The sequence below is a fragment of the Sphaeramia orbicularis genome, chromosome 1 (genome assembly GCF_902148855.1).
Source record: "Sphaeramia orbicularis chromosome 1, fSphaOr1.1, whole genome shotgun sequence".
NCBI lineage: Eukaryota > Metazoa > Chordata > Actinopteri > Kurtiformes > Apogonidae > Sphaeramia > Sphaeramia orbicularis.
This window is the reverse complement of record NC_043957.1, coordinates 15,279,688-15,333,379: the sequence shown is the minus strand read 5'-3', so window position 1 is coordinate 15,333,379 and position 53,692 is coordinate 15,279,688. Positions and strand designations below refer to the sequence as shown.

Below are 53,692 nucleotides of genomic sequence, written 5' to 3'. Positions count from 1 at the left end.
TAATCCCATTGTGTGATCATGTGCAGTCGATCCATTTTTCTTCAACGACAGATCAGTTACTACAAATGTTAGACCTTGACCTTTGACTGAATATGTGGTACCACAACTGGATGACCTTCAACCAACCCCTTTTTTTCCAGGTAGATGGTGCACCATCCGTGGATTGGAAGGGATGACCCAATTCCCTGGACATTTTGTTCACTAGCTATCACTGCCCCGGATTTCTTTCTGAGGTTATGTTAAAGATATTGTGTATCGAGCAAAGATATTGGACATCACTGGTCTGACGGAAAACATGACTGATACCACTGACACCATTGATGAGGCTATGATACAATCAACATGGAAACAAATCCAGTACCAGAGGAGTAAGAAGTATTCACATTCATTCCTCTGGTAGAAGTATAGAAACTGGGGTTTAGAAAGCCTTCGGTAGAAGTATCAACTCAAACTTTTTACTCAAGTAAAAGTACTGGTTTCAAAACTAAAAGGGGTCATATTTTGCTAAACCCACTTTTATTAGTCTTTGGTACATTTATTTGTGTATTTGGACCCTCATAGTTCATAAAGTTTGAATTTGAACTCTCCAGGTACTGCAAAGCTATCTATATTCATTTAGGCAAAAATCGAGTGGATTTCTACAACCTGTTTCAATTCCTTCTTAATTTGTTACATCTATATCTAGTTATGTCATGACATTTGCACATATAATGTCCAGACTTCCGACAAACATTTCTCCAAGTACGCCATAATTGTTTGTCAGCGGCAGCGGTTCTAGTAAAAACTGAAAATATGACTTTGAGACGATTACCTAAAATGTTCAGTTGCTGGCTGAATGGGACAGAGCAGCACAGCCAACAACCTGGAGGGGGTAGGGCAAGAAGTGGCTCTTGGGCACTGTAAAGGGGCGGGAAACGTGATAAATTCATGGGGCCCAGCATTTCTGGGGGGGCCATAGAGCAGTGGAGGGGGTCCAGTGGAAACAGGTTTGAAGTTCTGAAAATTTTGTGTAGAATCTACTGTACAATAGAGGCATAGAACCCCCCCCAACAGATTAACAAGATACTGAATTTTATAAAGGGCCTACAATTACTAGCAGCACCTCAGGGCTCATAATAACCCTTCCCATGTCATTACTCAGAAATAGGGTTGAAGATGGACCTGTGGAGTTGAATTAATAAAGAATTCAGACCCAAGCATAGCATTTACAGTTTATGTAGACCACAGGGAAATGTTTTCAAATGCATAATTCCATTTAAAAATGCAAAATATCACTCCTTTAAAGTACAAAATTAAATGCAAGGTGGACAGAAATGCCATTAGGACAAAAGCTTAGGTGGTGCCACAAGGGCCTATAGTGCACTACCCCACCTCCCCAAAAAACATTTATCTAAAGGTCATAATGACTATAATGTTATATTAAAATATTAATATTGAAACATTTGGGATGCACTAGTCTACCTGTTTCAGCCGCATGTATGCCCATTGAAAATGAACGCATTTGAGTCCTATGCAAATGTATTACAGGACTGTGTCCTACTGAACATTAACATGTGTTTGATGGAGTGGAATATATGATGACTAGTTGAATAAAGCATTGGAATGGTGCAAAAAGTCAAACTTCAGAGGCATGTAATCAATAACCTCTATTGGAATGTAAATGTAAATGTGCATCCAAGCTTAGTGGCAGCAATCTGTGAGGGTAACAGATGTAAGAGAACAAAACTGGACCAGAATGTTTGTGTACCCAGGGTTAGGGTTAGTAACAGTTCCCCTTGTATGGTTGGGTATATACAGTGGAGTGGTTGGGACATTTCACTCCAGTTCTCTCGAGTCTCTGCCACGGACATCTTCAGACTAGTCTCTATACGTCTGCTATGTTCTTGCTGGAATGTGATAGGATTTGTGTCATGTGCAGTTGCAATGGATCGCGTACAAACCAATAGGGTGTTGAAATGGTATATGTTTATACTTGTCATCCAACCACAATCAAATTCACTCTATCTGGATGAAGCGATTTATCTATTTTTTTTTTTTTTTGAACAAAGACAAGCTGAATGAAATAGGAGTAACGAGGCTATTTTTAAAATGTAAGGAGTAGAAAGTGCAGATAATTACGTGAAAATGTAAGGAGTAGAAGTAAAAAGTCGGCCGAAAAATAATTACTCCAGTAAAGTATAGATAACCTTAATTTCTACTTAAGTAAGGTAAACGAGTAAAGTATAAAAGTATTTGTACTTCTTTACTTGACACCTCTGTCCAGTGCCGTCTGGATGTGCTTCATGCAACTAATGGTGTCCAAATTGAGGTGGATTAAAATGAGGCAAAAAAAACTTCTATATCTACTTTCGGTTTGTAATAATTTCTACATATTTGTCTATTCATTTGCTATTGGCTTTATGGATAATCTGTACCTTCCCAGTAACATACAGAAATGATTCACAGAGAGGGGAGGTTATGGCTATAGGGAGAAACTAAATATGAAACATTTCACCAAACAAATCTTTAAAAAAAAAGTGCATTTCATGTTGTGAAGTGCTTTTATGGAATAGAATGGAACAAAATATCAGTGTGAAAACATCAAATTTAAGAAGATGTGTAAAAACCTTATTTTTTCCAAAGAAATGGTAACAATGAACAGTACAACAGTAACAGTTATTGATGGTATGTTATAATACAGTGTTTTTCAACCTTGGGGTCATGACCCCACATGGAGTCACCTGGAATTCAAATGGGGTCACCTGAAATTTCTAGTAATTGATAAAAAAAAAAAAATAATAATAATAATAAAAATAATAATAATAATGATTAATATTTTTAATGATTCAATATATATTTCATTCTAATTAAAACACCACACACTTTTCCTAATAAGATCAAGTTCAAATAAAATGCAGGATATAATATCTGAGAGGGCATATCTTGATTGACCTGATCATGTGACCCTGTGCGTTACTACACTTCAACCTGCCTGGACACAGTCGCAGTCAAAAAACCAGACCGAACAGAGTGGATAGATTTCTTTGCCTGCTTGGCCCCTCTAAGACACCTCCAAGAGAAAATGTCTCTGTTTTGAATGTCTAGGGTCACGAGCCAAAAAGGTTAGGAACCACTGTTATAATGTGTTCTCTTTTTCAGTAATTTAATAACTGAGGTATTCTTTTTTTACGGTCTGTAAATATCAGCTGATTAGTCAACTTGGACAATATAAGCTTGACTTCTTCCTTCTCCATTTCAGACATAAAGTGTTGTTAAAGACCCAGTCAGTGCGACATTTGTTTCTTTTTCTGTTTAACTTATTGACTTCAATATTCTGGAGTGTTCTGTTTAAAATTGTAATTTCTTTTTGCCTTTTGTTCTCCTTTATATTTTATTCCTACTTATGTTCAGAATAAAATTTATCATTATCATTAACATTTCATTAAAATGAGATGAATCTTCTGTTACGATGGGATCAGAAGAATCCACATTCACCTGCCCTGAATTTACCTTTATGTATCTATATTTACCTGACTTAATGTCAAAAATATAGTTTTATTTGCCTTTCTTTTTCCACTGTGAGAAGGATGAACTCATTTCATTGTGATTCGACACTAACAGGATCACAGAACAGGAAGGTGTCATTTAATGTAACAATTCATCAGTAAATCTTAGACAAACTGCAAACACAATTGAACGTTTTCTGCATTTATCTTATTTAACAGTCGTCAAAGTCAAAGACAAAAACCTTTTTTAGGGGAATATTAAAGGTTAAAGTGTCATAAATGCTGGTGGTTTCTGGTTTTTAGCATCATGTATTAGTGAACATGATGTGGGTAGATGTCCTGACGCCCAACACTGCCATCACCACCTCATTTTAACGAGTTTAACGTCAAATAAAATGGGTTGATGTAAAAGACTGATATTTTGCTTTTTTTTTTTTTTTTTAATGGAATTATGTATTTTAAAACATTTCCCTGTGGTCTACATAAACTGTAAATTCTATGCTTGGGTCTGAATTTTTCATTAATTCAACTCCACAGGTCCATCTTCAACCCTATTTCTGAGTAATGACACCAGAAAGGTCGTTTTGAGTGTTGGCCCTTTAAATGCACAGGAGCCACTTCATGCCCCACCCCATCCAGGTTGTTGGCTGTGCTGCTCTGTCCTGTTCAACCAACAACTGAACATTTTAGGGAATCTGTTCAAAGTTTGGACATATTTTCAGTTTTTACTAGAACCGCTGCTGCTGATAAACAATTGTGTTGTACTCGGAGAAATGTTTGTCGGAAGTATGGACCTTATATGCGCAAATGTCATGATGTAACTAGTTATAGACGTAACAAATTAAGAAGGAATTAAAACAGGTTGTAGAAATCCACTTGATTTTTGCCAAAATGAATATAAAGATAGCTTTGCAGCACCTGGAGGGTTCAAATTCAAGCTTTATGAACTATTAGAGTCCAAATACACAAATAAATGTACCAAAGACTAATAAAAGTGGGTTTAGCAAAATATGACCCCTTTCACATTGAGGTCAACACAACGACATGCAGACATGAAACCATGTGACGAATCACAGAAGACCAACAGGACGGTAGATTTTATTCCACTGAGTTCAGATGTGGTTCCAGTTCTTCAGTTGATGAGAATTTAGGTCAAATACCAGAACATAACATATGTGTTAGAACATACAAGGTGGGGAAGCAAAATTTACAATGAACATTAGTTGTTTTTTTCTCAGCAGGCACTACGTCAATTGTTTTAAAACCAAACGTATATTGATGTCATAATCATACCTAACACTATTATCCATACCTTTTCAGAAACTTTTGCCCATATGAGTAATCAGGAAAGCAAACGTCAAAGAGTGTGTGATTTGCTGAATGCACTCGTCACACCAAAGGAGATTTCAAAATAGTTGGAGTGTCCATAAAGACTGTTTATAATGTAAAGAAGAGAATGACTATGAGCAAAACTATTATGAGAAAGTCTGGAAGATACTATTAAAGAAGAATGGGAGAAGTTGTCATCCGAATATTTGAGGAACACTTGCGCCAGTTTCAGGAATCGTGTGAAGGCAGTTATTGAGAAAGGAGGACACATAGACTAAAAACATTTTCTATTATGTACATTTTCTTGTGGCAAATAAATTCTCATGACTTTCAAAAAACTAATTGGTCATACTGTCTTTCAATCCCTGCCTCAAAATATTGTAAATTTTGCTTCCCCACCCTGTATGTGTGTGTTTATGTGGATGTATTTGTGGGGATGCCACCTGGATGGGGTGGGGGGTGGGGGGGGTGTTCACAACTTTTGTAAGAAATGCTTTAATGATCTTAATGCTGTTGATATGAAAAAATGATAAAGTTGTAAAAAAATAATAATAATAACAGAACATAAACTAAACTCAGCATCTGTGGAACATGAGCATCATCTGGAGGTTTGTACCATTTAGAACCAGGCAAGTTCCACATACGGTAAAATAATACAACAATAATTTATAAACAATGACAACTCCAAATTTACTCTGTGGTTTAATGTGAAACATTTACAAACTATTTACATTTACAAACCATTCTTTCACAATAAAATGTGAATCACAAATATCAACATAAAATGCCTGAATTAAAGTAAGTGCAATTTGAACAATATTCTACCTGTTACTAAATGTTCTGTCTTTGTGGATCCACTGTGATCTATAAGTTTCAGTGCACGTGTAAATGATGAATGGAGGCATGATATTGTTCAAATTGAACCTATTTGTCTTAAAACATTTCAGGTTGTTCATATTTGTTCAGGTTATTCTATATATTTGTAAATGTCAACATTTTCATGCACCAAAACAAAGAAATTGTCTGAGTTGTCATTATTTATATATATGTATAATAGGTTATTCTATTATTTTACTGTATGTGGCCCCTGGACTAAAGTGAGTTCAGTTCGGTTTATGTTCTTTCATCATTAACTTGTGATTAATTAAGATCCATCTGTCTGTTTCATAATAAGAGAAGTTTCCAGAAAAGACTGTTCATCCAGTCGGAGGTAAAAGGAAACACACCAAGTTCATCAAAAACGCCAGCACTTAAAGACAGAAAATGTGACACAACTCGTCAGGTTCAGGTTTGAGGAGCAGAGCCACAACGTAGAACTAGGAGAAGAACCACTATGGAGAACCAAAAGCAGAACCAAGATGAAGAATCAGGAGCAGAACCATAACATAGTACCAGAAGCACAACCATAACTAAGAACCAGGAGCGGAACAATGACTGAAAACCAGGGGGATAACTATGACGGAGAACCAGGAGCAGAACCCCCTCCTGGCGCTGAAGGTCAAACTCCTCCTCCATGTCATCTCCACACACATACTAGTTATCATCATCAACATCATCATCATGTTGAAGGTTCTACTGGTTCTGTCAGTTAGTTCTCCTTTGCAGATCAAGAACCAGAATGCAGCTGGACCAGTTCTACCATGTGGTCTCTTTCATTTTTCTGGTTCTTTGAGACTCATTACAATAGTGATGTAAACACTGGTACATCTGGTACCAAATGGACCTCTGAACCGCTGATCTTCAGGAGAACCAGGTCTGAACCCTGGTGGACTCCAGGTCTGAACCATGGTGGACTCCAGGTCTGAACCCTGGTGATTCTCTGCTCCGGACTCTGACATTGGACCTTTAAATGGAGGCTGCTGTACTGGAGGATGCTGGGATATTTTAGGATGACGATGCTGAGGATGAGGATGACGTCCGGGGGGCGGGGCTCCGCTGGTCCCTTTAACCTCAGCAGTGCTGACGTCAGACCGGATAAGCCGGTAAAAGCTGCGCTGTGTGTAGGCTCCGGGAGGGACGGACTCCTCCTCCTCCTCTTTGTCTCCATGCGGATCTCCTCCCTCCCGATCCGACACAAACACCGAGCCTTCCTCAGCCGCCGCCCCGACCTGCCGCTGCCTCCGGCCGGCGGTGCGTCCCGGCCGAGCCCCGCTGAGGTGGCCTGGGTCTCGGGGAGGGATGCTGGTCCCGGACTGATCCGAGATCGACGCCACGGAGGAAGCAGGACGTGACCGGGCAGGATGCCTCTGACTCCGGTCAGTGAGTCCGAACAGGTATGGCATCCCCGAGCCCTGCGCTCCGTCATCGGTTATCGATCAGGTATTGATCAGTCCTGATGGGATTCTGTCTAATTGGTCTCATTCTGTGTCTTCATAGACTTTAATCGAACACTGTCGTTGTTTGAGTTGAGTTTCATTCATTTACATGTTTCCGTTTATTTCTAATAACAGAGGAAGTTGAACTGTTTGATAACTAATCAATTATTATTGCATTTAATGCTTTTATTTGTCTTCTGATGAATATTTTTATTTGTGTGAATATTTATTTGTGTTTGTATCGGGATTTTATTCTTACTAATAATGGGATTTTTTTTTTTTAAACATATCATTAACATAAGAGGATGGAGGGTAAGAGGTGTTATGATCTAATTGATCAGGTGATCTGTGTTTTGGTCAGTGTCTGTCTTTCATTTGTTTGTGGTTGAAGGAGGTTGTCATGCATCATCAGGTTCAGGAGCAAAAACCACAAAAACAAGGTGTAAACAACAACTACCATGACCTGTGACCTGTGACAGAACTTGTGTGTAGTTTTGGTGTTTATTGGATGTAGATCAGCTGATCCCAGCGGACATGCCCACTTCCACAGTGTAATTCCACTGATGACCACTAGAGGATGCTCTGTTCAGAATGTACTCGGATCAAAGTGAAACTAATGGAAATGGAACAAACATATGTTCTCATTTATAAGTGACATTTTGAGGCCATCAAATTGAACCATCGCCATTTTTCCAGCTCCACCCCTTTAGTCCAAATATGGACACTTCCGGCTCCATTCACCCTCAACTTTAAATTGGTCCAAACTTGACATTTCTGTTTGTATTTGAGTCAGAGCCACAAGAATCACATGGATCTCATGCTGTTGTATTTTTCATCTCCGTTCATGTTTGAGGATCAGATTCAGATCAGACTTTTCACTGTGTGCACCAACCTGTCAATCACACCTGTCAATCAAAGCCCAACATGGCTACTTCACTTTAATGGATTAGGACTTATCGGTAGGGTCCAAATAAAACCAATAGAACCAAAATGACCCCTGGGAAAAAAAAAAAAAAAAACACTTCAGGGTAAGTGTATGGGAGCATCTAGTGGCTGTCAGTGATATTACAACTTTAACATAGTAAAGAACTTGACTTGTTATGTTTCTATTCAATAGAGGGTAAATTGTGTGGAACATTTCTCAAGAAAAAAAAAACGTAACTTAATCCTAAGCATTTGCAAAGAAATTTTAAACACCCTAAATTAACAAAATTGTATTAATTCAAACTAAACGGAAAATAGTAAAAGTTGACACCTTGGTAAAAGCAGAAGAACCGGTTCTTTGCTGCAGTGAAGGAGATTTAAAATCCAGGTTCTGAAACTTCCCCAAAGCAGAAAAATCTAAAGAACTGAATCTTATGTCATATTTGTTTAATGTTCAGAGAGTGAAACCTCAGAGATAACAGACTGAAAATAATGAACATTAACTACTCTACAAAGTGTGAATCCTTTTCAACCTGATTCATCTGGTTTTGACTTTCATAATGTTTTCTTTTCTATCAGTTACTGTTTCATATGTTTAGGTTGAATAAAATAGACTTTATTTGCCATTTGCACAGATACATAACAGTATAGGCACATTGGAATTCTTGTGCGTTTCCCTGAGTCAGAAAAGGAGCTCTAAAAAAGTAAAGATATGACAAAAAAGACAGATACAAAAACATAAGCACAGCTAAAACATACAAAAAAAAAAGTTATATCACATACAACCTCAAATACACATTTGTAAAATAGAGTATTGTAAAAAAAAAAAAAAAAAAAAAAAAAAAAAAAAAAAAAAGAGTTATAATAATAATAATAATAATAATAATTAAAGCCGCAAGCGGCATCTAAAGGCCCTCGCCAAGGGCACGTCCAGTAGAAGTATGCTCATCATTCAGCAGGTGGCGCTCTAGCACCAAATTTCAATGTCTTCTGATGAATGGGTGTAGGCTTGGGAGATTGACAATTGACTCAAATTTGAGACAAATCACTGTTTATAAGTCCGAACTGAACAAATTTTATATAAATAAATCTGTAGGGGGCGCTGTGGAGCCAAAATTCAATTTGTTCCATTGAATGGGTGTAGGCCTGCGAGATGTACCACTGAGTCAAATTTGAGCCAAATTGGTGTTCGTATGTCTGAACTGTTACAATTTTCGTCAAGGTAAATTTGTAGGGGGCGCTATTGTCTGAATTTACAGTGTCTTCTGACAAATGGGTGTAGGCCTAGGAGATGGACAACTGATTTGAGACAAATCAGTGTTCGTATGTCCGAACTGAACAAAATTTTGTATAAATAAATCTTTAGGGGGCGCTATGAGCCAAAATTCAATTTGTTCCATTGAATGGGTGTAGGCCTGTGAGATGTACCACTGAGTCAAATTTGAGCCAAATCGGTGTTCGTATGTCTGAACTGATGCAATTTTCGTGAAGGTAAATTTGTAGGGGGCACTACTGAGCGAAGTGGCAATTTCTTTTGATAAATGGGTGTAGGCCTGGGAGATTGACAACTGATTCAAATTTGAGCCAAATTGGTGTTCGCATGTCTAACGTGAAGTAATTTTCGTAAAGGTAACATTGTAGGGGGCGCTATGGCGCCGAATTTAAAATTTTTCTGATAAATGGGTATAGGCCTGGGATATAGACGTCTGAGTCAAATTTGAGCCAAATTGGTGTTCGTATGTCCGAACTCAAGCTATTTTAATAAAAAATATTGAAAATTTTTGTAGGGGGCGCTGTAGTGCAAAATTTCAGTTTCTTTTGATAAATAGGTGTAGGCCTGGGAGACAGATGTCTGAGTCAAATTTGAGCCAAATCGGTGTTCGTATGTCCGAACTAATGTCATTTTTGTAAATGTACATTTTTAGGGGGCGCTATAGTGCAAAATTTCAATTTCTTTTAATAAATGGGTGTAAGCCTGGTAGATAGATGTCTGAGTCAAATTTCAGCCAAATCGGTGTTCGTATGTCTGAGCTGAAGCCATTTTTGTGATGGTAAATTTTCGAAAAAACTTCGCAAAGTTTGCAACCTCGTCACACAAAAACGGTGATGCCGATTCAAAAAATTCGGCTAACTTTTGATGCCCCACTTCTCTAGATACTGTACACTGATTTTGAGCTCATTTGGCCAAACGGCTTAGTAGGAGATAGTTAAAATACAACGTCAGCGAAAACGCTGACTCAGCATTTTGGAAATTTCAATCCAATATGGCCGACTAAGGGTTGGTTTAGGGGCGTGGCCATAATAGTATTTTTGTTTGTCTCCTCATGATGAGTCTGTGTACTGATTTTCGTGGCTCTATGACAAACTTTATGTTGGACGCGCTCCCATTGGCGCAATGCATTTCCACTTTTCAAGGGGGCGCTGCCGCAACATTTATTTACCGACATCTACGAAACCTATATGTAAATTCAATTTCTCGCACTTCTGAATTTTAGGCAAAATTTGGTGAGTTTTCGTAAATGTTCAGGGGGTCAAAATTGAGCTCAAAGCGCAGGAGAAAGAAAAATAAGACAAAAAAAAAATTAAAGCCGCAAGCGGCATCTAAAGGCCCTCACCACGGGCACGTCCAGTAGAAGTATGTCCATCGTTCAGCAGGTGGCACTCTAGCACCAAATTTCAATGTCTTCTGATGAATGGGTGTAGGCCTGGGAGATCGACAACTGATTCAAATTTGAGGCAAATCTTGTTTGTATGTCTGAACTAAAGAAAGTTTTGTATAAGTAAATCTGTAGGGGGCGCTATGCAGCTAAAAATAAATTTCTACCATTGAATGGGTGTAGGTTTGCGAGATGTACCACTGAGTCAAATTTGAGCTAAATCAGTGTTCGTATGTCCGAATTAATGCAATTTTCGTGAAGGTAAATTATTAGGGGGCGCTAATGAGCGAAGTGGCAATTTCTTTTGATAAATGGGTGTAGGCCTGGGAGACTGAACACTGATTCAAATTTGAGCCAAATTGGTATTCGTATGTCTAACGTGAAGTAATTTTCGTAAAGGTAAAACTGTAGGGGGCGCTATGGCACCGAATTTCAAATATTTCTGATAAATGGGTGTAGGCCTGGGAGATAGACGTCTGAGTCAAATTTGAGCCAAATCGGTGTTCGTATGTCCGAACTGAAGAAATTTTAATAAAAAAAATATTTAAAATTTTTGTAGGGGGCGCTGTAGTGCAAAATTTCAGTTTCTTTTGACAAATAGGTGTAGGTCTGGGAGACAGATGTCTGAGTTAAATTTGAGCCAAATTGGTGCTCGTATGTCCGAACTGATTTCATTTTTGTAAATGTACATTTGTAGGGGGCGCTATAGTGCAAAATTTCAATTTCTTTTAATAAATGGGTGTAGGCCTTGGAGATAGACATCTGAGTGAAATTTCAGCCAAATCGGTGTTCGTATGTCTGAGCTGAAGCAATTTTTGTAATGGTAAATTCACGAAGAAACTTTGCAAAGTTTGCGACGTCGTCACACAAAAACAGTGACACCTATCCAAAAAATTCGGCTAACTTTTGATGCCCCACTTCTCTAGATACTGTACACCGATTTTGAGCTCATTTGGCCAAACGGCCAAGGAGGAGATAGTTAAAATACAACGTCAGCGAAAACGCTGACTCAGCATTTTGGAAATTTCAATCCAATATGGCTGACAAAGGGTTGGTTTTGGGGCGTGGCCATAATAATATTTTTTGTTTGTCTCCTCATGATGAATCTGTGTACCGATTTTCGTGGCTCTACAACAAACTTTACGTTGGACGTGCTCCCATTGGCGTAATGCATTTCCACTTTTCAAGGGGGCGCTGCGGCAACATTTCTTTACCGACATCTTCGAAACCTATATGTAAATTCAATTTCTCGCATTTCTGAATTTTGTGCAAAATTTGGTGAGTTTTCGTAAATGTTCAGGGGGTCAAAATTGAGCTCAAAGCACAGGAGAAAGAAAAATAAGACAAAAAAAAAATAAAAATAAAAATAATAATAATCTGAGCAAGAACAATATAGGCGTTACCGTGGCAACCACGTATTTGACTGTATTTGGAAGTTCTCGAGGTCCCCCACATGTGTGTGGGGTCAGATGTCACCTGTCGTGCACTTACACACATGTGACTGACCGCGACTGGGCGTGTCCCATTGACTCCCATTCATTCTGAGCAGGTGTAAATATGCGATTTGTGCACATGTCATGTACATCGTCGGAAAGGTCTCAGTGCCGTGAATGTGAATATGTGTGAGAGTGGCGACAGTGGCGAAAGGCGACCGCGTCACTGGCAATTTCGTCCCCATGCGCCCACTGCAGACTCAATAGGCCCTGCGCCGGCTTTACTTGGCTAGGGCCTAAAAATAAAAATAATAATAATCTGAGCAAGAACAATATAGCCGTTTCTATGGCAACCACGTATTTGCCCTTTTTTGAAAGTTTTCGAGGTCCCCCACATGTCTGTGGGGTCAGATGTCACGTGTCGTGCACTTACACCCATGTGACTAACCCCGAGTGCGCGTGTCCCATTGACTCCCATTCATTCTGAGCAGGTGTAAATATGCGATTTGTGCACATGTCATATACATCGTCGGAAAGGTCTCAGTGCCGTGAATGTGAATATGTGTGAGAGTGGCGACAGTGGCGAAAGGCGACCGCGTCACTGGCAATTTCGTCCCCATGCGCCCACTGCAGACTCAATAGGCCCTGCGCCAGCTTTACTCGGCTCGGGCCTAATAATAATAAGAGTCCTGAGAGGTAACAACAAGTTATTGCACATTTGAATTAAAAGTACTGGGACGTAGAGCAGGAATGTTGGATAATTCACCTCAAAGTGAAATTAAGTCCGGTTTGGAGAATGGGAAGAGTTGAAGGTTGTGTTAAAATGTTGGAATCACTTTCCTAGAGGTCAGTGTTGAAGTGTTACTGGACGGTTTGACCTGGTTGTTTTGTTCTTTAACCTTCAGATCTGTCAGACGAGAGGCTCCAACTCTTGGTTCACTATTGATTTTTTTTCCCAGAATACACCTGGGCATGTGATACAGCAGCTCCTCCATGAGTCACATTCAGAGTTTTGTCATGTGATGTGATAGTTTTTTAGTTTTTGGTTTAACCCACCCTGATGCCCCGGGCTTCCTCTGTCTCCATGGCAACTCATGGGTTCACTGTGGGATTCCCCCACCATCGGCGTGGAAACACCCTCATCTCTGAATAAAGATAATGATGACACATGATGCCTTAGTACTCATAGTAAGTATTATTTACTGAATCTGAGGCTGGAGGTGGTTTTAATGAATACTGAGGTTATAATGATGGTTTCTTCATGGTTCATCTGGTGAACGTCTGGTCTGTTAAAGTCAAGAAGTCACAACACAAATGTATTCAGTCAGTGTCACAGAAGAGGAAAGAAACCTGAAAACATTTTACAGAAATCAGACAAATTAGGCCTTTTTTTAATCAATTATCAAAGTAGCTTTTACTGATATTAATATGTTTTCATGAAATATTGATTAAATGGGATTTGGATAATAATAAGTTTTCATTAAGTTTTAATGTAGTTTTCCTGAGAAATCAATTTGCTTATTTTTAACATTTATATTGCAGTTTAGTTTTGGAAAAATACATTTTGATGAATATCTCATATTTGTAGATTTAATGTTTCATATCACTTCGTTGATGTACAGTATTTTTACCAAACAAATCTTGTTTTGTTTTTTTTCATTTCAAATTTTCCAGGTTTTTTGACTCAGATTGATGTGTGTGGTATGACAACGACCGACTCTAAATACTACAGTACCCATGAGCCTCAGCCCCTGTTGCCATGGAGAGCAGCCATGGCAACAGCCAAAGTAGTGCATTTTGAGATTAATTTGTTTTAATTGAATGTTGGTTAAAATGCAGACTTCGACAATTAGTGTGTCTTAACGTAAATTGAGAGGGGGAAAATGTGTCAAAGATAAAAACAAGTTGTAACAAGAAAAGCACTCGGAGAGCGCAGACCTCCGCCAAGACAGATCTGCCCCCCCACCCCCCAATCACCACCAAAATTTAATCATTTCTGCCTTGTGTCAGTATCAACATTTCCTGAAAATTTCATGAAAATCCATCCATAACTTTTTGAGTTATCTTGCTAACAGACAAACAAGCAAACACGCACACACACATGCAAACACACAAAGCAAAGTGATGACAATACCTCCTGGCAGAGGTAAAAAGCTGAATTCTAATTTTTTTAAAAATTTAAAACTACACATGAAAACAAAAAAAAATCCACTTTTAAAACCTAATGGCGTAGTTTCGGTTCACTGATATAGGTGGACTTTATAATAACAAGAGCATCTGAAGCTCTGTGATTGGACGGTTGTTGATGAAATGCATCCTGGCAGTTGTAGTCTTAACACAGCTTTTATCTGAAAAACAAACACAAATACCAGTGAAGTCTGTTTTTATTTAAGTTCCTTTGATCCACCTGTTGACAAAGTTCAGCGATTTAACCTCCATCTGTGACGATGTGACGACATGAACTAAAGGACGGAGAACCATGGTCCAGTTCTGGTCTGAGCTTCACCTGTTGCTTATCTGAGCCGGTTTCACAGTCATGACATAGCGTTGTAACAGTAGAACCTTTTGTGGAACCTTCTCAGATGCTGTCAGACCGGTTTGTCTCTGATCTGGTTCCTCTGAGCGCCTGCAGCCACCGATCCCAGACCAGCACTGAAACCAGAAACCAGAACCTGGGAACCAAAACCCCAGAACCAGAACCCAGGAACCAGATCCCAGGAATCAGAACTCAGGAATCAGAACCCAGGAACCAGAACCCCAGTACCCACAAACCAGGAACCAAAACTCTGAACCCAGGGACTAGATCCCAAGAACCAGAACCCAGGAACCACAACCCATGAACCTAAACCTTGAGCCCAGGAACCAGAACCTGGGGACCAAAACACCAGAACCCAGGAACCAGAACTCAGGAATCAGAAACCAGGAACCAGAACCCCAGTGCCCACAAACCAGAAACCACAACCCTGAACCCAGGAACTAGACCCCAGAACCAGAACCCAGGAACTAGATCACAGGAACCAGAACCCCAGAACCCAGGAACCACAACCCATGAGGCAAAACCCTGTACCCAGGAACCACAATCCAGACCCTAGGAGCCAGAATACTAGAACCCAGGAACTAGATCCCAGGAACCAGAAACCAGGAACCAAGAGCCAGATTGGATTTAATGTTTACTTTGTTCATGTAACGGTGGGTCGCCGTTGCGTCCGGTCACCGTTACATAGACATTAATGACATTAGTATATTGTACAGTTATGAAGCATGAAGAAATGGACACACATTCCGGGTAAATGTTTTTATTGATTAATTGTATTGTTTGGAGGGTGATTCGGGGTGAGCAGGTCCAGCGGGGGAGGGTGAGCCGTGTGTGCAGCGGTCCTCTCTTGCCGGGCGTGCATAAAAAAGCCTGTGTATGATAAGTGTATGTGCAGAGCAAATCATTAAAGTTAAAGAACAACAGTAAATTACAAGTTAAGATTGTTACTTTTTTTAGAATATATAAAGACGCCAATTTACCTTCATGTGGGCTTCCGGTTCCGGTTGTGTCCGGCCAAAAGATTCCCCGGGGGGCGAGGACGCTATTTAAAGGTTCCGGGAGGGGAGCGCACATGGGGTGGTTAAAGGAGGGGTGTTCTGGTGATGGGGAAATGTAAATATGTATATATGTGTGGTGTAATGGTGTTTTGTAAATATAAGATGTATTAATCTTTGTAAATAATGTATTTTATTGAGTTGTGGTGTTTTTAAAATTAGAAAAACTGTTGTTTGATTTGATAGATTAATTGTGTTTCCCCTGTGGGAAAAATGGTTTGGACAAGTCACATGCACAGGGCTTTTGGTATAAATACAGGTCATTTTAGAGTTGAGTATGGTTGGTGAAGGTTGTGTTTTTCGTCATGCTGAAGAAAAATAAAGGTAATTGAGTCTTTTACTTCCGTCCTGGGTTTTTGCTCCTTTTTGGAAACGCGCCTTGACCGCTCGGGCTATCACAGTTCAGTTTCAGTTTAATCCACTTAACCAAAATACACATCAAATCATTAGATTTCAGTCAGCATCAGTGGTTTTGTGTGGTCTCATTGCCATTCTATGTTGTCACATGGTTTGTCTCGGTCAAGGCCAATGCTGATGTTAGTCCCTGTTGATTTTTGCCTTTATTTTTTCTCCATCTCTGTGACAGATAAAAGGTTCTTCATGTCATTTTATTTATCTGTTTATTTAGGAATTTGTACAAGTTTTCAGATGAGAATTGGAACAAAATGTTAAATATTAAATTGTATTGTTTGGAATATAGATGTGAAAAGGAAACAGGTCACTTCATTGTTGTGATCGTGGAGGTCGGTTCATCTGATCCTGGTTTCAGTTTTGTATCCAGGTTCAGGTCTTTCCACTTTCTGTGACTGTTTCACAGTAAAGTTCTGTTGAGTTTAGTTCAGAGAAGTTCTTCTTATCAGTTTTTGTGAAACACCTTCAAGAACATGTTGTGTAGAACCAGGTTCTGGTTGGACAGTGGCGGTCTCTCCTCTGTCCTCTGTCAATTCAATTCAATTCAATTCAATTCAATTTTATTTGTATAGCCCAATATCACAACAAGGTTATCTCAAAGGGCTTTACAGAGTCAGTTGGGTGTAAACATCAACAGTCAAATAATCAGCAAGAAAATGAGTAATGTCCAGGGCATCCCCCGTCCTTAGACCCTCCTTCTCGGCAAGGAAAAACTCAAAACCCAGTGGGAAAAGGGAGAAACCTCGGGGAGAACCACAGTGAAGGAGAGATCCACTCCCATGGACGGACAGGCTATAGATGCACCAGGACTGATGGACGTCCATTTGCAGATGTAGTTCCAGTCTGCAAGGATGCAGTAGGGTGGATACATTGGACATACTGTCCTTTGTCTGTTGACATTATCCATCATGAATCTGTCTCTGTCTTTCAGGTGACCATGGCGGATGGTCTCCCTGAGCCGCCAACTCCGCCCACCAAGTCATCAAGCCGCCTCAGTCTTTCACGATGTCGCAGCTCCATCGCAGACGAGCAGCCGCACATCGGTAACTACCGCCTCCTGAAAACCATCGGGAAGGGCAACTTTGCCAAAGTGAAACTGGCCCGACACACTCTGACGGGACGCGAGGTGAGGACATGTCACATGACCACGACTTTCACAAAGAACACAATGAAACAGAGTATGAATACTTCAAGAGAGTACTGCAGTACAAGTATCAGGACTAGGGATGGGAATGAATAAGAAATTAGGGATTCGAACTAAAGACTCCAAGGAACTGAGCTACCGGGAACTGGTTCTCTACAAGAACTGGATTCCCATCCCTACTCAAACCTGGACTTTACTTTCCCTTTGACTCCAACAATTTAAAGCAGGAATGGAATTCCCATTCCCACAATGCAATTCGCAACAAAATTTCCGAAAAGGCCCGAGTAACATTTTGGTTTGTTATGTAAACAAGCAGAGTGTGTTTATGAGTCATCTTTGAGGTTGGTCACCATAACGGAAGTGATTCAGGTGCATAAGCACAGAAAGACTAATGGATTAGTGATAATTAGGCTATGACTAGGCTTTTACAAATATGAAAAAAAATTTGTGATGAAAGTCAAACGCTGCTTTAACTCAAGTATCTGCTGTTTACACTCTTCACATTTTCAGACCAGATCACATTTTTTAATGCGGTGAATTGCACAGTATTTTAATTTATGTTGTTGTTTGTCTGATGTCAAACTAATGGATCAAACAGTAAAATGTAGAAATGACCATCAGTGGAGATCAGACCATCAGGCTCTGCCCACCATCATTTTCTGGCACTCTGACGAATGATGGATGTTTTTTTTTGGCTCCTCCAGGTTGCCATCAAGATCATTGACAAAACGCAGCTCAATCCCAGCAGTCTGCAGAAGGTAGGCATGATCTCTGACCTGTTGATAGGTTGACGAGTTGTTTTACGTGAATGCAGACAGATGTCCAATAAAGGTCATTTTAATGTCCAATAAAAGTCATTTGAATGTCTGATAAAAGTATTTTAACATCAGATAAAGGTCATTTTAACGTCCGATAAAAGTCATTTTAATGTCTAATAAAAATCATTTTAACATCTGATAAAAGTCCAAGTGATAATGTCCAACAAAAGTCGTTTTAATGTTTGATAAAACTAATTTCAGTATCCAAAAAAGTCATTTTAATGTTTGATAAAGGTCATTTTAATGTCCAATAAAAGTCGTTTTAACGTCTGATGTTGGTAATTTTAATGTTTGATGAAGGTCATTTTAACATCCAATAAAGACAATTTTAATATCCGATAAGGGTTATTTTTAACGTCCGATAAAAGTAATTTCAACATTAGTCGATCTGTGACTTGATGGACATGGGTCCAGTTTTTACTTGTGTGACTTGAGTTCTTAATAATGAGTTGAAACCTGTCAATCACCTGTTTCAATTAATGGGATGGAATCATAAGGGGTGGGGCCTGGAGAGACCATGTGATCCTGATACAGGAAGTCAGTCTGCAGGGAAGGTTTAATGATTTGGATAAAGGACTGTCACTGTAAAAGGATAAAATGACGTAATATCAGAACTTGACAACCTTTTCTATCTACATGTCTTTATTCTGTTGGTGCTGGTCACTTCATTTCCTGAATGTTTGGACTTTTTCATTAGATATGACTCAGCAGCTTCCATCTGAACCTGATGGAGGGTTCATATGACAGAGCATCTGGGCATTGTGTTGTTTAGAGGGTTGCTGTGTTGTTCACGTCTATAAGGAGCAGTTCTGGTCATAACACCAGATTTAATGCTGTAAAACAGGGACATCAAACTCATTTCAGTTCAGGCTCCACATTCAGCCCAATATGAAGTGGACTGGACCAGTCAAATAATAACATGATAACCTATACATAATGACAACTCCAAACTCTACTCTTTAAGGGCAAAAAAGTCAAATTAAATTATGAAAATGTTTATTTATTGTTTAATGTTTATGTATTTTATTGTTATTTTGTTTATTTACTTCATTCATAAGATAAAAGAAAGACAGAGAAAAAGAAAATCTACTTTTATGTGTCAGCAAATGGAAAGAAGAACGAGCTTATATGTTCTGCCTCTTTACCAAAATTGTAAAATCAACCTCTTAATACGATATCTGCATCACATCAAAGAAAAAAACTCCCATTTTTAACAATATTATGTCTCAGTTTATCATTTACACATGTACATTACAGTTTACTGATCACAGTACATCTACAAATACACAAAACATTTAGGAACGGACATAATATTGTTAAAATTTTACTGTTTGGAACTAAAATGATTTTTACATCCTTGACTGGTAACATCTTCAGTGTAATTTTTGCATTTCACAAATTCATCCCACGGGTTGGATTGGACCCTTTGGAGGCCTGGTTTTGGTCCATGGGCCATATGTTTGACACCCCTGCTGTAAACAACGGTCCCAACCAACGTAACATAACACGCCTGGTGACCTCTGACCCTGGCGGTCTGTATGTGAGGTCAGTCCAGTGGGTGGTTGGTCTAAAACAGATCTTTTTATTTTTCACAGCTTTTCAGGGAAGTGAGTGTGATGAAGATCCTCAACCACCCCAACGTTGGTGAGCTGCTCCTCATCCCCATCCTCCTCATCCTCCTGTTCATCCTCATCCTCCTGTTCATCCTCATTCCCATCCTCATTATCCTCATTGCCATCCTCCTCATCCCCATCCTCATCCTCCTCATTCTCATCCTCATCCCCATCCTCCTCATCCTCCTCATCCTCCTCATTGCCATCCTCCTCATACTCATTCCTATCCTCTTCATCCTCATCCCCATCCTCCTTATCCTCATCCCTATCCTCTTCCTCCTCATTGCCATCCTCCTCATCCTCATCACCATCACCATCCTCCTGATCTTCATCCCCATTCTGATTCTCTTTATCCTCACCCTCCTCATCCTCATCCCCATTCTGATCCTCTTTATCCTCACCCTCCTCATCCTCATCCTCATCCCCATTCTGATTCTCTTTATCCTCACCCTCCTCATCCCCATCCTCCTCATCCTCATCCCCATTCTGATCCTCTTTATCCTCACCCTCCTCATCCCCATCCTACTCATCCTCATCTTCATATCTTCATCATCCTCCTAATCCTCGTCCCTCACCATCCATCATCACGGATCTGATCGACTAGGACTGTGATTTGACCAAATACGATGATGCAAATCACAATTTATGATTCATTCAATTCAATGAAATAATGAATAGTTTTAACACTCAGTGATTCCAGTTTTATCACATTTGGATTTTATACTTGACAGATAAAATGTTCTTTATTATCTCTCTGTGTTTATTTAGGAATTTGTACTTTGTATTTGTACTGTATTTTCAGGTGAGAATTGGAACAAAATGTAAAATATTAAATATTATTGTTTGGTGCAAGAAGGTCCTGGGTTCAATTCCAACCATGGACCTTTCTGTGTGGAGTTTACATGTTCCCCCCCATGTTTGCATGGGTTCTCTCCAGGTACTCTGGCTTCCTCCCATAATCCAAAAACATGCACTGATAAGTCAATTGGTTGATCTAAATTGCTCATAGGTGTGAATGTGGGAGTGATTGGTTGGTATGTCAGCCCTGCAATGAACTGGTGACTCGTCCAGGGTGTACCCCACCTTTGCCAATAGGTCGCTGGGATCAATCAATCAATCAAATTTTATTTATATAGCACCAAATCCTAACAAAAGTTATCTCGTGACACTTTACAAATAGAGCTGGTTGAAACCAGAGTCTCAGGATAGGCTCCAGCACCCACGACCCTAGTGAGGATAGCAGATTCAGAAGATGAAAGAATGAATGAATGAATGAATGAATGAATATTGTTTGGAGTATAGATGCATTCCAATGACTGAATGAATGAACAATACCAATACCGATGTTACACCCTGTTTCTTTATTTAGTTTTTGTTGTTTTTTTATCCCTGTAACAAGGAAATCTTTATTATTGATATTATTGATCTTTAACTTTATTGATGTCATCAATGTCAGGATCGATGTCATCAGAGTTGTACTTCATTCATTTCATGGGGCTTCATTTGTCTTCTCAGCATTGAGCTGAATTAAAGTGACTCTTGTGTTGTTTTTCAGTGAAACTCTTTGAGGTGATTGAGTCGGAGAAGACATTGTACCTGGTAATGGAATACGCCAGTGGAGGTAAGAGCCTCTGCCATCACACAGGTCACATGACCTCAGGTGGGCCAGTCTTCACCTGTCGCTCTCTTTCAGGTGAGGTGTTCGACTACCTGGTGGCTCATGGACGCATGAAGGAGAAGGAAGCCCGAGCCAAGTTCCGCCAGGTGAGATGCTATCCCATCATGCACTGGGGCCTGTTTAAAGGTGCATCCAGGGAGATTCTTTACCCTCAGAGCTCATATGGGATTTTCACAAACTTTCTTAAATTCACCTTTTTAAGGTACTTCCAACTAACACAAAATCCAAGTGTTTTCTATCCAAATGTTCAGGACAATCTCATCTTTATGGAACTGAGGCCTATGTTTGTCCTAGTTCACTGAAGAAAGAGATAATTCAGCCCAAATGCTGAACGTTTGAAGTCAGATTTGTGAAAATTTTCAAATCTGTTGTGAAAACCCTCCTTCTCTCATGTGAAGTGTTTTGGTGTTGAAATAGGTTTAACAAAGTCTAACATTCACAAAAGTAGTAAAATATATGAGTAAAATAATGAGTAAGTGGAGAAAACATGTCTAAAATGACCTTTTGTAATACTGTTTTTGATCATAAATGTTGTCTGTCATTCTATTTTCACCAAATGTCTCTAATGTGAGATAAATTACACTGACTGACTTCATATTACAGATCAGCATTGATTAGATGTGTGAAAATGACAAAGGCCCATTGTATGTAAGATTAGATTAGGTTAGATTAGATTTATTTAGGAAATAATATTTCCATCGTGTATTGTGATGATTTGTTTGTTGATGTTGTGCAGTAAATCAGTTGTTGTCCATCACATAGAGGTGGATGTCACATTTTGGACAGGTCTATTTCTGTTCTGTCTCTACCTCTACATAAAAAAGTGGAATAGGGCAGGCTTTAGTGATTCCACAGTGCCTGTTGGTTGGTAAAAGTTGACAGATGAGGGCTTCAACCCATTATGTTGCACAAGGTGATGGACAAAGGGCTGATCCAACTCCATACAGTAAGAGATGAAGATATGTATGTACTGATCTGTGACTGGCTCTAACTCCAGCTGTCAATCACATGGGACATTAATGGCATGTGTATCAGAAAGCTGAGATTCTCCGTTCACCAAAGTAGTTGAACCGCTTTTCTACTGTGGAAAATAACTAAAATATTAATAAAACACAGTGAAACCGTGGTGAAAACATGCCTTAGAGGGTTTTAAAACTTTCATATCAGGTGTTTCAAAGATAAAAAAAAGTGTTTTATAAAACCTGAAGATGTGACCTATAAACACACCCCCAGGATGTCTATATAAGGAGATGGATATAATTCCACAACAGTTTACCCAGGATGCACCTGTGGTACGGATCCACTGCATGAGAGGCAAAGGTTAAAGAACTTGGAAATAGAAAAACTGACCTTTACTGGACAGTGACTAGTGGTCATGGATGTAAATGTGGTTCTGTGGTCGTCTTTTGTTTCAGCTCGTTGTCGTTCATGTTGCAGTGACTTGTGGATAAGTGGAACTCTTCCTTTTTCTTCTTCTTCTTCAGATTGTGTCTGCAGTGGAGTACTGTCACCAGAAGAGGATTGTTCACCGAGACCTCAAAGTAAACAGAACCATATCTCCTGAACTGGTTCAGACCCGGTGCCAAAGAACCTGTTCTGGGCTGGAGTACCGGTTCCACAGCAGCATCAACATGACCAGTTTAAAGTTGATGAGAGTTAGAGCAGGTTCTGGTCTAAACCAAAAAGAACCATCGGAGCTTCAGTGAGGACGTGAAACCCAGTCGGTAGAAAAACTGATAAATGAACTACAGATCCAGACTTTAAACATCTATGTTCTCACCTGTAAAACAACTAAAGCTGCTCTGTCTTTCATTTTTACATCAGTGAACCAACTAGAACAACAGGACTGGACTTTGTGGTTCTGTAGGTTGAATCAACTCTGAACCAGAACCGACTCATCAGCATCCCATATCTGCCAGGTTCAGTTACTGAACCTGTTTACCTTCACAGTTATCAGATTATTAGTGATCATGTAAACAGTATAATCTCATATGTTTTATCAGATAACAGCAGTAATCTGATTATGAGAAATCAGATTAACACATCTGGATTTCCCCAAATACTCTGATGTCTTCATGTATGTACACAAGTTAATCTGATTTATTACATTCTTTTACATCTGCACATGTGCAAAAACAATCATAGAAAACAGAAGTGAAGTAGTCAAACAAGATTCTACCATCACTATGTACATATGCAATCTGAAAGAAATACAATAATTGACTGAAATGTCTAAACCAGGGTTTATTGATTATAGTATTTCTGAAGCGCATGTAAATGCATTCGCAGTTCATTTGAAAAAAACTTTTTAAAAAAATCAAACGATTTAGTCTTCAACTTCTCATAGTCTTTAACTGCCAAACACTTTAGAAAGAACAAATTCCAATTTTAACAATGTCATGTGTAACATTTACACATTTGTATTACTTACAGATCACAGTGGATCTACAAATGCACTAAACATTTAATAACACGCAGAATATTATTAAAATTGCACTTATTATGATGATGATGATGATTATTAATATTCATAAGACATTTCAGGTTCATATTTGTTCAGGTTATTCACATTTTATTGTGAAAATTTGTAAATGTTTCACATTGAACCAAAGAGAAAGTTTGGAAACTGTGTTTTCCTGTCATCTGTTTCTCAGGCTGAAAACCTGCTGCTCGACGCTGACATGAACATCAAAATCGCTGACTTCGGCTTCAGCAATGAGTTCACGTTGGGCAGTAAGTTGGACACGTTCTGCGGATCTCCTCCATACGCTGCTCCTGAACTCTTCCAGGTGAACATCAAGCTCTGCCCACCACACCTGCAGCCTCAGACACACAGTAACAACACACCAGAGTAGTAGTAGTGTAGTTAACAAACACTCATCAGTTTGGTTTAGCTTGGTAGTTTGTTTGGTTGGTTGACTGGTTCTGGTTGGGTTTTTCTGTAGTTTTGTCTTAGTTTGAGTTTTTCATGTAAGAACCATGTTAGACTACAACTCCCATGATACTTCATAGCAACACATAGTTACAGAGCCTTAAGTTTCTGCTGCTACAACGTGTGTGTTTCTTAAAATCTCATCTTCAATAAGAAATAAAGGAACAGCCCAGACTGAGGCAAGTGTTATTGTGCTGTAAAGCATAGCGCTGATGGGTAATGTAGTCCTGTAACCCTGCAGGGTAAGAAGTATGATGGGCCGGAGGTGGACGTGTGGAGTCTGGGGGTGATCCTGTACACGCTGGTCAGTGGATCGCTGCCTTTTGACGGACAGAACCTCAAGGTGTGAATGAAAGCGCAGGTGTTGATTTCAGAGGGCATTTAGGGGTCACGATCACTGCCGTCATCATGACTGTGTGTCCACAGGAGCTGAGGGAGCGCGTCCTCAGAGGGAAGTACCGCATTCCCTTCTACATGTCTACAGACTGTGAGAACCTGCTGAAGAAGCTGCTGGTCCTGAACCCTGGGAAACGCAGCAGTCTGCAGGTAAACCCTCCTCAACCCACCGTCACACCAGCAAACCTCCGACAGGGAGGAAATGATATCAGTTACACAGATTCTGGTCAAACACACTGACCCCATTTATGTGGCCGTAAAAACCCCAGAAGTGTAATAATCAGGTCTGATGCATTTACATGTACTTCAGAAAAACGATAAGCAATAAACTCTGGTTTAGATGTTTCAGTCCATTATTGGATTATTGGAAACCACATGATTTAAGGAGCTAATTTATGATGTTTCTGTTTCTTTGAGCGTATGGGTAGATACTTCTTCTCTGATTGTTTAGGTTTGAGTCGTCTGCAGCAGTTTGACCATCACTAAGGTCTGGTGTTGGTAGTGAAGTTGATTCACAGGTTTTCTCTCCTGACCTGAGATGTTGTTACTGTTGTTGTTGTTGTTGGCTTTTTGGAAATAATTATTATTAGTATAACTGTAATAATTGTTACTATTGATATTATTATTATTGTACCTCAACCCCGTCCATCCGACATTTTTGTCCATCCTATTTCTCCGACACTATTCACCCCATTCTTTTCAAATTGCACACATGTTCTTTACCACTAGGAGGGGTGCAGTGCACAGTTTGATGGCTGTATTTTAATTTTGGGATTTAAAAAAAAAAAAAAATCTTTAAAAATTCCCACTTAGACACTTTGTCCAACCTATTTCTTGGACATTTTTCACCCGTACATGTTCTTTACATGTGTCTTTCTCTCAGTTTTACCTTTTTTTTTGTAACAAACTTTTGAAAAGTTTTGAAAAAGACTGAAACTTAAGACTCAAAATTCACTCCTGGGTAGGCAGGGCATCAGTGAGAAGGAAGGGCAAAGTGTTGTGTGACTAGGCGGGGGGGTATTAGTCAACTCTACTTCCTTTTTCACTTGTTGATATTATTATGACAGTTATTGCTTTGATGACTTTTATTACTTTTATTAGTGTTATTATTATTTCTATAATAACTATTATTATTACTACTACTTTTATTGTCTACTAGTGTTTTGTTACTACTAATGTTTTTGTGTAATTGCCTTTTTTTGCTACTGGTTTTATAGGTATTGTTTTTATCATTTTGTTTTCCTTTTTTTTTCCTTCTAACTCTTCTGTTATCTGTACATATGATGTTGTGTTGCCACTGGAGCCTTCGTCTCCACTGTTCTCTACATGTTCAGAGGACCTTTAGCTGTGTTAATGCTGATGTTAGCTCTTGTTACCAGGCTGGTTTGTGGACACTTTTCTAGCTCTGTGATGTTTTTAAATGTTGGTTTTCGTTAGTTTTGATTCATGATCCTGATGAAAGCTTTTTTTGGTTCTAGACCAGTGAGCGTTGGTGGACCTACAACTAGTTCCTCTTACTCAAAGCCTGTTCTCTGACTGAAACGCTAATATTTCAGATTATTCTCAAATAAACTGAAGAACCTGCACATAAGCCCTGCAAAATGTAAACATCATGGGATTCCGTAACCAGCCTCTTTGTTGTGTTTCAGCAAATCATGGAGGATCGATGGATGAACGCGGGCTACGACAAGGAGGATCTGAAACCGTACTCGGAGCCAGAACCGGAGTTCAATGACCTCAAACGCATAGGTCAGATGTTCACAAAGACATGAATATTGTTCTGATGCTTTGTGATGCTGTAGTTGTGGACCAATCCGAGCTGAATGTCTGTTGTGTTTTGACCATTCAGAGCTAATGGAGACCATGGGTTTCCCTCCAGAGGAAGTGAGGACAGCGTTGGAGGGTCAGAAGTACAACGAAGCCACAGCGACCTACCTGCTACTGGGGAAGAAACCCGCAGAGGTCCCTTTACATCAACCCACACATATTACATCCTGTCCGTTCTCCTCTAAAAACTCATATTTCACATTTAAATCTGTCAAGACCGAGAAAATGAACAGACTCAAATGCACAGCGCTGAAGTGAGTAAAGGTGTTTAATTAAAAAGAAAATAAACATGATGGGATTAAACAGAAAACCTGAGGGAGAAAACATCAGAGTCCATAAGGGGATAAGGGGTGAAGATCAGGGTAGTGAAAGTCTGGGTTATGGCTGTGAGGAATAAAGTCAGAGTCCATGGAGAGCTGTGGAATGGCAGAATGTTCTAGCACTGGACCTGAGCAGAGGAGCCACTTAAATAGGCTCCTAATGGGGATCTGACTCAGGTGTGGAGCTAGCAGGTGCAGACAATCAGTTTGAGGGAGGGGTCTGTGGCAACACAGGATTGCAATGTGACAAAATCAGCCTCTCTGTGTGCACTGAACAGACACAGACTACCCACAAACCCCTGCTGTGACCAACCAACAATTAAAACTAGCAGTGAAAAAATAGCTTTGTTAAATGAAGTAGAAAAATAAATAAATAACAGTTTGCAAAAGACTGAAAGTAAAAAAAATCTCTTTTTTCACATCTGACTGTAAATACTACATTACCCATCAGCCTCCACTGCTGTTGCCATGGAAAAGACCCCTCAAAGTGTTTCTACCAAGTGTCATCTGTGTCATTTTATAGAAATTGAAGATCATGAAGCTCTGAGATTGGCTATTTTTTTGTCTAAATGCATCCTGGGAGTTGTAATCAAACATACTTTTTCACCTTCTTGGACTGAATACCCCAGAATCTCTCATTTTGTCTGTACAGTAGTTTTCTTAGAAACATTCACAGCATCTCAAACTCCCCCAGCAGCTCTCTGAGTCCCCTACAGGGCCGTGATCTGCCTGTGGAGAACTGCTACAGTAGGAACCAGAGGAAATTCACAGAAAGTTCAGTTGAAATTTGCGAAATTGTACAGAAACCACCCTTAGACACAACCACGTAGATGATAAATTATTCTGATCCCAGACTTAAAGGACGAATGAAGAACTAAACAAAACAGAGCATGAGTCTGAAGGTGTGAAAACTTCGTAAATATCAAAACCCAAAAAACAGAACAAATAAAACTGTATAATGAATCATCTGAACAGTTTATGGTTGTGTCTCCACCAGTTTGAAGGAGGCGAGTCCTCGTCAAGCAGTGGTCTGCTTCAGAGGTCAAGACCTAGCAGTGACCTCAATGGCTCCTCCCAGTCCCCTGCCCACTCCCGCAATGTCTCATCCAATCAGAAGCAGCGGCGTTTCAGCGACCACGGTGAGTTCACATCTGGTCTGACATGTGTCCGTTTTAACTTCTGCTGAACATCTGTGAGGATCGGTCTGTGTTTGTCTCTCAGTGGCGCCCTCCATCCCCCCACCCGTTTCCTACACCAAGCATAGCCATGCCAACAGTGTAGAAAGCGACCGAACGGATGACCAGGGAAACTCAGCGATGGGAGCACCGGACCGCAGGAAGTCGGCCACAGCTTCAGGGGTGAGTGGTCAGAACCAGAATTAAATCCACAACCGGTTACTGATCCATGGTCAGTTTGTAAACACTAACATGAAGACAAGATGAGCAGGTGAATTCACTGCTCAAACCCCAATGTATGGTTTCCATGGCAACCACTCTGCTCATTTCACCTATCATCAGAAATTCATTGTGCAAATAAATCCCTACGATGTAAAATAAACATAAGCACAAATACACTCTTCATCCTCACCAGACGACACCTCGTCACTGACCAATTTGTTCAACTGCTTGGATGATATTAAAACATTGATGGGGTGGGCGTGGCTCAGGAGGTAGAGCAGGTTGTCCAATAACTGAAGGGTTGGCAGTGCAAATCCCTCTCTGTCCTAGTTATGTGCCATTGTGTTCTTGGGCAACACTCACTGCCTCCACTGGTGCTGCTCACACTGGTGAATGTTTGATGGTGGTCGGAAGGAGGGGCCATTGAAGTGGTTTGGCAGCCATGCTTCCATCAGCCTACCCCAGGGCAGCTGTGGCTACAAACGTCAGAGTGTGAATGTGACAGTGAAGGAATAATGGATCCAATGTATGCACTTTGAGTATGGATTAATAGAAAAGTGCTATATAAATCTAATCCATTATTATTATTATGGCTAATAATTTTCTTCAATTAAACGACAATAAAACTGAAGTCATGACATTTGGATCCTCAAGTTCTGTAGCCAGCCTGACAAACACACATGACCCCCCATCTGCAAATGTACACAGTACAGTGAGAAATCTTGGCATTTTAATGGACAGTTCGCTGAATTTTAAGGTCAGCAGTGTGGTGAAGGGCAGCTTTTATTTGCTCCGAACCATAACCAAACTGAAGCCACTTTTATCTGCTATTGATCTTGAAACTCTCATTCATGCTTTTATTTCATCCCGTTTGGACTACTGCAACTCATTGTACACAGTTTTAACCCAGTCTAACATTAATAGACTACAAATGGTCTAATATGCAGCAGCCAGGCTCTTAACTAACACCAAAAAGAGAGAACATATCTCACCTGTCTAGGATCATCTCCACTGGCTACCAGTGAAATATAGAATTGATTTGAAAATCTTACGTTTTGTTTTTAAAGCTCTGTGCGGTCTTGGTCCATCATATTTAACAAATTTTAACACTCTACTGCAGGGGTATTCATATCCGGTCCTCGAGGGCCGGTATCCAGCATGTTTTCGATATTTCCCTCTTCCATCACACCTGGAAGCCATTACATCGTTATCAGCTTCTGCAGAGCTTGATGATGATCATTAACTGATCATCAGGTGTGCTGGGAGAGGGAAATATCTAAAACAGTGGTTCCCAACCTTTTTTGGCTCATGACCCCATTTTAACATCACAAATTTCTGGTGACCCCAGACATTCAACGCGGAGACTTTTTTTTTTTTTTGCTAAAATTAAATTGTTTTTGATCATGTAATAGTTTACTATACTATGTTGCAAATAAATTTAATTTTAGACGACGTTTAGTCTATATAATGTATATTACTTATGGATGGAGGCAGAAAAGCCAGGTTGAGATTACTGCACAAAGTGAGAATTTTATTTTCCTTGGTCAGTATATGTACAGTCAGTCCACCTTGGATTTACAAGGCTGATAATTAATACTGAACAAACAATAACTCAAACTATAAATTATGAAAGAACTGCAGCATCTTAAACTGGCCACAATGAACATTTGAAAGATAAACAGTACCACAGTGCTTGAGTTTCAGCTTCAGAGTTCGTCATATCTTTCATGTATTGTGATTGTCTCTCTCAACTCACCATATATTTTTTACTGGTAAGTTATTATTATTATTTTTTTTTTTTATCAATTACTAGAAATTTCAGGCGACCCCATTTGATTTCCAGGTGACCCTATGTGGGGTCCCGACCCCAAGGCTGAAAAACAATGATCTAAAATATGCAGGATACTATCCCTCAAGGACCGGATTTGAATACCCCTGCTCTACTGTTCCATGCATCCTCTCAGCAGCTCCTCACAATCCTCTTCACTTGCCTCAAAAAATAAAAAAAGGTGATCGGGCCTTTCCTGTGTCCAAAGCTTTGGAATAGACTCCCACCTCACATCAGATCCTGCACAATCATTGCCAGTTTTAAATCTAATTTGAAAACCCATCTTTTTACCCTTGAGTTTAGTTCAGTCTGACACAGTCATCTTGTCTTCCTTTTTCTTCTGTTTTTGTCCGAATCATATTTGCTGTTTTGATCTCTATATATTAAATTTTTTCTTGTTGATTTGATCTCTATTTATTTACTTATTTTAACCTATGTGTTTATTGATAATTCCAATCCCTGAGTCATAATTTTCTTGACTTGTGTTATATTCTCTGTTTTTCTTATGCTGTAGCCCATGTTCTACCCTAATTTTTTAATGTTATTACTACATTTGTCTGTAAAGCACTTTGGGGCAATGTCTGTTGCTTTTAAATGTGCTACATAAATAAACTGACTTGACTTGATTTGACACACAAGGTCCCAAAGTAAAACAAGTTAATATAAACCAAATCATTAATTAACTTATTAGAGACACCGCAATATCTCTCAAAGGTCTTAACTAATCTTTAGTGTCATTCTACACATTAATACATAAAGACAAAAAAAAACATATGGTACAACAATATTCTTCAAGGTAACACTTAAATGTTTCCTCTGTGCAACAAAAGGTAGAAAATATAATATTCACTCTGTATTCCACAATAATGCTCAATTATACATGACATTCATTTTAGAAAAATAACAAAGCCATAACATAAATCAAAGTGGACAGTTAAAAGTATTTTGTTACACATTTAATTAACAATCCACGAACGCACCAGAAAAAGTCGGAGCCTTTAGTTTTTTCTGTATAAAAATGAATAAATGTACAGAAATAGGCCCCTCCCCCTCTGTGAGGTTGTGGGTGGAGTTTATAAAGAACATGTTTGTGTGTTTCAGAGCATGAGCCGGAGGAACACGTATGTGCACGAGCGGATGAGTTCTGAACGCCACTCGGTTGTTCTCCCCAATGGGGCCGACAGCAGGTGAGCGGAATTCTGGGAGTTTTCACTGACGACGTGTTACTCTTCACCCGATAAATCACTCCCCTGTGTCTCCCAGTCTCCCGGAGGTACCTATAGCATCCCCCTCCCCGTCGCCGGGGGCAACCGTTTCCTCCACTCGCCCCCGTCACGTGAAGTCCATGTCGGCGTCGGGACATCCCATGAAGTCGTGCCTCCCGCCCATCGACGACAGTGCAGAATATCAGAGGTGAGAGGGTTCAAATCCATGGTGTCTACATCCGACAGCCTAAAAAAAACAGGAAATCCCACAGATTCTCCTCTAAAGCTGCGCTGTTAACCCTTCACAGGCCTCAAATGAAACACCTACTATTTCTAAAAATGAAATACTGTTCTGTAACACTGAGCCTGTTAACACTACACTGATTTTTGAGATTTTGGATAAAACAAGATTTTTTAAATTTATTTATTTATTTTTTTGTGGGGGAAAAAAAAAGTTATAATTTTTTTTTTTTTTTAATTGTAAGTCTTATGGTCATAGAACCATTTCTTGGCCACCAAGTTTTATAGTAATGCAACCTCCCAATTTCGTAATTTTTTCATAAAATAGGTGTTCTTCCTTTCATTACTTTGTTTTTGTCAACACCGTCAGACACAACAAAAAGCTAATTATTCCTATTTATTTAGTCAAGTATGGTTTTTCAACTTTTAAATAATTGTGTCTGACACCATATGTACAGATATATGCTGCTAAATGTTGAATATTCAGTTTTGTTCCCTTTTTACTAGTTCTCTCGTTCTCCTAAATTGTGCAACAGCAACATGCAACTTTCATCTTTACCTTTAAACAGAGAAAGTAACAATATTGTAATAAAAAAAAAAAAAAAAACACATTTCTAATTTTCAAATGACAACTACTTTAATAATTCAACTGCATTGACAAAACAGATTATAAGCATATTCAATAGAAAACAAATAAAGGCCCATCTGACGGTGTTGACTTAGATCTGATGGTGTTGACACAAATCTGACGGTGTTGACAGTGGCTTCATTACAACAAACAATTCCAACATTTCACCAATTAAATTAATGCTGCTTTGCTTAAAAACTGTATTTCACTGTTCTGGAACAAATAACAAATAGGCTAATTTGACAATTTAATTATTTTATTCTGTAAACATTATATAATTTCAGAAAGGAACATCAGAAACATAAACAATGAAACTATTTCTCTTACTATATTCCTTTGACACTCTTTTTTTTTTTTTTTTATTACGAAGTATCCACAGTCCTGCGGGACTACCTTTGTCATGTGTCTATGACCACAGATCCAGTCAGTGCCCTGGTTCTATCCTGTGTAGATTGGTATCCTGTCCCCATGCTGACACAGTACTGTGGACAGAGCCATCACACCAGTGGCGGCTGCTTGTCTTTCAGAGAGGGGAAGCTCATTGTCAGCTTACATCAAAAAAGTTGTCAAGTTATTTAAAAATGAATTCGGCCCTCCGTTCCATTAGCATTGTCTGCCATCATGTGCACCTTGCTAGATAGCTAGTTCACTCTGACCTAGCCAACAGTATGATTGATTTAACTATCTACAAAACGATATTAAACTCGAAGAAGAAATGATTAAATTATGTAACTGAAACAAGAAAACATTGAAATTATGTTAAATTGAAACAAGGAAGTACAATGAGTGTGTTTTATTTACAGTGCAAGAAATCAATTTCGTACTTGTTTCTCTCTTGATTTCACAGCAGAATGCACGACAGTAATTAAACTGAACTCTGTCAAGTGAAGGAGTAGATCTGAAAACAGCTGTCAGTCAAATGGGATTCAGCTGTTGGACCAATCCTCCAGTCAGCACATGGAAGCTCAGTGTCCAGCCCGGCCAAGCTCCGCCCAGAGCTCCATTCACCCCTAGAGACGCCAAGCGTCCGGGGGGCCGGGACAACATCGTGGCATTTATCCAATTAGCGTCCAGTCATGACTCTAAGTCAATGAAAAAAACTGTTCCACTCAGTCCCATTGAAATGATGCTGAGCATCTATGGGCAAATGCACTGAGCAGAAATCATATGAGAAAACAGAGACGCGGGAATGTATGAGAAGTGAACAACATCGGCGTCTGTTGATTTGTGATAAAGCTGATTCTGAACAAACTCGTCCTTGAGATGAACGTGTTCTAACACATTTGTAGTCAATGAAATGTCAACACAACTGAACAGATTTAACCATTTAATTTTTGTAATTTTAGGGGAAGCCGAGCTTCCCTTGCAGTCTGTGAGAAATCGCCACTGTATCACATATGCCATGGGCCTATCTGGGTCCAGGAAAAGGATAGGAGACCAGTTACCAGAAGCTGCTTTGTGCCTATTCACACTTTCAGTTTCAGCATGGAGGCAAACAACATGCAACACGGCAAATGTTTTGCTTCATATGAGGAATTTCCCCAGGTTTTTGATGAATATAAATCAGCCACTGGGACATCGTTCAGAGTGCAGAATTCGGATCATTTGATTGGCTCTGTGGCAGTAGACAAACTGATATTTCGTGCCACAGTACTGTGGCTGTAGCTATTGCATTTTTTTTTTTAAGTCTGATTCACACCTTTCTCTAACTCCTTTTTACATCTTCTCTTCAATCCGTTCCCTGTTTCTTCTCCTTCGCTCCTCCATTGATAGCTGCTGCCTAGCCATAACTTTCCAAAAAATATAAAAGTCAGAGTTTAATGAAATTGGGTCGAATGTTGGTTAAATTCATTTCCATTTGGCTTTTGTCATTGGGGATACATATAATACAGAATATTGTAGGATTACAATATTCTAACTATGACTAAATGTCTGTGAACAGACATAATATTGTATGACACACAGTTGGAGCACAATGAGCTACAGAGCAGTTTAATGGTTAGAATGTTTTAAATTGTATTGTAGGTCTGTATGGAAGAACTATAGGGGGAATTTTGCAATAAAAAATAGATGAAGAGGTTAATGAAACATGAAAAGCCATATTAGTATTTATTGTGATCATAATCTATATTATAAAAGCCAAGTAGTCTGTTTGTGTGTGTCTTAGGATTCACAAAAAATCCAGAAAGAGCTGACTGCTGCAGTTTGTCAAACTTATTTATTTTTGGTCAATGAACAAACTATTCAAAACAGCAAGTTGATTGGACCAATATTTTGGGAGATATTAGTAATTTTGTAATATACTAGCCTTACAATCATGTAGCTATGGCCAGAAGGTGTTGGTGGTGACTGCTGGACAAATGTGGTAACACGGGTCAACACATTAGTGTGTATTCAATCCTCAATTTTGGTCTTCAAAAATGATCTTTGGGCTTTTGTCAACACTGTCAAACTACATGTCAACACCATCAGACAGAAAATCTGACGGTGTTGACGTCTGACGGTGTTGACAAAAAACTACTTTTTAACATATTGTGCATGAGCTGTATACATTAGCCATCTGGTGTTTGTCTGGGGTGCTAACTACCTCTAGCCCTACTATAAATGTATACATTTATGCAATAATTCTATTTAATATTTTCTATACAAAAGTGATGGTGTTGACACATCATGGTTGTGACAGTAAAGATGTCAATAAATATGTAAAGACTTTTGAAGACATAGTACACATAATGGAGGCTGAGTGAACTTGTTGCATGTGCTGGATCTGGAAGGTGAAGAAGAAAGTCCTCAGGAATATAGGTGACCCTGTGGTGCCTGATTTTTTAGTCTTTTTTTAAATATCTGACAGTGTTGACAGAAACGTGGGACACATTTTAAGGAAACGCAAAATAATAGTAAATGTTAATGAAAATTCACGCCTCTTAGTTTTCAAGTGATTTTTTTTATTCTATTTGTTCATTTGATAAGTATTTTATTCATTTAAAGAGTTTTCACTGTTTGTCATCAAATTGAAATGATAATCTCTTGTCTGGGGACAATCCATTTTGTGGGTAATGGGCTAACAGATTATTATAAAATTCATTAAATTAAGAACAAACTTATGGAAAAAAGGCTACATTTGTGCAAAAGACCCTTGAAAGATCAACTCTGACAATTTTTATAGTAAAAATATTATTCATTTTCAATGGAATTAGCACATTTCTGAGTGGGACATGTTTTTTCCAAAATCTCAAGAATCAGTGACTAGTACCAGGGCCGGTGTGGCATAAAATACGGACCTTGTAAAATTTGGACCTATTTGGAATTTGTGCACGCGCGAGCGCAGCCTTACCGGATGTCAGGTTCAGCGAGGCTTATGAAATAAGTACCTTGCGAGTAGAATTGTGCGCTTTTGGGTTGGGTTAGGGATAGGGATAGGGTTAGGGTTAGGGTTAGGGATAGGGTTAGGGGTTAGGGGTCGCTGAACCTGACATCCGGTAAGGCTGCACTCGCGCGTGCGCAAATTCCAAATAGGTCAAAATTTTACAAGGTCCGTATTTTATCCCACACCGGTTCTAACCTGTCATATCAGGGTGGGCTGGTTGAAATACCAGGTGGGCAACTTGGAAGCCAAATAGTGTCCCGAAGGCTGACAATTTGAACTGCAGTCCTGACCGCACTGAAAAGAAGTAGTTTGGGGGTTTATTTAAGTATGAGAATCACTTTATTGATTCCCAATGAGAAATTCAATTGTCGGGCAGCTCAACTGTGTTTGTTTTACTCTTTAACTCTTTCAGTGCCAGACAGTTAAGGGGCTAATAAGCCTTAAAAGTGCCACAGAATTTGGCCGTTTTTCAGTATTTCGCGTCGTTTTCATAATATTTGAAGAATCCTGCAGGAAACCGCTCGGTAACATCCGACCGATTGCTGATTAGATCCAAAACGCACCGGACGCAGCCGATTCATTATTGATCGTAATTTGCATAATTTATAATAATAATAATAATAATAATAATAATAATAATAATAATAATCTTTATTTATATAGCACTTTTCATACATTAAAAACTGTAGCACAAAGTGCTTTACATATCAGTTTAAAAATCAGTACCGCCCCCCACCCACACCCACCCACTCACCCGCACACACACACATATACATGCAAACCCACAAGCTCACACATACTTAAGAAGACTGACTGAGCACGGGTAGACCAGAACAAAAATGTACAAGTAAAAGTAGAACATCAATTTAGGAGGCGCTGTCTCAGGGAGCCGTCCGCACCAGGAGGCAGCCGCCGACCCTGGCGACCAGGCACCAGCAACACAGCCCCGCATCCCAACTAGTGGGAGAGGGCCAACTGGGACCCCCACCCACCAGAAAGGAGCGGACCCCAGTGAGAGAAGGCGCCACGGCCCCCGGAGTCCACAGCCGCCCCCCGGCATGGAGGGCTCCCTCTGATGAAACACCGGAGAATAAGAAACATTAAAAAGATATAAAAATACTATTCGGTCGCGTGACCTCAAATTCCCGTCTGCTTGGTCTCAAAAGGGGGACACAGAAAGAACGTCATCGAAATGTGAGAAAGAAATGGGGGTGAATGGTTTGTTTGTACACAAATATAGCGTGTTCTCCAAAGCCGATCTGATCGGCCCGTGGCACTTTACAGGTTGTTTTCGTAAAGCCAATTTAATCGGCCCATGGCACTGAAAGTGTTAATATAAAATAAAAATTATTTTATAAGTCCTTTGTGCTTATTTCTTTTCATTGGATGAGCTTGAAAAATGAAAGAATGAATACTAAATACTCATAAAATAAATTATTCTCACCGTGGCCAGAATTTATACAAAAGGAAGGCTACTCTTGTTCAAACTCAGACTGAAAGTGGCACAATAGAACAACTGCACAAACAACTTAAACTTGGCCAAAAGTAAAAATAAAATAACTAAATTATATTTTTTCATATTTCACAAACCAAAAAATCTTATTCAAATTCAATCTGACAAGTGAAAATGACCAAGAAAACAACAGATCTTTCTTTTTCCATCTAAAACCCTTAAACTTAGACTCAAATGTCAGTCGAACTATATACATATAAACCAAAAGGAAGAAATTATTATAATAATTAATATAATTTAGTGACACAGATCATTTACCCCTCACTCAGTTTTTGTCCCTTCCTTGGGTGGCGGTTGAGAGACACTGTGTGTGTTTTACTGTCGTTGCTTTAGTCAGTGTGTGTGTACATATGGTGATGCCGGCTGCTCTGCAGGAGTACAGAGACAGTGCTCAGCCCAAGAGCATGTCAAAAAGTCACCGATACAGTGAAATGCCGATATGGAGAATCGCGATATTAAACAGAAACCCTGATAGGTGCAGCAGAGACCAAGGAGGGCCGTTTATTTCGCGCAGCCCAGAAACGGATGACAAACAGTGAGCTGCAGTATGAACGAATGAAGCGCTCAGGGAATGCAAAACAACGATGACAACCAATCACTGATGAAATAGGGTGGGCTGTAGGCTGCCTACCCAACTGCAAATAAAACCCAATACTAGTGTAGTCTATTATATTTTTCTATTGGATTAACGTTTTCCCTTAACTTTCGATTGGGTGGGCAAGACAGACATTTGGGTGGGCTGAGCCCAACCCTGCCCATGCCTACCACCCGCCTAGACTAGTACTCTGATCAGTATCTGATTTGTGGAGTTTTCAGATTATTAGTGATCGTGTAAACAGTATAATTTGATATGTTTTATCAAATAACAAATAATAAATCTGATTATGAGAAATCAGATTAACACACCTGGATTTCTCCCCAATACTCGAATGGGTTCATGCATGTATACCTGGTAATCAGATTTATTTCATTCTTTTACATCTGTACGTGATGTGGGAAGTTTGATTCTACCACCACTACATACACATGAACTCCGAAAGAAATAAAATAATGGAGTGAAACGTCTAAACCGGAGTTCACGTATTTTTGAAGGGCATGTGAATGCTTTAGATCTGATCATTGCAAGTATCTGATTACTAACAGTTATTGGGTTTATATGGTCATGTAAACAGACTAAGAGACGCCAGCTGAGGAGGTCTGATCCAAAGTGTTTACCCATCATACAGCACCTACAATAGTGGAAAAAGCTTTTGGAGATCCTTAAAATTTTACACAGTCTTAAATATTACCATGAAATATTTGTGGAAAAATCTTTTTTGTTTCTAAAGCGTGGCTGCATCAGACACAAACAAATGATTTCTATTTTGTTCATCGCTAACCAGAAAAAATGCCTCTATCCCTCCCTCTAGGGAGGCGAACAACCTCAACATCTTGATGTTATCCATTCTAGTCCAGTAGTTCTCTGGTGCCCTCAGTGTCTCTTCCCTTTTATCCCCCCTGTATGAGACACACATTCAAGCCTTTCTTTCCTCACACAGTGACTGAAGTACTGTGTTGTCTGTTGTGCGTCTTGTACAGGGGACCCTCATCATACACCTTAGGAACTACATTTCAGTAGTTTGCAATCTACCTTCCACTTGCTTTTAAACTTTCCAGCGTTCATGATCTTCTTGTATTAATGGTGATCTTCATGTTATAGAGAAGGTTGTTCAGGTTTCTTTTGCCATTGAAATTCTCCTTTTGATTTCTTTCTCATATTTTTGATCAAATGTGATCCAACTTCCCAGACAGCTGAAACCATCAGCTGGCTTCAGTTTGTTTCCATGGATACCAGTGTCGTAAACAGGAACATTCCTCTGCTTTGTAACTACAAGACACTTAATTTTCTTACAGTTCATGAAGAGTCTGTTCTTCTCACTTTCAGTCACAGCTTTGTTGACTATTGAAGGTCTGAGTCTGATATTACTGTCAGAACAATGTCATCAGTGTACCTCAGGTTGTTAATTTTTGTACTGCCTAACACCACTCCTGGACACTCCGCCAACTCTCTCAGAAACCTCTCACTGTACAAACTGAATAAATCTAGCAAAAAAAAAACCCACTTTGCAAGAAAGAATAACCAAACTAAATTGTTGACAGTTTTGACATGTCATGTCATGATACATTTCATTATCTGTTGAAAACATTCAATTTTGACCTTGATGGAACAGAGCATGTACAGAAGGAGCATGTGATTGGAGAATGGAACAATACTTAGCCCAGTTCAATGACTTCAGAGTGATTCTTAATGTAATATATCACAAATGGATGGGGTGTTTTCCACCACTGTATCTCCAGACACTGTGGTTCACGGTGACTTAATATGTGAATAACAGCTGGCTGCAAATGTCACCAGTCCATCCTCTTGTCCCTCCCTCAGCTCCGCCCACCCCCCATCCTCGTCACCCTCTGCCTTCAGCATCGCCAGCAGCAGCAGCACGCCACCCGACCGGATCCGCTTCCCCCGCGGATCCTCCAGTCGCTCCACCTTCCATGGCCCTCACCTTCGAGACAGACGACCTGCCACCTACAACGGCCCACCCACCTCACCCGCTCCAGTGCAGCAGCCCATCCCCTCGCTGGGCACGCCCCACCGTGGCACCTCCGGCTCCCTCATAGGCAAGATCACCTCCAAGTTTGGACGAAGGTTAGTATGAGCCATTGCTCAGAAAATGACACCAAAAGGGACTTTTTACTGGAGTTAACCCCCATCATCTGCTGTCACATTTTCCAAAAGGAGTTTATCAGGTGAGTCCAAGGAGGAGGAGCGGGACTCCAAGCCTCGCTCTCTGCGCTTCACCTGGAGCATGAAAACCACTTCCTCCATGGAGCCAGTGGACATGATGAAGGAGATCCGGAGGGTTCTGGACTCAAACAACTGTGACTACGAGCAGCGTGAGCCCTACCTGCTGTTCTGTGTCCATGGCGACGGCCGCCACGACAGTCTGGTCCAATGGGAGATGGAAGTGTGCAAGCTGCCCCGCCTTTCACTCAATGGGGTGCGGTTTAAGAGGATCTCTGGGACGTCCATTGCCTTCAAGAACATCGCCTCCAAAGTGGCCAACGAGCTCAGGCTGTGAATGTGTTACTATCAGCAATATTCCTGACGTTCTGCTGTATCACCTGTTAAAACTCACCTGATTAAATGTACACAACACGCTCACTATTTAAAATCACTGAATGTTTGCCTGTTAAACCAAATATTAAAATGCCTGAACACACACATATTCAGTGAGTTTTCATTGACATCAACAGCAGCTTGTGGGTAGATTTACACAACATGAATATCTGAACAGATTTTCTTAAGACTAAAATTAAAACATTCTGAGTAAAGTGTTGCTGTTTTCACACCAATGACCTGAACCAACAGGCCTGGAATGGAAATTAATCAGAGTCCAGTCCATGTCAGCCCACATTGAGGTCCAGGAACACTTCACTCTTCTTCTCCACTGAGATGTTTCAGGACTTGCATTGAACCAGTTCAACAAAAATGCCAGCACTTACAGGTCTACACTCAAAGACCACTTTCATGAAGGTCCAAATGAACCCATATCTTGTTTCCAGTTTCATGTGTCCTACTGACCTGTAACATGACAAACATTTCAGGAGATGAGATGAAGACCATGGGCACTGACCTCTATTTTTTTTCTCTTTGGTTTTGGCTCGTTTGATTGATTCTCAGTCAGACCAGGACCTTTCTGTGCTGAGTTTGCCTATTTCCTCCAATCCCCCACCCACCCCCATTATAAAAAGGTCTACATGGGTTAATTCTCAACCACAGTGCTGATGAAGAGAGCTGGAGTTGGTCCCTGAGCAGCTTCAGTGGCAGCTTCCTGCAACTGATGGGTTATTGCTAATACTAATGCTTCCCTACAGGGATAATAATTAAGTTAACCTCTAACATCTTTATGGTTAGGAAAAAGACTGAGGAAAGGATGTGAACTAACTTGGCTAGAGCTTTGACCTTCAGGACATGAACAGTAGTCTTCAGTGTTAGTCTGTTATTACTTTATTTTTATTCCCAAACTCTGCCTTTTAAAATGCATCCATCCATATTTAACATCACTCTGAAAGATCTCGGTCTTCTCTTGGACAAATACGAGACTGGATTTTACATATAAACACATAAACCAGTGGTTCCCAACCTTTTTTGGCTTGTGACCCTATTTTAACATCACAAATTTCTGGCAACCCCAGACATTCAAAACAGAGACATTTTTTTGCTAAAATTAATTTTGTTTTTGATCATGTAATGGTTTGCTATACTATGTTGCAAATAAACGTTAATTTTAGATGACATTTAGTTTATATGATGTATATTATTATGGACAGAGGCAGAAAAGCCAGGTGTAGATTACTGCACAAAGTGAGAATTTTACTTTCCTTGGTCAGGACATGTCAGTCCAGCTTGTATTTACAAGGCTGACAATTAATACTGAACAAACAATAACTCAAACTATGAATTATGAAGGAACTGCAGCATCTGAAACCGACCACAATGAACATTTGAAAGATAAACAGTACCACAGTGCTTCAGGTTCAGCTTCAGAGTTCGTCATGTCTATGTATTGTGATTGTCTCTCTCAACCCACCATATATTTTTTACTGGTAAGTTGTTTTTTTTTTTTATCAATTACTAGGAATTTCAGGTGACCCCACGTGGGGCCCTCACTCCAAGGTTGAAAAACACTGGCATAAACCCACATATTACAAAGAAGCTTCACCATATGAAAACCAGTTAACTTAATGTTTCCCTCATTCTTCTGCCATCAATTACATAATGAACCCTAGATTGATCTGGAATCTGTATATAAAACCAGATTCAACAGTCAAACCGGTCATCAACAGTAACAGCTGCCACAACAAGGATGATGAAACTGTTAATGATCCAACGATGGTACAGAGAATGATCTGTCAGAGGAATCGACCAGAGCTTTAACTACATTTTACTACGGACATCACACTGTTGTACTTTTACTGAAGTGTGCAGGATTTAATCGTAGCGAAGTATTTTAACAATGTCATAATTTATAGCAAAGAACAACAATAGTGTCCATTTTCTATTCACTTATAACATTAATAGGTGCACATATGGTTGAACACACTCAGAGGTTGTTTCATAAACAGATCACAGCTTTGTTAGATGTACATTCTTGTAAAAAAACAGCTTTTTCTACACTGGTCAATGAATACACTATATTGCCGAAAATATTGGGACATCTGCTTTTACACACACATACATTTTAATGGCATCCCATTCTTAATCCGTAGGTTTAATATGGAGTTCTTCCAGCCTCTGCTGTTTTAACAGCTTCAATTTCCACCAGGTTTAGGAGTGCGTTTATGGGAGTGTTTAACCTTTATTGTAGACGTACATTAGTTAGTTCAGGCACTGATGTTGGATGGTCTAGATCACAGTGTCCACTCTAATTCATCCAAATGTGTTCTAACAGGTTGAGGTCAGGGCTCTGTGTAGACCAGTCCAGTTCTTCCACAACAAACCCACTCATCCATGTCTTTATGGACTTTGCTTTGTTCACTGGTGTCAGTCATGCTGGAACAGGAAGGGGTTGCCTCCAAACTGTTCCACAAACTTGAACCATGAAATTGTCCACAATGTCTTGTTCTGCTGAAGCATTAAAACTTCCTTTGACTGGAACTAAGAGGCCAAGCCCAAACCCTGGTAAATACCCCCACACTATAACCCCTCCTCAACCAAACTGTACACTTGGTTCAATGCAGTCAGACAGGTACTGTTCTCCTGGAACCACCAAACACAGACTGGTCAATGGGACTGGCAGACAGAGAAGTGTGATTGGTCGGTCTAGAGGACAGTGTCCACTGCTCTAGAGTCCAGTGGTGACTGCTTTATGCCCCTGTATCCCATGCTTTGCATTGACCTTGTTGATGGAAGGCTTAGATGCAGCTGCTTGGCCATGAAAATCCATTCCATGAACCTCTCTGTTTTGTTCTTGAGATAATCTGAAGGACACATGAAGTTTGGACATCTAGAATATGGCCAAAGCCATATCAAATATTTGTCTTGATCTTAGCATCCAGTCAGAGGAAGGATAAATGCTGATGACACTGAGTACCAGCTAGCTGGCCCTGTGAGGTGAAACTGAAATCTGATTGGTTAAAGAAACAGTCCTGATGTTATACAGTTTAAGTTATATCAGCCAGCACTTCTGAAGGCCCAGGGCAGTGTAGATTAACCCTGTAACTCTGGGACATCAACAGGGAAAACATGGGAGAGTCTTAATGATTTTTTTTTAGTGTAACTTTAATACCTTTATGAGGTTAAGCCACTGCTTTACTTTACATGACTGTGTAATATGTACAGTATCAATCTGGTCCTATTTATGGTGATTTATTTTCATGCTATGATGCAAGCCTTTCCTACAGACCTATTAAAACTCTTGTTATGTGTCGTGTATTTTTCAGTGTTGTGTTGGTGTTGTCACTATGATTGGAACTGGACAGGACCTTCAGTTTGTTTTTAGATTTCATCCTCGTCAATTTCTTCCCTGTGCAGTTGAGCATCACTCATCTTTGAGCATCACTCATCTGCACAGGGAAGATGACCATTAGAAAACTATGAGCTTTAGAACCTTTAGAACACCTTTAACAAATGGTTTTCTATGTGTCTTTACATAATGTCCATGTCACACAAGCTGCATTAGTACATGTGAACCCAGTAGTTTTTAAAGACCCTTCTGTCATTGATAGAATATAAATAGGCTCAGATGGTAGAGTAGGTCGTCCAATAACCAAAGGGTTGGCTGTTCAAATCCCGCTCTGTCCCAGTCATGTGCTGTTGTGTCCTTGGGCAAGACTCTTCACCCTCCTTGTCTCCAGTGCCGCTACTCATACTGGTGTGTATATGCGTATGAATGTTTGGTGGTGGTTGGAGGGGCCATAGGCACGGATTGGCAACCACGCTTCCGTCAGTCTGCCCCAGGGCAGCTGTGGCTACAAATGTAGTTTACCACCACCAGAGGGAGGATGTGTGAGTGAATGAATAATGGATCCACTGTTCACGCTTTGAGTATACGTTCATAGAAAAGTGCTGTATAAATCTAATCCATTATTATTATTAAATAATATGTACATAATAGACATACATGTCCAGTATACATCAGGGTCATGTGATGTGTCTTTCAGTTTGGGTTGATGTTATTTCTGCTTAAATGCTCATCTGGTCTGAAACTGTTTTCATCTGAAAACACCATTTTATAATGAAAACCTCTGAGTGTGAATGTACTGTATGTGAATCCTTTATTTGTTATTCCTAGTTTATTGTTTCCTCGCTGAGCTGCAGCGGAGAGATACTAGCGAAAGGAATGAATTTAATTGTGAAAGGCTGTTGTTGTATCATTTGTTCATTATTATTTATTTATGGGCTATATTTCTTGATTTACATTCAGATAGTTTAAATGTATTAGATAGATAGTATTAAAAATACAGTTAAAAGAAAAGCTACTACTATACATGATCTCATTTATTACTGGTATGTGATGTTCATATTTAGACCCTAAAGGAACGTTGTTTGTTTACATATCAGTTGAGAGGAGGTCAAGGTCGATACGTAGAAGAGGTAAGTGTAAGTTAAAAACAGAAGACAAATTGTTTATGCAGTTAGTCGTCGTTTTAATGTACTGTAAAAGTATTTTTCGTCAGTAAAAACCAGAGAGACAGCAAGAAGTCCTGCTTCGTTTTTTTCATAGAAGCTGCAGTTAAGTTCCTACAGCTGTAACTAACACTCAGCCAGGTTCCAGAACGGCTGACAGTAGGACTCAAACATATTCCAGTATTCCTCCTCTGGATGCACTTCATGTCTTCCAACAGCAGGTGTCACTCATGTCAAACAAACAACCATGACCATGTGATATTAACGCTCATCAGCTTCTCCTCCACTTGTTTCTACAGCTTAACGTATGAAGTATAGCAGTAATAGCACTGAGGGCAGGGGCGTGGCCGGGGGGAGGGGGGCTGGACAAAGGATGCCCCCCCACTGCCCCCAGTGAAATGCCCTGTCCAGCCTGCCAGACCTGAAGGACCATGTTTGACAGTGATGGACACCCCCCTCTGACAATCACGGTGGTGGTGGGGTGTTCAGCAATATTTTTCTTAAAAAATAAATAAATAAATAAATAAATTGATTAATACATACATACATACATACATACATATATATATATATATATATATATATATATATATATATACATATATATATAAACAAGCAAAATGCCCTCCCACACATGACATTCTGGTCACACCTCTGACTAAAGGTACAAGTAAATTAGGTGCTAAAAGTCATTCTTGTTATACTGAAGAGAAGTGCTGCATGAGTCGACTTTCCTGCTAAATCTGGCAATGTTTCAAATCCTCTGGGCAACTTTTTTTTCCTTTTTTTTTTTCCCCAAAAGCAACTAGTGACAAGCGAATTTTCCAGTGTTACTGGCCACTTTTCTGGTGTTTTGGAGACTATGACGTGAAAGCACATATCATTCTACAGATACTGTCCTCAACAGCCCGCAGGTGGGTGCTGCTGGGAACCCTCCTGTGTTTCAAAGCACTCACAGGTGATCAGTCTCACAGCAGTTAGAGCAGAGAGGACACCTGCTGCTCCACATCAACATACTGCTAATAAACAGCATGTGCGCAAAGCCACCACTGATCTTGCTCTCACTTACAGTACGGGATGTAAGTGTAAATGTTTTTTCAGTGTCACACTAAAATAAATTACTGCATTTGAGGAGGGGGATCTGAAAAAAACAATTAACCTGAATTAGGGCCAGACCAGTTACCATCATTTCTCACATTACCATTGACAATAACTCTTTTTGGGACGTTTAGATTATTAATGTTGTGAAGTTAAAACCGTTCATACAAAAATGTTTAAAATGTTATAGTTATGGCAAAAAAAAAAAAAAAAAAAATCATGTTTATGTGACTTGTTGTAGGCTCCTAAGTGCAGTATAAGATTAGAAACTAAACCAAATTGAAAGGGAAAAAAAACTATAAGTAGCTCTGCCAGTGTGTCTTTTTGTCACTTTCCCGGCCTCAAGCCCAGATAACGGAGGAGAACTTGCAATTCCACCCCACATGACAGATTTTTGATTAAATTTGATATTCTAACATTTAACAATACAGGACAAAATTGATTTATATAATGTGGGTCTAAACATAGTGTGGCAGTGAGCGGGGAAATCAAATTACCGAGCTGTCCGACATCGCCACCCAGGGGAATTTCACCCCTGGGAAAATTATACAAATAATAAAAGTTAAATAGCAAGATCACACAGGTTCGTAATGATCCACCCGGGAGAGGTAATGTTTAGTTAAAGAAAGATTTTTATTTAACAAAATAATTAAACAGTTAACAAAAAACCTAAAATGTCGCACCCACCAGGCCTTCAGCCAGCACTCAGGCTGAGGAAAACAAAAGAAGGGAGGACAGGGCTGAGAACTTACCACGGCGGCAGGAAACCAAAAATAAGGGGAAGGGTCCACCACCACACCTGTGACATAACACACACACATAAAAAAAAGAAAAAAAAACAGGGAAACCATGAAATTGCCACCACCAGATTGGACTGATGCTCAGGTTCCCAGCTCCTGTACCACAAAGAAAAAAAAGACAGCCTGAGTGCCTAGGTCACAGGTGGCTGACAATGAACAGTTAAAACTCACTCACATGCGCACACACACACACACACACACACACACACACACACACATCCATCCAATATCTGAGTGATTAACTCAAAATATTCAAAACCAAGAAAAATACAATTTCCTTAAAAATAATTTCAACAAATGGACATGAACAGAGGGAATTATGAAGTAAATCTAAACAATAAAGAAACTATAAAAGACACATAAAAGAAACCATCTGTGCCCTTTGCAGGTGGAGGATCAGGCCCGGGAAGACGAGCAGGAGCTGGACTCCCACAGGAGGGGGGAGGCAAGCCAAGATCCGGTGGCTAAAAGCCCGGAGCAACGGGAGACAGTCGGGGCCAAATCCAACTCGGCCAATATAGCACCGAACAGAGACGACATCCAGTATACGAAATCCAACGCAGCAAACCGCCAAACCAAGACAGCAAAACCAGAACCGCACAGCGAAACCAAAACCAAAACAGCAACAGTCAGTGGAAGTGGTGGCTGATGACAGGCAACCACTTACTGGAACCACTGGCACAGCGTCACGGAGGACAGGAGGAGGAGAGGTGCAGTTACCTGCAGCCAACACAAGCAGACCACGCTACTTCCCACCAAGCCTCCGGCTGCAGCAGGCATTCTTTCCAGGCATCAGCTTGAGGGTGAGACGCTGCAGGAATTCTCCTTAGCCCTTATGGCTTTAATGGAGCAAGTTAAGCAGCGTGCACCTGATGGGATGCCTGATGCAGAGGTCCTCCTTCGTGACCAGTTTATTGAGCATGTGCTTGATGGTGCTCTTCGATGGGAGTCCAAGCAGGTGTGCGTCACCAGCCTACTGTTACTTTGCTGGAGCTTCGCAGTGACGCTATTAGGTGGGAAAGGGAGGGTCTTCCAGGGGGTGCTAGGGGGCATAGTTTCTCTTTCCCATCTGCTTTTGGCCTACAGTATGGGATGCATAGTCATGTCCATTCAGTCTCTCCTGTTGTTTCACCATCACCAGATTTGAGTGATCTGATGGATGCCTTAAAGCATCAACAGGAGCAGCTTAACCAGCTTACTCAGACTGTAGCTTCCCTGCAGGCTCCCCGCTCACAAGGTCAAACTTTTCACAGTGGCCCTTTCCTGTGTAGAAGGTGCCAGCAACCAGGCCATTTGCCCGTGACTGCGACAATGAGCAGGTGCCCCCTCGTGGCCGGACTCAGTCAGTCACTGGCTCAAACTCCAGCGCTGTCAGGCGTCCTCAATCTTCCTGTCTCGCATTGAGGAAAGTCTTGATGCCCTCTGTGGGGCCCACTGGTTTTCCACAATAGACTTGGCCAGTGGTTACAATCAGGTCCCTGTAGCGGAGCAGGACAAGCCTAAAACCGCCTTCTGTATCCCCTTCGGCCTTTTCGAGTTCAACCGCATGCCCTTTGGCTTATGCAATGCCCCAACCACCTTCCAGCGGCTGATGCAGAGGATGTTTGGCGATCAGCAAGGCCAACCATTGCTGCTTTATCTTGATAACATCATCATCTTTTCATCCTCTGTTCAGCAACATCTGCAGCAGCTGGAAGTGGTCCTTGGTTGGCTGCAAAAGGAAGGTCTGAAGGCGAGGCTTGAGAAGTGCACGTTTTTCCAGTGTGAGGTTTCCTACTTGGGGCATGTAATCTCAAGTACTGGAGTATGTAGGCCATTATTGTAGCAATATTATTTGCAAATGCGTGTGGAGAGTTGAGTGTCCGTATTTCAATCTGTCTGTGCGCAGTCAGATTTGCAAATGTGTAAATGAATCTGTAAATGTGTGATGAGATTTGTGTGTCTGTACAACAATCTGCAAATGTGTAAAACAACTTGTGTGTAATCAGATTTGAAAAGTCAAAGTATTTTCACTACAAGACCCAGAAGTACAGACAAATCATTGGTTACAAGTCAAGCGGCTTCTCGATTGGCTCTCTTTACACACTTGAATTTTGCTACACTTCTGCCGTGCCAGATCCACAAATGCGTAGCGGGATTTGTCTGTAAAACCAGGGTTTGCGTGCCTGGGCTCAGGCTGCCCTGGGCTCAGGCTCACAGGCTCCCTCATTCCGGCTGCGTTCGGCTTTGCTCGCTCTTGTACCCAACGTGAGTTTACGTGAGTTGTGCTTGCAAGGTTCACCAACTGCCACTAAAAATCGAACAAGAAGAAGAAGAAGATTAATCTTCTTCTCCACCTTGTGAAGAAGAAGATTAATCTTCTTCTTCTTCACAAGGTGGATTCCATGACCCTTTTAAAATAAACAGTGAAAGATCTTTTCACTGTTCATTTTAAAAGGGTCATGGAATCCACCTCGTGAAGAAGAAGAAGATTAATCTTCTTGTTCGATTTTTAGTGGCAGTTGGTGAACCTTGCAAGCACAACTCACGTAAACTCACATCAGGTACAAGAGCGAGCAAAGCCGAATGCAGCCGGAATGAGGGAGCCTGTGAGCCTGAGCCCAGGGCAGCCTGAGCCCAGGCACACAAACCCTGGTTTTACAGACAAATCCCGCTACGCATTTGTGGATCTGGCACAGCAGAAGTGTAGCAACATTCATGTGTGTAAAGAGAGCCAATCGAGAAGCCGCTTGACTTGTAACCAATGATTTGTCTGTATTTCTGGGTCTTGTAGTGAAAATATTTTGACTTTTCAAATCTGATTACACACACACAAGTTGTTTTACACATTTGCAGATTGTTGTACAAACACACAAATCTCATCACACATTTACAGATTCATTTACACATTTGCAAATCTGACTGCGCACAGACAGATTGAAATACGGACACTTAACTCTCCACACGCATTTGCCAATAATATTGCAACAATAATGGCCCCATACTGGAGTCTCCACAGACCCCTCAAAAATTGAGGTGGTGGCCAAGTGGCAGCGGCCCCGTCATGTGTCGGAACTTCGCTCCTTTTTGGGTTTTGCCAGCTATTACCACCGTTTTGTGGAGGGTTTTGCCAAGTTGGCTGGCCCTCTGCGTCGGTTGGTGGCTGAGCTGGCGGGCTCAAAGTCAAAGAAGGGGTCAGGTCAGGCTCTGGAGGCTGCATGGATGCCTCAGTGTGAAGAGAGCTTTGAGGCCTTGAAGTTGAGGTTGGTTTCAGCCCTTGTGCTGACCTATGCTGACTTCTCACGCCCCTTTATTCTAGAGATTGATGCCAGCTGTAGTGGCCTTGGGGCAGTCCTCTCACAGGAGACGGACAGTGGCGTAAGACCTGTGGCCTATGCCAGTAGAGGCCTTCAGCCTACTGAGTGCAACATGTCCAACTACAGCTCTATGAAGCTGGAATTCCTTGCGCTGAAGTGGGCCATGACAGAGAAGTTCCAGGAGTACCTACTGGGGCAGAAGTGTGTTGTGTACACTGACAACAACCCGTTGAGCTATCTCCAGCCTGCCAAACTGGGGGCCACTGAACACCGTTGGGCTGCTCAGCTTGCTGACTTTGATTCTGATATTAAGTATCGATCAGGTCGCAGTAACAAAAATGCTGATGCACTCTCGCGGCAGTATGTGTCTGGTTCAGAATTGGTGGCGCAGTCCTTACCTGGCACTTCTGTTCCAGCTAACCTCCAGCAAGACCCACACCCAGATCCTGTGGTGTCAGCAACCCAGTCCGTCGTCTCAATTCTTCCATCCCACTCAGCTTCTGATCTCCGTTCTTTTCAGGAGGACGATCCTCTTTTGAAGGAGGTGTTGGTGTTTTGGCGGCAGAAGGCTCAGCCCTCTTCAGTTGAAAGAAGCCAGCTATCCAAGCCAGCCATTGCGCTTTTGCGGCAATGGGACCGCCTGGTGGAGAAAGACGGGGTTCTTTTTCGCCAGGTGTTCCGTCCAGATGGGGGGGAGAAGTCCCTCCAGCCCATCTTGCCTGCAGCCCTTAAGCAGGAGACCCTGAATCAGCTACACCATGAGCACGGCCACCAGGGCATTGAACGGACCACTGAGTTGGTCCTGCAGCACTGCTACTGGCCAGGAATGATTACGGATATCAAGCAGTGGATTCAGGAGTGTAAGTGCTGCCAAGTCGCTAAGGACTCTGGACATGTGCCACACAGTTTTATGGGTCATGTGATGGCATCAAGGCCAAATGAGGTCTTGGCCATAGATTTTACACTGCTTGAACCTTCCCGAAATGGACTTGAGAATGTCCTGGTCATGACGGACGCGTTCAGTAAATTCACTGTAGCTGTTCCCACATGTGACCAACGGGCCTCCACTGTGGCCCAGGTCCTATTATATGAGTGGTTTTACAAATTTGGTGTCCCGAGCCGCCTTCACTCGGACCAAGGCAGGAGCTTCGAAAGTTCTTTGATTTATCAACTCTGTTGTTTGTACAGGGTTCAAAGATCTCGTACCACACCATATCATCCGGCTGGTAATGGTCAATGTGAGCGGTTCAACCAAACCCTCCATAACCTCCTCCGGGCTCTTCCAGTATCTCGGAAATGAGACTGGGCCTCTTGCTTGCCTCAGGTGTTGTCCTGCTACAACACCACACCTCATCAGAGTACTGGTGAGTCCCCTTTCTACTTGTTGTTTGGACAGGAACCTAGACTTCCTGTAGACTTCCTTCTAGGTCGAGTCCCAGACCCAGTACCAGGTACAGTGCAGGACTGGATGGGGGAACATCAGGCCAGACTGCGAGTTGCATTTGAGGGGGCTCGAGAACGTTTGGCCGCCACTGCTGGTCGACGGAAGGAGCAGCATGATCAGCGGTCCAGGCTGCACCTTTGCTGGTAGGCCAAAAGGTGTACTTGAGGGACTACAGCGCTAGGGGTCATCATAAGATTCAAGATCTTTGGAGCTCAGAGGTCTATCAGGTGGTAAGAGCCCCTCTTGGTGATGGAACAGTGTATGCTGTTGCCCCGGTGACTGACCTAGAGAAGGTCCGAAATGTACACTGAGAAATGTTGAAGACTGTAGTTCAACCTGAAGCTCCTTCTCCGCCTAAGACTGTGCGGCTTCCACCTGCCTGGTCTGTCCCGGATAGTAACTCCTCTATTGACAGTGATTTATGGCTCTGGGTCCCTGATACCCCTTTACCCACAACTACAGTGGTTCCAAGTGCCTCATGTCCAACTCCGGTTGTGGTGACCCCCTTGGAAACCCGGGTTGTTGCAGAAACACCTGTAGCACATAGGAGCTCTGCACTACTAGGCCCTCCATCCTCTGAAACTGATCCACAGAGTACTAGCCAGCGGGCATTGCGTAGGACAGCTCATTCCACCGCTGGCTGACACCCCAATGTCCACAATCTTCCTCGGTCAGCTGGTCTCTCAAGCAGGGTAGCAAGTAGACATCCAGGACCTGTGTGTAACGCCCAGTCTGTCATCTTTAGACCTTGGTCTTAGTACTGGGTTTTGCATGTCCATTGTCAGGCCGACGATGCAAAAGTGGGGGGTAGATGTAGCCAGAGGCTGTCTCCCTCCTTGCCACTACATGGCACTGCTTCAGCAGCGCTGTACCTTAATTGTAGGGCGGTGCCGGATGCGCCTTTATAAACAGGTGAGTGGTCACACCTGACCCTCTCCTTCCAGTCCTTTGAGCCAGTGTGGTGGTGACTGCAGCTTGGCGTGGCGGAGCCCTTTGTTTGTGGTGGGCATTGCAGCACTCCTCCCTCAGCGCGACTACAGACGGTGTAGGGGGGACAGATCACCTCACCAGAGGCTTGGTGGGAAGTAGCGTGGTCTGCTTGTGTTGGCTGCAGGTAACTGCGCCTCTCCTCCTCCTGTCCTCCGTGACGCTGCACCAGTGGTTGCAGTAAGTGGTGGCCTGTCATCAGCCACCACTTCCACTGACTGTTGCTGTTTTGGTTTTGGCTTCGTTGTGCGGTTCTGGTTTTGCTGTCTTGGTTTGGTGGTTTGCTGCTTCGGATTTCATATACTGGATGTCGTCTCTGTTCGGTGCTATATTGGCCGAGTTGGATTCGGCCCCGACTGTCTCCCGTTGCTCCGGGCTTTTAGCCAGTGACGTGCAGTCAGAGGAGGCAGGGGAGGCAGAGCCTCCCTTGTCAATCTTGAAAAGAAAAAAAACTTGACTATAAAATATAATAAATGTTGATAGTTGTCAGCTGGTATGTCCTGTAAACTCATTTTCCGTTCGAATCCAATATTGTTATTATTTATTTATTTTTTTTTTTGTCAATTAGAATAGCAGAATTTCCGCATGCTCCATTCAAATACAGGGAGGAGATGCGTTGTGAGGCAGCGCTGTGCTGTGCCTCCCGGGGAACTGTCTACTCCCCTCATGAATTCTGCTGGTACCCGATGAAAATATTGTGTCGCTTTCCCTCTGTATATCGCAGTTAAAATGCTTTCAAACATTCTGATTATATGATCTATCCTTCCATCATCTGCATAACGTATGGAATGTATTTCCGTAATGTGTTTAGGCTCGCAGATTAATCATAAAACTGCAGTGAAAAAGTCACTAGGGGAGGCAAACAGTACCCCTGCCTCATGATAGATGGCGCCTGTGAGTCCACAGACTCATGCGCTTATAATCTTCTTCATTCTTTTTACACTTTAATTCACCTCATCAAAAATGGAGGACTACATTTCATGTACAAATAAAGGTAAGACCATAAACTTTTTTTATTTTTAGTTTGAAATGGCTCTGTTTGAAGGTTTCCTGTTGAGTTCCTGCCAGTCTACCTATGCTGACTTGATGCAGAGCCCATATACCCAGGCCATTCCTTTTGCTCACTCTCTCTATTCCAGTTTCTCAGGCCACCATGTATTTGTAGATCTGGCTCTGAAAGAGTCAGTGCCTCCCCAGCCATGAACCCCACTGCACGTCACTGCTTTTAGCCACCGGACCTTGGCTTGCCCCCTCCCCCTCCTGTGGAAGTCCGGCTCCCGCTCGTCTTCCCGGGCCTGATCCTCCACCTGCGGAGGGCACAGATGGTTTCTTTTATGTGTCTTTTAT

At 41.0% G+C, this 53,692-nt stretch overlaps 1 protein-coding gene across 1 annotated transcript; it reads left to right on the top strand.

The window, feature by feature from the left end:
- Positions 1-5,981: 5,981 nt before the first annotated feature.
- mark1 (MAP/microtubule affinity-regulating kinase 1) lies at positions 5,982-40,313 on the top strand. Its single transcript, XM_030157277.1, has 18 exons — positions 5,982-7,087; positions 17,077-17,271; positions 17,994-18,047; positions 19,703-19,751; positions 21,276-21,341; positions 21,414-21,484; positions 22,883-22,939; positions 24,053-24,187; positions 24,572-24,673; positions 24,757-24,876; positions 26,376-26,475; positions 26,576-26,688; positions 27,871-28,012; positions 28,095-28,231; positions 31,200-31,285; positions 31,362-31,511; positions 39,471-39,737; positions 39,828-40,313. Exons 1-18 carry the CDS (start codon positions 7,055-7,057, stop codon positions 40,168-40,170), a joined length of 2,220 nt encoding a protein of 739 aa, XP_030013137.1. The 5' UTR covers positions 5,982-7,054; the 3' UTR covers positions 40,171-40,313.
- Positions 40,314-53,692: the final 13,379 nt, after the last annotated feature.

Bases quoted from the DNA above. Each gene is read 5' to 3' on its own strand.
- mark1 (XM_030157277.1), top strand. From the start codon at position 7,055: ATGCCTCTGACTCCGGTCAGTGAGTCCGAACAG. The intron at 18,048-19,702 runs GTAGGCATGATC...TATTTTTCACAG, and splicing joins ATCCCAGCAGTCTGCAGAAG to CTTTTCAGGGAAGTGAGTGT. The intron at 24,188-24,571 runs GTGAACATCAAG...GTAACCCTGCAG, and splicing joins CTGCTCCTGAACTCTTCCAG to GGTAAGAAGTATGATGGGCC.